The 58,059-nt window shown below is 35.2% G+C and overlaps 1 protein-coding gene and 1 long non-coding RNA gene across 2 annotated transcripts; both read right to left on the reverse strand.

Moving 5' to 3' along the window:
- Positions 1-2,130: 2,130 nt before the first annotated feature.
- LOC150034517 (uncharacterized) lies at positions 2,131-4,064 on the reverse strand. The gene is made up of 3 exons (XR_016531024.1): positions 3,876-4,064; positions 3,277-3,348; positions 2,131-2,677 (listed from the first exon to the last, which is right to left on the reverse strand). It is a non-coding gene; the product is annotated as an uncharacterized LOC150034517 (long non-coding RNA).
- A 16,741-nt stretch (positions 4,065-20,805) lies between these two features.
- LOC150034518 (uncharacterized) lies at positions 20,806-21,366 on the reverse strand. The gene has a single exon (XM_090316765.1). It carries the CDS (start codon positions 21,364-21,366, stop codon positions 20,806-20,808), a length of 561 nt encoding a protein of 186 aa, XP_090172891.1.
- Between the last annotated feature and the right edge of the window lie 36,693 nt (positions 21,367-58,059).

The raw sequence follows: 58,059 nt of genomic DNA on the forward strand, positions 1-58,059 counted from the left end.
TCTATGGTATTAGAGATGCCCTAGTTTATTATATTTTCCCTTTATGTTTCTCAACATTGTATTGTATATATTTGTTCGCATTCGAGTTTCAGTCCAAGTGGTAGAATGTTAGGAATGTCCTAGAACTCGCAGTTCGTGTTAAACATTCTATTTATCAATAAAATATTATTGACTATTTTTTTCAATAAAGTTGTTGATTTTGCACTCTATTATGAAAATCCAATAAACATATCCATGACTATAGTATGAGTACTTTAACTTTATGTAGTGAAATAAACAAGATCACGTTAATAATATATAACCTAAATGGTCTATAAGTATATGGATGAAATTGGGTATCTTATACTGGTAACTATTGGATGCGGCCTGTTTTGTATAGGTAATACAAATGATGTGATCCATAGGTAATTCATGTAGAGATATGTGAGATGGGGCATCCTATGAAATGAGTTTGCATATAGAGTGGACCACAAAATAGTCACTTTTCTTTGTAACGACCATTTATTGTTAAAACTGACTATTTCATATTAAAGTAACCTAGGATAACTTGATCTTAATCCTGAGCTAGCTATGAACTCCGGTTTATTCGAGATTATCCTTTGATCTGCGTGGGTGAGAATAGTCCAACAACACTGCTCAATAAGCCTTCCATTTTAGGGATAAGACTAGATGAATAGCTGAGTACATAGCCCTACAAGATGGAATTCACTCCTACCCATTTTAGGTTTAGCAAATAGGTTGTTCTCTTATGTACGAATTCTAGGTCTTGAACAATCGAGGCCCCGCCTTCTCATGATAGAGAAAGGACATGATTCATAAGTAATATTATGAATCAAATTTTTCATTAGAGGGTCATTGGGAACTTAAGGAATGAGATGTATTTGAAGGGGTAAAATGGTAATTTTGACCCAGCTGTAAATACGAACAATCTGTGAAGGATCGACTTACTGATTATGGTTTATATGGATAGAAATATATCTACATTCAGGAGCTGTAAATACAACTATTGATTCTATATGATACAATTATAAACGTTTAATTTAATTGAAATTAAACGAAATTGAAAAATCAATTAATATTTAAATATAAAATTGATTTATTGGTGATATTGTATGAATTTAATATTTAAATATTGAATTAATATTATTTTTAATTAAAAATTACTTTCATCTAATTAATTATTTTGAATTAATTTTATAAAGCTAATTTAAAATAAAAAAATTAAAATAATAGTGATTTTTGAAATCATTCTTAGTTAGTGGTTTTTTCCATTTTTTTTTGGGAAAATCCACTAACCATATTTATTGGAGAATCACTAAATTCTGTTGCTATTCTTCAAGTTGGAGCTGCCCAACATGCAACCCTATATATTTGCATGGTTTTTACCTATATATTGAAGCTCCATGCATGAAGATCAGCGAGATTACAAAAATATACTTTTATGAGCTAATAACCTAAAAACCCTACTCTCGTTCATCATCAATTGAACTTGTTCAAGTGTTTCCACCACACGTTCTAGCTTGAGTATAGTAGAGAAGATCTCGGTGGTAGTCCTCTCGGTAATTCAAGCTTTATCTTGGTGTTTTCAGCTGAATTAGTGGTGAAATCTTCAAAGGTAATATGTCTTTCAGATCCCCTTATGAATATCATATGAACAACATGCTTAAAACTCAAATTAAATGTAGTTTAATTAGTTATTGATTCTGTATTCTTCTATTGCATGATATATCATCCCTTCAACCTAAGCATGTATTTGATTAAAAAGGGAAAAAAAAATCAACTCAAGAATAGTGAAAACCAAAAGAGACACCATCTCAAAGAGGCATGTTGAGGATCCCACATTTGAAAATGGAGAGATCTCTCTATTCTTTAAGGCCTTTTGGTTTTGAAATGAGATCTAATTTAAAATTTATCTAATAAATCATATCCTAGTTTTAATATGACCTGGGACCCAATTGCATTGGTCTTTAGTTAAGTCCTTAGATCCCGTTTAAAATCCATTGACTTTTGAAAAATTTAAACCGAACTTTGAATGCCAAAATAGAAAACAATACAACTAGCAGAATAAAAAGAAAGTGATATAAACATAATTAATACAAGGATATATAGTGGTTCGATCTATTTGGCCTACATCCATTTTGAGAATCATCTTGGAGTGATTTTCTTAAGAGAAATCAAGGTTATAGATTATAGAAATTCAACAAGATCAACCATCTGTAATTTCATAATGATAACACGATTAATCTGCCTGTTTACGGAGACTAATCACTGAGCAAAACACTGCCAAACCCGACTATACTGCCGACCAGAACACCCACTGATACAAAGAGATTTGCAGACAATATCGCTTCTGGAATTGAGACCAGCCCGCCGGAAAACCGCCCCTGAATCGGAGACCCACGCGAAAGAAACACCCCTCTGCAGACAACACTGAAACCACCTCTCTTATGTGGCAAAAACACCTTCAAGTCGGAGGACCCATGCTTCTAGGTCGGCGATCACTGCGTCTACACTAGATGGTTGCTATTCAGGACACCCACGTCGAACTGACGTATTACGCCAATCGTCACTCTCTTTCTCTTTCTCTCACTCTGCAGAATTTTTCTCTCTTTAAAGTGGTGTATCTTTTATGCGGCTGCCCATTTTTCTTCTTTCTAAGGTGGTTCACAATGGAGCCCTAAAATTGGTGAAGATGCAATTAATTTAAAAAATGCCACAAGCCCATGATTAGAAGACTGTTATTGGGCCTTTAATTCCACCAATTTTCTTAATAAAAGCACACTTAACCTTGCTTGTTATTTTCTACAAATCTCTCTCATAACAACAATATTTAAGTGCCAAGCTAATTCTCCAATCTCGCTATCATCCGAATTTAACATTCAGCTCATCTAACAGATATTTAAACCTATGAGCTGGAAGAACATTGGTTAACATATCTAACAAATTCTCAATTGTATGTCCTTGACCAATTCAACATCTTTCTAAGTAACTACTTCTCTGATAAAGTGAAATTTAACATCGATATGCTTAGACTGTTTGTGATGAGATGGATTATTCGCAAGATGAATAGCATTATGGCTATCACAATGGACAATAAGAATAAACTGCTGCGACAACAACTCACCATCAATTCGTTTCAATCACACTACCTCTATAACAACTTCACCCACTGAAATATATTTTGACTCAGTAGTAGACAAAACAAAAACTGACTATAGAGCAACCTCCCAACTGACCACGTTACCAAATAAACGAAAAATGTAACTTGATAATGACCTTCTTTTGTCAAGTTTTGTTGCATGATCTGCATTTGTGAAGCCTTCCAATAGTGCTGATTTATCACAATCCCTGGTAAAACACAGTGATACATAAACACTATCTTTTAAATATCAAAGTACCCATTTAACTACATTCCAATGCTCCTTCACAAGATTTGACATAAACCTACTTATTATACTCATAACATAACCCAAGTCTGGCCTAGTATAAATCATCAAATATATAATACTTCTAATAGCATTACAATAGGGAATATTAGACATCTTTAATCTTCCTTATTCAGTAATAGGACACTAAGATGAAGAAAGTCTAAAATGATATGCTAAGGATGTCAAAACTACCTTACAACTAGACATATTATACTTCTCAAGCAATTTATACACATAACTCTACTTTGAAATGATTAACAACCCTTTCTCCTTATATCTTTTTGAATGGATCAAATCTAGAGCGGAAGCGTGTGAATGCGTTGCATTTCGTTCTTTCAGTTTAAATGAAATAAAATTAGGAAAAAATCAAAACCAAACAGGGGATAAACATTCAATAAACCAACATGCTATTGGAAGAGTAGACAAAGGAAAAAGATTATCACATACCTTCAACGATGCCCAAAACTCTTCACAATTTCCTCGTCGTCTTCTCCATAACAATTCTCCAATGAACAATGGACACCACTGTAAGTGAGACCTCGTTATTAACTAGAAATCAAGGGGAGAAGAGTGGTCTCTCACACCTTGGGCGAGGAAGAAGAATAGAGAATATGGAGAATAGAAATTTGTTAGAGGAAAATGATTTGGAGGCTAGGGTTTCATCAGAATGAAATCCCTTGCCCTAATTTGGGGAAAATGATGAATTTATATAGAGACTTTCTCTATAATTTTCCAAAACTACCCTCAGTACTAATTTAACTAAATAACCATTATTTAATTAATTGTCCCATTAATTAAATAATCATATTAAATCTAATTTAATATATATTTAATTAGTTAAACTTCATATGTTTATTTGTCTCCACCTCTAAAAAACTAATTAATTAATTCTTTATGAAATAATTTCATAGGAATTTAATATTTGAATTCTTTTCAAATATTTCTCTCTTAATTATAGTTCAGATTTATAATTAACCATATTATATTAATCTCATTAATATGTTATTCAATCAATTGATTTGAACAATTCAAATCATTCCTCTTTTCCTTTAGTGAGCAAATCCTATCTCTATTTCATTCTTGAAAATAAACACTTTACTTCCAGACAATGAGAGAGAATAATTTTGCTCAATCAAACAAGAAATGAATATCAAATTCATTTTCATATTAGGAACTACATATACATCATCTAATAACATATATCGTTTCTTGTCTATGAGTAATTTAAGCCTACCTTCGATAACAGCTAGAATGGCCTCACAAGTACTGACTCGAAGAGTTATCTCTCCAGCTTTCAATTGTCTCTAGGAATCAAATCCTTGGTGGGAAGAACACATGTGATTAGTAGCCCATGAATCAACTATCGAATCAAAATCATTATTCTCTACTAAGCACGACTCTAGGAAAAGTAAATTAGATTTACTGTCATTAGATCTCTTCCTATGCTGGAGAGCAGTGGGATCAACTTTAACACCCTTATCATGAATTCCAAGTTTTTCTTCCAATGTCAAACCTCTTTAATAAACATCGCTAGAGTTAGCAAATTTTGCCTCCTCTATTAGTCCCTTGACATTCAATATTGATCGAAGTCAAATAAGAAGCTGACATTACTAGTTTCGTCTATATCAACCCCATCCTGCTTGAATTGTGAGGACATTTGCTCAAACAATTCTCCCATTAATTGTATGATCTGAAGTGTAGTGACCATGCTATCAAATCTTTTGGCCAATACATCAAGTATGCTTGTCAAAATGTGAACTTGGGCCTAAAGATTAGCCTTCTTCCACCTTTCATATCAATCACGAACACTTCATGTTGCATCAAGGGTTAGGATTGGAGGACATTCCTCAGTTAAGTTGAAGTTAAGGTCCTTTACCATGAGCATAGTATTAATCAATTTTCTCCAAGTTGCGTAATTGAATTCAGTCAACATTTTAGCTTTAAAAATGTTAATTGAAGCGCTAGACATGTTTGATGATACAAGACAAATTACCCATTTTACACACTTATGCAAAAATTCATTTTAGTCTAATCAATTTTAGCAAAACCTTAATAATGAACCCTAATAATTATTCAAGTTTGCAATGATGCTTCAGTGGTTTAGGGCAAAAGCCACTGAAGGGTGGTCAGTCACCCCTCCACTGAATTTAGACGCTTCTCAACCAATCGTCACATCATAATAACTTTTATTCCTATGAAGATTAGTCACCATTGGTTTGGTCAAGAAATCGTTAATTCGCTTAACAATTTCTTATAAGTGTGACCTTTCATTTTAGACCCTAAAGTACCATCCCAATGAGCCAACTTAAAGGAAAACTAGATTGGGGCAAAAAATAAAGCGACCCTATCCAAAAACCATTTCTGGAGTTTGCCATGATATTGACCTAATGTACAAACCATTCGAAGGGGTATGCTTTCAAGGCCCCACGAAGCCGTGCAAGAAGGTCTCAAGATGCAAATCAATGAAGGAGACCATAGCACATGTTGACACACATTCCTCTCCCACTTACTATAAATGCTCTCTCCATTCACATTGATATTGACCCATACAAACACCATCCAAAGAACGACATTTCTAAGGTACCATAAGGCCAAGCATGAGTCTTATGGTGTGTGAAATTTTATAGATAACGTGAGTGAAAAAATTTATATATTGTATACATCTTTTTCCTCCCACTGAGTATTTTAAAATCTTAAGGTTTCATACTTAGGCAAATCTGGCTATTTCAATTTATTTAAGTCATTGTTAATTTGCTCAATATAATGCTTATATTGAATATATTAACAATATGTGATATCATTAATTAAACTCTTTAACAAAATTGATCACTTATTGCATACTTATAAAATATTTGGAAGATTCCCAGGTAGAGGTATTTTGTTTTCATCAACTTAAAAACCTCATAGTAGACAGAACGTTCCTTAGACAAAGGTCCTTTATGGGCAATCAATTTATAAATTTAATATTTTAATTGGAGTTCATTTTCATTCTATTAAAATGAATTAAAATATTAACCTATTTCTAGTCTCATTAGAAACACGTTTCACATAAGTTTAGGTGAATTAATTTTAAACAATTTAAAATTAATTTGGACTAGGTGAATTAATTTTAAACCATTTAAAATTAATTTGGACCTATGTTTGCATTCAACTCTTGATTATTTATTTTAATTCTAATTTCATTGTCCTTATAAACATTATAAAATAATGAAAAAGAAAATCTATAAATTTGCATTTGTGACATTGATGAAATGTAACGCTTATATTAATCTATGTAATGTCATACTCAATGCAAATTCCTTTTCCATTGTAATATATAACTCTTATATTAACAATCATTAAGCATCATCAACCATCATTCCATCATATATTATAGCAATTATAATATTACATGATGCATAAACATACTTAATATACCATACATCTAAATAATATAAAATTAATATTAAGATACATGAGAATACTAATTTAATCATGCATCCAAAAATATTACATTTATATTTAAATATGATGCATGAACATGTTATACCAAGGTAGGATTTTAAATCTAAATGGTATACATTCTGCACCATTCAATATTAATTTAAATCATACATCTCATGAATAATTAAATTGACCAACAATTAATTGGACCATATTTTGGCACCCTAAAGTCAATTATATTAATATAATTAATTTATATTAATCTAATTAGTAAAATAAGAGCACACAAAAAAAGAAGGAAAACAAAAAAAAATACATTAGCAAGACTTAAACCCACAACCTTAGAATTTCGATAAAAGTTGCAAGCAACATGCCAATCAACAAGATGATGCCTATAAACGCACATTTAAAAATATATGAATCTACAGCGCCAAACATAGCACATTTGCCTCGAATGGTTGTAGCCTCTGCCTTCCGCCTCACATCACAGCGTGCCCTTTTTTAAGTGATTTTTGCAATGAACTTGCTCCATTTTTGCTCAGCTTTCTATCAATCTTTTCAGCAACACTTGTTCCATCATCGACACGGGCTTACAGACTCGAAGCAAGAAATTAAATGTCCAAAAACATTGGGCTCTTACATTTTATTCAAATTAAAACGTAAGTTCTTTGTGCCAAAACTCGTAAACATCCAATATTGCAAACTAATGCTCAAACATTCAAAATGCATAATGAAACCCACCTCTAAGTTAGATTTTGTTAAAAATAATAAATAAATAAATAAAGATAAAGAATGCAAGAATATTGGCTCTGATACCAATTAAACGGATTGAATCTTGAGTGGAAGCTTGTGAACGCCTTGCATTGTGTTCTTTCAGTTTAAATGAAGCAAAATGAGCACGAAAATAGAACCAGACAAGGGATTCCCAAAACTCTTCACGATTTTCTCGTCGTCTTCTTCGGAACGATTCTCCAACGAACAATGGACACCACCGTAAGTGGGACCTCATTATTCTCTACAAACAAAGGGGAGAATAGTAGTCTATCACACCTTGGTTGAAGAGGTAGAATATAGAATTTTGTGAAGAGAAATTTTTTAAAAGAAAATGATTTGGAGGCTAGGGTTTCATCAAAATGAAATCTATTGTCCTAATTTGGGCAAAATGATGAATTTATATGGAGACTTTCTCCATAGCTTTCCAAAATTACTTGTAGAGCTAATTAAACTAAATAACTATTATTTAATTAATTAACACATTAATTAAATAATCATATTCAATCAAATTTTATATATATTCAATTAATTAATAAACAACATATGTTTATTTGCCTCCATCTTTGAAAGTTAATTAAATAATTCTTTATTAATTAAATTCATAGGAATTTAATACTTGAATCCTACTCAAATATTTTTCTCTTAATTATAGATCAGATATATAATTAACCATATCATATTAACCTCATTAATATGTTATTCCATCAATTGATTTGAACAATTCAAATCATTCATTTTTTCCTTTAGTGAGCTAACAAGGGGACCTTATGGACTTACAAATTAGAAGCTCCAATGATATGCGATTAATTAATTAAACTTTTTAACTAAATAAATCAATATTCATTAACTACCAAGCACTCCACTAAAGACCGATAGCTACACTTTTCACACTGTAGATATATTTTTATATCCACGGATATAACCAAGCAATAATGTGTCAACCCTTCACAAATCGCTCATAACTATAGGTGGATCAAATTACAGTATTACTCTCATAGTTACATTTATCTCCTTAAGTACCACCGATTTGGAATCAACTGTTAAGGGAGTAATTTATCTACTTCCCCTAAAGATGGGAAAGAGTGAGTTCCATCTTGTGTAGTTGTGTTTCCAGCTCCCTACTCGGACATATCCCCAAAATGGTAGGCTTTTTGAGTCGACTAATATGTCTACTCTCACCCATATAATCCAAAGGATTGCCCTCATAAACAAAAGTTCACAACTTACTTAGGATTTAAGATTAAGTCACCTATGGTCATCTTAGTGAAATGTAAGTAACTTCTAACAATGGTGTTATATAGAGAGTCCATTCACAGTCTTATACAAACTCTTTGTATAGAATACTCCCGTTCACATGTCGCCAAATGAATGGTCAAAATCAGATCATTTGTAGCACTTTACAACAATTGTAGCATCTACAAAATGGGTCGTATTCTTATTGTCACTAGGATAAGGTACCCAACCTTATCTATATACTACAGGCCATTTTGGTTATCACTTACACATGATCCACCTGTATGTCTCCACATACATGTTTAAGTTTCATCAGATTACCTTGGATCTTAGTTTATTGGATTGAATTAATGCAGTATAAACATCAATAAAATACCTCTTACTTTATTAGATCTGTAATTTATCTTCACAAACTATAAGATACATGAGATTTAGGACATAAACTCCAACACTTTTCGCATTCATGCCTAAGATCTCTTTTAGTTCACCTAAATCATTCATCTCAAACTCACTACTCAATTGTCTATTGAGTTCACAGATTTCTGAATAATTCTTAGACACCAAGATCATATCATCTACATACAGTAATAGATAAATATACGTACCTTTCTGAGATAGTTTCCAGTACTTAGTTTCCAGTACTGCAGGTATAATATAAGGTCTTGTGAAACCCCTACTTTAGAATAAAGGTTTCAAACCAAATGTACCACTGCTTTAGCCACTGCTTCAGTCCATAAATGGTCTGGTTAAGACGGAAAACCATGTCTTTCTTTCCTTTCACCTCATAGAGATTAGGTTGAGCCACGTAAATAACCTCCTCCAATTCTTCATGAAGGAATGTTGTGGTGACATTCATCTGTTCAATAAACATATGAAAATGAACAGCAATAGATAAAAGAAATCAAATGGAGGAATGCCTCACCACTGGAGAGAAAATTTCATAAAAGTCAACTCCCTCCTTTTGTGTGTAACCCTTCACAACCAACCTAGCCTTATACCTAGTTTACTATCACTTCTTGTACCTGGCTTGATTTTATAAACCCACTTTGACTGAATGGGTTTTTTATTAGAAAGCCTTAAAATCAATGACCACGTCTAATTCTTCTGCAATAAGAATAACGTTATTGTTAACTTTGCTTCCATAACATCTTTCTAATAAGATACAATTGCCTCTTCAAAAGTAAGAGGCTCTGCTTCAGTACTGTCAATTGTACAAGTAAGAGCATAAGCAACTAAATCAGCATAACCATACCTTGTAAGAGCCTATTTCACTCTCTAAGACCTGTCATGTGTAAGTTGATAGTTTTGTAGGTCATTGCTACTTGAACTTTCTTCATTGAAAGCTCCATCATCAATCAAAGTCCTCTGTTGTTGAGGTTGTCCACCATCAGAACTAGACTGCTGTGAAGATTCTAATTGTGAAACTAGTGGTGATTGATCATTAGATTCACCTAAACTAATTGATGTTCGCCCTTTAGAATCAACTCTAACATCTGCCTCAATCTTATCAACAATCTGTTGTTTTTTTGCTCTTTGACACAAAACGGCATCTCTATTTCATTAAAAGTCACATCTATACTAATGATACATTTATTTCTGCCCTCTTTCAAGCACCAAAGCTTATATCCTTTAACATCTCGAGGATAGCGAATAACATACATTTCAGTGTCTTCTTATTCAACTTTTCATCCTTAACATGAGCATAAGCTAAACATCCAAACACTCTGAGATGATCAAAACGTGGAGCTTTGCCTCTTCATATCTCCTGAGGAGTCTTTAAGTCTAAAGCAGTAGACATGTTATTAATGAGATAAAAGCTTTTTAGGCAGCTTTCCCCCAAAACTTTAAGGGTAATGAAACACTTGTCAATAGACATCTTGTATGCTCCATAATTATTCTGTTAAACCTCTCGGTTAAACCATTCTATTATGAAGTGTACGTAACAATAAAATGCCTAATAATTTCCTCAGATTTTCAAAACTTATAAAATTTCTTATTCAAAAATTCCAAACCATTATCTGTCCTCAGATACTTTACCTTTCTACCCATTAGTTCTTAACTTGCTTCTTCCATTCATGGAATTTACTAAAGGCCTCATCCTTCTGTTTCAGTGGATACATCCACACCTTTTCTGATAAGTCATCAATAATTGACATGATGTATCTTGAATCTAGAAGGTACCTTAGTAGGACCCCACAAATCAAATGAAGTATACCATTAATAGAATACTTTCCTTTCCCAAACTTCACTCTGGTAGACTTTCACATTATGCAGTGTTCAATGTCTTTAACTCTTCCAAGCAAGCCTTATTATGAAAGAGCTTGAAGACCTCTTTCACTCACATAAGCTAGTCTTTTGAGCCATAACATAGCCATATCTATCTCTTTGCCAAATGAAATAACAACACTACCTGAAACTACAGTACCCTCCAACATATAATGGTCAATCCTCAAGGTCCTTTTCAACTTAACCAAAGAACCCTTGATCACTTTTAGAACCCCCTTCTTAGATTTATAGGAATAGCACGCTCTATCTAATTCACACATAGAAATTAGATTTCATTTGAGTTCTAGAACATACCTTAAGTATTCTGATCCTACCATCATGTGTTGCTATTCGAATTGAACAAGTTCCTTTTACGTCACAGACACCGTTATCACCAAGCAAAACTGTTCTTCCATCATTTTTCAGAAAGTCAATAAAAAAATCCCGATTAGGAATCATGTGAAACGTGCACTCTGAATCTATGATCCAAGCATCTTGAATATCCCTATTGAACACTATCAAGACCTCTGTTGAATCATACACATCAATAACATTTATTGAACAAGGTTCACCTACATGCTCGTTACCTGATGATTCCTTGCTCTTATTCAAAAGACATTTTTTCTTAAAATATCCTTTATGACACAAGAAACACTTTCTCACTTTCCCTTTGGACTTCAACTTGGATCTCGTCTCCTTACCTTTTCCATTCTTTTTTTTTCACTTTGTGCCTCTGGCCATGAGATCCTTGTGTTCCTTTTTAATTTCGAGATGTCTAGTTTTCAAGGCATCCAACACTATCTCTATAGACAATGAATCCCGTCCGTATTTAATAGCTGCCTTATCTTCTCGATACAATTCGGGCAATGAATTCAAAAGTATGACTGCTTGATTTTGAACCAACATCTTCTCACCGATGTTATTGAGATCAACAATAATCTTTTGAAATAATTCATCCAAGTTCTATTCTAAGCCTTTACTTGAGTCCATATTGTATCCAAAAAAATTCTCTTTTAAATATAATTTATTTGGCAAGGACTTGGTTAAATAAAGACTTTCTAATTTTTTTCATAACTCTGATATAGTGGTAGCCTCATCTACTAGCTTGAGCACTCAATCTAAAAGATACAATATTATTGTTGAATAGGCTATTTTATCCATATTTTTTTCTCAGCTTCTGTAATCGTTGGCGGAAGGACTTTTTCATCTAAGATTTTAGCTACTTTTTGTTGAACAAAAATAGCCCTAATCTTCTACTTCCATAACCCAAAATCACTATTCCTATCAAATTTAACAACTTTAAATCATGTAGACAACGAAGCCATCTATCAAATTAACCTCAACAAAAAAATTAACCTGAACAAAGAATATGTTAACGCACTACCACACACACCCTCATTTGGATCGAATGGAGCTCTGATAACACTTGTACAATTTAAACCGAACACATAATGCCCATAGAACACAACAAAGCCAGCATAATAAAATGAAAGCAATAAAAACAAAACGGACACAAGGATATATAGTTGTTCAACCAATTTGGTCTACATCTACTTTGAGAACCAACTTGGAGTAATTTTATTAAGAGCAATTAAGAATACAAATTACAGAAATGCAGCAAGATTAACAATCTGTGATTTCATAATGAAAACACGATTAATCCACCTCTTTACCTATACTAATCGTCGAGCAAAACATCGCCAAACCCGACTATACCACCGATCAAAACATCTACATATACCGAGAGATCCGCGGACAATATCACCTTTGAAATCGAGACCAACAACTGCCCTTGAGTCGGAGACCCATGTGAAAGAAACACCTTTCTGCAAGCGGCGCTGAAACCACCTCTCTTAACGGAGATATATGCGCCGAAACACCTGCAAATTTGAGGATCCACGCCACCAGAAAAGCACCTCTGATCGACGACCGCCGTGGCTACACCAGATGGTTGCTATTTGTTCAGGATGAAATAGGTATCGTTAATTCTATCTACCAAAAACAAATGAAATTTATAAAACTCTAACTATAACTAGAACTAACACGTAGTAATAGTGGAAGTAAGAGGTCGATCCCAAGAAAATCACAATTAAGTGGCCTAAAAATAGACTACTTGTATTCCAAAGTGGAAAAGATTAAATAGAGGGAATTGTTTGTTTTAAGAACTAAAAAACTAATTAAGTAAGAAAACAACAATTGATATAGGAAGTTTATTGATGAGAGAAATAAGAGAAATCATGAGATAAGATTCCATTGAAATGAAATATTGCTGATTTTATATAACTAGGCAATTCTATCATTGACTTAACAAGAAGTCATGCAATTAGATTATTCAATATTTCATTAAGAATAAATTCCTAATGCTCTAACTAGCTAATTTCACAATTAACCTAATCTATGTCTTAATTGCTTGCTAAAAACATTTCACAATTAATCCCTAAATTGCATTAAACTAACGGGTTTTCTTAACTATTCTAATCTTGAAATCAAAAGGCTGGAAAATTCAAGATTGATTACAAATTCTTTAAAGAAAATGGGAAAAGAAGTCCACATTTTTACCAAGACTACTAATTCTTGCAACTATAGTTACAATTTTGTTATAGAACCACATAATTTTTTTGCATACAAAAATTGATTAATCTTGCGTGGTCAATTCAATCTTAATCAATTTTATTCTAATTCTCAGCAAAAACATTCACAAAAAACTAATTACATGAATGAAAATTCAAGAAAAGCTTCAAGAAAATGCCTACCTACATAGTTCCCTAAGAAAAAGAATTATATCTACTCATGGAGGATGAAATTTTTCAAGCAATTCACTCATAGTTGCATATTAATACAAGTCTAAGTACAAGTCGACTGAATCTCACAGAAAATTACAAGAATCGCTCTTGGAAATTGAAGTTTCTCTTAAAAAAATGGATTTTACGATGTTTCTCTCTAGATAATGATTGATTTTTCTCTTCAAAAATGATATCACTTTTGTTTTTTGCTCAAGGACTGAACTCATTTATACTAGCAGCAAAGCGTCCTGAGGCACGAGGATGAATCGTGTCAAAATCCAAAAAAAGAATGAACGCATCGAGTTTTCTATAATTTAAAAAGCGAGCTTCCTGTTTCATACTCGATCCTCGATGCTCGATGGTCAATACTCAATGTTCAACGTTGGATGTCCTTTACTTGATAGTTTTAACTTGATGGAAAATGAATAAGAAGAAACTCAACGTCTCAATGGTTGATGACACGATGATATTTGTTGGTACTCGATGACTCGATGGTAGAATACTTGATAGTCTTTATTCGATGGTATTTGACAGTATTCTGTTAAAGACTCGATTGTCGATGATCCAACAACCTTATTCGATGGTCTTTTGGGTGTTTACTCGATTCTCTTCAATTTGTTGATTTTCTTGGTCATTTTTTATCTTTTTGGTACAATTTTCATGTAATGACTCTAAAATACGTTGGGATCGTTTTACCTACAAAATTAGCAATTAAAACAAATAATCAACACAGTTTTGGGGGAAATTAACATAAAAAATATACATCATTTAAAAACCTAATACTGTTCAAGACACCCATGCTCGACGGACCTATCACGCCGAGCGTCACTCTCTTTCACTTTCTCTCACTCTGAAGAATTTTTTCTCTCTCAAAAGTGATGTATCTTTTATGCGGCTGCCCGTTTTTCTTCTTTTTTTAAGGTGGTTCACAATGGAGCCCTAAAATTGGTGAAGATGCAATTAATTTAAAAAATGCCACAAGCCCATTTTTCTTCTTTTAAATTTTAGTTTTAAGTTTTTTTTAAAATTGCGATTCCTCATAATTTCTTGCATTCGGTCTTCAATTTTTCTGGAAGAAAATTTTGAATTCTTAGACAAATTCTAAAAAAAGAAACATTTAAAGAAAAACCCACTAGTAACAATTTCGTCCTTTTTCTTTGTGGGGTGAACGTTCATTACTAATATTGGTGTATTATTAGTAATATATAACACTCATACTATATAGTATTATGCATTTTTCTAATATGTAATTAATGATATACTATAAAGTATATCATAAACATTAATATCATGTTGAAATGAATTTTATGAGTATTATAAATTTTTCTTTTTTATATATAAAATATGGTGTGGATATCTAACTTCTACTTTCGAGGTCGATAGTACATATATAAAGCTATTGACCTATGTTCATTATAGCATTAGAAATGCATTTAAAGTATATCTCATTGGTGTATGAGAGATTATGTATGCTTAAGCTCTAAGCATACTCTATTTTTATTTATTTATTTTATTGGAGAGATATAGGGAGGCATCGCTATACTATCGACAGGAGGAATTTGAATAGTTCACAATTATATTTGCTATTATATTCAATATTTGAAGTCTATGGTGTAGGAAAACTTACATATTTTGAAATTACTCGTCCTAAGAATATCATGATACATAACTAAGTCTTTGATTGTGTACTTAAAAAAAAAAAAAAAAAAAAAAAAAAGAAAGAAAAAAAAAGGTCATCATTGTGATGAATTAATTAATAAAGTATTCTCACACATAAATAACCAAATGTTCATCAAAAGTGTATTAAAAGATATTCAATCAAAAGTTCAAACGAATTGTGTTAGGTGTTGACCTAAAAAGTTTTCTTGGATTGAAAAGTAAATTTGATAGTGCGTATTCAAATAATATGATGACATGAAATAAACAAATATTTTGAAATAGAAAACCTTAAAAAGTCGTTCGGTTTAAGGTTTTATAGATGTATAAGAATAAAAGATATTTGGGAATAGGATGTCTATGAATAAAATGTTTGGGAATCAATGATGACTGTGTTTAGTTATATATAGGAATGAAAATTGGATCTCTAGAAATATATTATACTTTTTTATGCAATTAAAAAGTACAAAATTAATCCAAATTAATTTCAATAATAATTTTTGTTTCTTAATTTATCTTTATTACAATAAGTTATTAAACCAATTTTAAGTCATTGAAATGTAATTAAATTTACCCACTTATCCTCTAGTTTAATATATTTATTATCAATTAAATTTTTATTCTGCACATTTTTTATTAAAAAATATTGATATTTAATTTAAACATCTATTTTCAATTTTTTTTTTGGTACTTTTGTTAATTGAAGAATTAATTAGCAAGTTCTTTAATGTCAATTATAAGTCTTATATATTTGCAAAAGAAGTTAATATAAACACAAACAATGTTTTTAATTAAAAAAATATATATATAATTATAGATTAAAACTAGAAGTACAAAGGTAAAAGTTAAACTTATTTTATTATTAGTTAAATAGTTAATATTTTTAGGGATATTAATAATTTTAATAAATAATTTATTATGTTAATATATATTACCAATAAAAAGAGATTTAACTAAATATAATTATGATTATTCATATTTTTTTAAAAGAAATGGTTTTTCATATGAATTCATAATAATAGAATAAATTATTATATTATCATTATTATTAATAAAATTAATTACATACGTCAATTATAAATTTAATTTAGACATATTTATAAAAATTAAATAAATTAACTAATATCAACAAAGAATAAAAAAATAAAATGAAAAGATAAAAAGTAAGAGAGAGAGAAACAATTGGAAATGGAGAAAACCCACCTATTTGGGTGGTTATGAAAAACCTCCAAACTTTGTACTAAATATCGTGATAAAATATCATTTCGCATTCGTTGCTCTTATTCTCATGAACCAAACGGACCAAAAGGATATTATTTACCTATTGCATCCATCTTAATGCATCCCTTTCCATTACACGAGAAAAACATATTTAAATCTTTGTTTACTTAAAAAAAAGGAAAAAAAATCGGTATAGCTATTTATAATTGGCCACTTGAGTGAACTAACAAACCACCAAAATAGTTTTTAAATCGCAATTTCAAACGCTTAACCTAATACTCAACAAACAAACCTATTTTAGTTATATTTTCTTAGAACCAAAAACTATTCATTTTTGTCCGTGATTTGTATAAACTCCAAGTTCCAACTACGCTATAATTTTTAAATGAAGTTAGAACAAAAAAGAGGTAAAAGTAGCGTTATAATATTTAGATGAGCAAAATTACCTTCTTAGGTCTTTGATTTTTTAGAATTTATTGTGTTTACCCTACGAAGAGGTGTTTGGGGTGGTAAACATTGGTGTTCATTAACCTTGGCTTCTTCAATTTGGGATGATAATTAGTCTAGGAAGTTATTACTATTATTATTATTATTATTTAGCAAGAAACATGAATCGAGAAATTAGTGGGTGTACCCAAAATCTCAACTAGGTTGACACATTTATGATGCCCTCATCATACTCAGAGAGACATCAATTGATAAAAAAAAAGCGAGTACATATTGTCAAGTACATATATCGAGTAAGAGATGAGCTCAATTAAAACATAAGAAAGCAGGGGAACAAGCTAAAAAAATGCCTTCAAATTTAGAGATATTAAAGAGGTATTGTAATTGGAGTGGATTCAGTAAGCCAAAGTATAGCCAAATTAACGATATCCTCCCAAGGACCAGTAGCACTCTTGTCCATATTCTTAAAGTTCCATTGTTTCTATGAGATTTACTGCATTTCATGTATTAATTTTTTTTTTTTTAAAAAAAAAAAAGTTATACCTCAATAAATTTGCATGCGAACAAAAAATAAATCCTAACAAAATAGGAAGAAAGAATCAATAAAACTAATTAGCCTAAGATTAAGCTAAAATATATAAATATATTAACACCTTCCATCAAACTCAAGATTGTAGAGTCATGACCAACTTGAGTTTGCAATGTAATTGAGTGAAACGCGAAAGAGACAATGCTTTGGTGAAGATGTCTGTTGGTTGCTCAGTAGTAGATATGGGTTGTAGACTAACGATGGAGCTTTGAAGATGGTCTCAGATAAGTGGCAGTCATTCTCATATGCTTTGTTCATTCATGAAAAACATCATTATGAGCAATTTGAATAGCACTACGCTTGTCACAGTGAAAAATAGTGGCAGAGTGTTGAGGAGCTCCCATATATTCAAAGAGCCAACTAAGCCATAATAACTCTAAAAGTAGTAGTAGCAAGCGCACGATATTCAGACTCTAAACTGGAACGAGAAACAACAGTTTTTTTCTTAATACGCTAAGAGATGAGAGAATCATCTAAATAAAAACAGTAACCTGTGGTAGATCGTCTATCAGTCGAATCCCCGGCCCAGACTGCGTTAGAGTATCCAGATAGAACAAAGGATAACTGTGAAGAGAATTGAAGACCATGGCCTAGAATGCCTTTCATATAGCATAAAATGCGAAGCACAATAGTGAAATGTATAATGGGAGAAGCTGCCATGAATTGACTCACAACATGAACTGCATAGGCAATCTTTGAGTGAGTCACCGTTAAGTAGATAAGACTGCCAATAAGTTACCAATACAGGGTGGGCTCTTTGAGAGTAGCACCATCAAAAGAAGTCAGGCGGACATTTGAATCCAATGATGTTGATGATGTGACAGAGTCAGTGATACCAAAATCAAGCCAGGAGATTATAAGTATATTTTGCTTGAGATAAGTAGTATCTAGTAGAACAGGGTGTGACTTGAAGGCTAAGAAAATAACTGTGTAGTCTCGAATCTTTCATTTCAAAGTGCTGACCTAGATAGCATTTCAGATCAAATATGGCTTGAGAGTCATTACCTGTAATAATCATGTCATCAACATATAGAAGAAGAAGAACAAGACCATGAGAAGTCTAGCGAGAAAATAACGTTGAATAATGAGAAATGGAGGTGAACCCTAGCTGAGTGATGGTTAAACTAAAGGTTTTAAACCAAACTCGCGGAGCTTGTTTTAGTCCATATAGTGCACGACGAAGAAGGCACACTTTTTAAGGTGGAGGAAAGGTGTCAGGTGTTAGCTTCATATATACCTTTTCATTTAGAGTGTCATTGAGAAATGCATTTTTGACATCTATCTGAAAAAGAAGCCACTGTTTAGCAGCAACTATGGCCAAAAGATTGCGAATAGAAGTCATACGAGCAACAAAAACTAATCTCTTCTCATAATAAATATCATATTTTTTATAATAACCTTTGGCCACTAATTGAGCTTTATGACGTTCAATAGATCCATCAGAGTGGGTTTTGATTTTATAGATCACTAACAATCGATAGGTTTCTTGTCAGAGGGTAGATCTACATAATTCCAAGTATAAGTCCTTTCAAAAGCCTGAAGTTCTTCATTCATTACTTGCTTCCAAAGAGGGTTAGTACATGAAGAACTCTGAATCGAGATCCAATGAGCAGAAGCAGATAGCTCTAAATCCAAATGAGAAAGAACAAAAATAATTACAGTCTAAATAGAAATGATTCTGCATAAAAAGAAAATTACAAGCATGCTACTCATAAAAGTACAAACAAGGATAGGCTCTGCTTCAGTACTGCAAACTTTTGAAAAACTTTGTTAATTATGCCAAAAAATGCAGAGGCCCTTACAAATTAACACTTTGTAAACTTAAAGAGAGGCAATCATCTCGTAAACATCCATCAACAGATCTACAAACACATTTAACTCTTAAACGCATTGTAGAAAACTTAAAACCAACCATGACTGTAAAGGAAGTTCAATATAACAATGGAATTTGGAATATTAGAACAACTTGGCTCTGATACCAATTGAAGGAACTCTGAATCGAGATCCAATGACCGGAAGCGGATCCTTCCAAATCCCATTAAGAAAGAACACAAGTAGCCTATGTACCATGTCCTTCTTTGCTAACTCTTTTAGTCTGCCATAGTATAAGTGTCCAAACTGTAAGTGCCATAAGAATGCGTTGTCCTCCACGTTCACTTGCAAACACCTCTCTTGTATATTCTTCAGGTTGAGTTTGAACATCCTATTCTTCCCCATCTCAACGTGTGCAAGCACCTGATCATTTTGTCCTTCAAGTGCAACATTCGATCTTCATGAAGACCGAACATCCTTTCTTCAATAATTGTCCCATATTTAAAATACTACTCTTCAAGTCAGGTACCTAGTAGACATCCTCCATAGTACCTTCATTTTCATTCCTTTGGGAAAAATGTATTTTTCCTCGACCTTTGACTTGAACCTTTGATGCATCTCCAAAAGACACAAGTCCATCTTCTATCTCTTGTATATCAACAAAAAAAATGTTTATGCACACATATGGTTGCTTGCATTGGTGTCAAGATACCACACCATGTCGCTGTCTGGAGTGATGCCTTCATGGACCATCATGAGAATACCATCATCTTTGGTCTCATCTTTTGCGACTAAATTCACGTTTTCTTCCACTTTCTTCTCCGCATAGCAACCTTTTGCGTAGTGTCTATATTTTCTACAATTGTAACACACGACATTTGGATGATTTGAGCAACTGCCTCTTTCATGACCTTGGCCTCGTCCATGCCAATTTAGTTGGCTCGTTTCTTCTTTCTCTTCATTGTTGTTTCCATGACCACGACCTCTGCCACAACCGAAACTGTGACCACCACGACCACGTCCTCTTCCTCGGTTGTGTTGCACCATACATTACCTTGTCTTCTTTGATGGTCATCTTTGTTTGTAAGGCCTCCTCCAAGACCTCTTGTTTGTTTTTCTTCTTTCTTTGTTCATGTGTTTCAAAGGAACCTGCAAGAACATCAATAGTCATTTCTTACAAATTCTTTGATTCCTCGATAGCACATATAATATTCTCAAAATCATTTGTCAATGATTGAAGGATTTTTTCTACAACCCTGGCATCTTCAAGACTTTCTCCATTGCATTTAAGTTGGTTCACCACCGTTTGAATCCAGGTGATGTATTTAGATACTCCTTCTAACTCCTTCATTTTCATTGTTTCCAATTCACCTCGAAGAGTTTGGAGCTGCACTTGTTTGACTCGATCAACATTCTTGAAAACCTTCTCCAGTGTGTACCATGCATCCTTTGATGTCTTTGCACCTGCAATTTTCACGAAACCTGACTCATCCACAACTTGGAACATGAGATAGAGAGCGGTTTTCTCTTTCATGCGCATCTCTTTTATCGCCCTCAATTCGTTTGTTGTCGGATTTGCAATTGGAGCCTCCTCTTCAAGACCTTCATGGACTACTTCCCATGCGTCTTGAGCACCGAGCAAGGCATGCATTTGAATACTCCAGTTGTCATAGTTTATCTTGGTGAGTCGTGGTAACTGCATTCTTCCCAACACTGTGCTCCCATTGTTTGACATAGCTCTAATACCAAATTGAAAAAAAAAAAACAAAATTATTTGATTAGTGGAGCTTTTCTTCAAATAGAGAAAGAATAAAGTATAGACATTAATACTCAATCTTCTATTGATTTCGTTCTCAATTTTGTCTTGGTAAGATTACAATACCACTATATATAGTTTCATAAAGTGTCTCCCTAAATTCCTTCAATAAATTACTAATAAAAACAAATGAAAGAGATTACAATAATTAATATAGAATTTCAAAAGTTGCAGTAATTCTTGACCCTTTGTTACTCAAACTGCCATAACATTCCATAGGAAACACTAAACGACTTGACTTAAATCATCAGAAAGTACACATCTGGGGCATCAAAATCCATAGGTCACACATTTAATCTGAACATCATTTGATCTTCCTAATGCCTACTAAACATAATCGACCGCCTTTTGAAACGTAGGAATGTTTATAGGAGATAAATTCTCTCAATTTTTCAATAACCGGGTTCCAAAAAAGCTGAGATCTTGGATTCCCGCCCAAAGGCAATCCCAAATCAAAGATGGGAAGAGGGATAATAAGGCAGCTCCAAATATTCTCAATAGAATTAGCTAGTGAATGATCCACATTAACGCACGTGATTGATGATTTTTGTAAATTGACCTTTAGGCCAGAAGCTTTTTCGAATCTTCTGATAAAGTTAGTGTTCCTCAAAAAATCTGGGATTAATGTTTTACCGTTTGTACACAGTTATACTTACACAGTGTGTTTGTCCCCGATTTCTTTTCTAATTATTAACAAGTTCATGTTTGAGCATATATAGTGTACTTATGTACACATTGTATTTGTCTACTTTTTGTAATTATGAACAAGTTCATGTTTGCACATATATAGTGTATTAGGCGATCTCTATAACCATAGTGGACCAATTTTCGTGTTTCGGTCAAAGTTGTTTGGTTATTTTGTGAAGCCTCAATATCAAAGCTGGCAATTTTTAGTAAAGGTATTTTGTGTCGTATAAGAATGAATGATTTTATTTGTGTTCATAGACTCAATAAATCTCAGATTTTGTTACTTCAAAAGAAAAAAAATTATTAGATTTTGTTGTTTGTATATGAAACTTGTTGTAACTATTTTTAGACGAGATTTTATACGAATTGATATAATTTAAATATCCTATATTTGTTTATTTAAATGTTCTAAACTGTTAGATTGTTCGAGGTATTTCAGACCATTATTAAATATTAATTAATCAATTAAACAATCATTTTGGCCATATATCTAATAAATAAATCTGATGGACATCTTTCAAAATGCCAAATTAAATTTGGCCATTCTTGCCGTTGCCCCATCATAATATCGTTTTCCGGGGAGTATTCGCTAAGATCTATGTATAGCTCATCAATCGGTTGAGTCAAAGATGTAGCTTTTTGTAGCATGTTGAAAAACGTACAACCAACCAACTGTATGTATATGATGATGGTAGTAATGATGCTAACAAAAGTACTAATACAAAATAAGAGATAACACAGAATATGTTAACCCAGTTTGGTATAACTTGTCTATATTAAAAGGAAGATAAGTATAATCCAGAAGGTTTACAAGAAAAACAAGTTAACTGATAGAACCACTATCATATATTACAGTAATCCTTAGATAGGCAAACCGTTTAGACTCCTCCTAAACTTATTGTCACCTATTTCAAGATCTTTTCTCCGTTCAAACTTTATTGATCTTGTATGTTTAGGCTCCCCTAAACTTGACGCTTCTCTTCAACGATTTAGACATGCTTAATTATATGATTGCAGACCTCTTTGTTTATTTTCGTTTCAGCAACAGCCGCATACTGAAGAACAACTACACGAAAACATTCGGTCCAACTCACAAAAAAAAAAAAAACCTTAAGAGAGACTAACTTAGACTTCCTTTTATAAGAGAATTCACAAGGAAGATACAAACAAGAAAGCCACCAAAACTAGAATCATTCCAAAAAATACCCAATCGGACAGATCAGAGAAAAACAACCCGAATATTTCACAAAACGAAATTTACATACCATATACAGAAACAATATCACCTCTGATTCTATCAAATGAATGTGTCCATTTTTATAGTGACTTTGTGTCTCAGACAACATTTTGACCATTGGTTTGGAGGGTCTTCGCTCATCTTTCCCTTCATCAACAACAACCCACTTTTCGACTGCCTTTTGTTTTCCTTTTCCTTCATCATTTACATCAAAATTCGGATGGGCCTTGCAATGGCTTTTCTCACCAAGTGGTCCATTTCCTGTTGTAAAACGTACAGGGGCAAAAGAGGAATTAAAATAAGTAGTATTATTTTTTGGGGAGTTCAAACATACCTATTTTGTCTTCTGCGTGTTTAGGGGATAATCCAAATGTAACTTTCTAGTGTCTTCCATCTCCTCATTGCACAAAAATTTTCCTTTTCTGTGTCTTTCAGAATTTCGTTGATTTGATATGTTCAGGTTGCCTTGCTATGTTATCTTAACAAAAGTATGCTTCTGACGTATGGTCACATTCATTAAAGCGTGCAGCCGCTTCTTGGGTGAAGGAATCGTGAATCTTAAAGCTTTTTCCGGCGAGCCACTTCCCGTTTACCGAAGTTATAGCATCAACAAGGAAACTATGCCTGGTGTCACGGTCATGCTTGTCCAAGGCCTGTTGCCCATGGCTGCATGCCCGATCCGACCCCCTTCTAGCATACTTTCATATCTTGTATTGTATTAGCTTAGTTAGCTTGCTTTCTTTACATTTTCATTGTAAGTGACCACTCGCCCTTTTGCATATGCAAGGGCGCCAGTTGGCTTTTTGTTCAGAATGCACTATATGGGGATAAGACTAACCATCACTTCCTCATACCCGGAGTAGTACTCTATAAAGCTGTTGTTGTTGCTTATTGCTTTCTAGTCTACTACAATCTTTCTTTCTTTATTCACACTCACAAAACTTCTTACTAAACCCGTTTTCTCTAAAACCGTTTTCCCTAAAACGGGGGTGGAGGTTGCGAGAGGCACTTGGTGTGCCATCGGCAGTCCGTATTCGAGTTGGCTGACTTGTTCGTGAGCGGGAACAAGTGCCGCACAATCGCTAAGAGAAGCTTCTGAAAGAGCGATTGTGACAGTTGGTATCAGAGCCGAGTTGGCTTATAGAGGGAAGATCAGTGATCATGTCGGCGACGAAGAACCTGAACAAGTCCCATGTGGACAGATTGGTAGAGATGGAAGAGCAAATGCTCTACCTGAGAGAGGTCCCAGATAATATCCGTTTCCTAGAGACTCAGCTACAAGAAGTTGCTGAGAAAGCCGATGGAATTGATGTGGTGGTAGGCCGCCTAGACGAATTACCCGTCAGAGAATTGATGATGAGGGTAGAGACCCTCGAGACCAAAACAGTACGATCCGACAGCTTTGAACGAGGCGATAGCTCCTCGGGCTCCATTACCCACATAGAGGAGCGTGTCAAAGAGCTAGACAGCTCCCAAAAAGCAATACTTCAGATGGTAACCGATTTGTCTGAAGACTTTCGGTCGGCCCTTGATGTCGTCAGAGCCGAGATAGCGGATGTGAGTGCTAGGGTGAATCTCACCATCCGAGCGGTAGGGAACCAAGCCCCATCTAGGGGAGCAATGGCAGTGAGCAGAATAAAAATCCCAGAACCGAAACCCTTCTGTGGGGTGCGAGAAGCGAAAGCCCTAGAAAATTTTACCTTCGACCTTGAGCAATACTTCAAGGCGACGAACACAGTGACTGAAGAGTCGAAAGTCACACTAGCAACGATGCATTTAGCTGAAGATGCGAAACTTTGGTGGAGATCACGATTTACAGACATACAGGAAGGACGCTGTATTATTGATACTTGGGATTGATTGAAACAAGAACTTCGTTCGCAGTTCTTCCCTAAAAATGTAGAGATCTTGGCTCGACGAAAACTCCGAGAGCTAAAGCAAACAGGTAACATCAGGGACTATGTAAAACAGTTTGCAGGACTCATGTTAGACATACGAGATATGTCTGAAAAAGACAAGGTCTTTTGCTTGTGGAAGGGCTGAAACCGTGGGTGAAATCAAAACTATATGAACAGAGAGTATAGGATCTCCCCTCTGCCTATGCGGCAGCTGAACGGCTATATGACCTTAGCACTGACTCACAGGATGTGAGGAAGCAATCAACTTCCTCAAATGGGGGAAACAGAAACAGCCATTCCAGTCCTCCCAGACCTGGGGAGGAGACAAGAACATAGGGGGGGACCGTAAATTATCCCAACCGAGATCAGGAAACAACTGGCGGGGGCCGCCGCAACAGCATAACAATTACAATCGCCCCCTGTCTTGTTTCATATGTAGAGGGCCACACAGGGCGAGCGAATGTCCAAATCGAACCGCGTTCAATGCTTTTCAAGCCACGTTAGCCTCTACCTCCGAAGACAAGGCTGAACTGGAGGAGACGGTATCCGAGCCAACTGCAGAAATTGAGAATCCTAGGATGGGGGCATTGAAATTCTTGTCTGCACTCCAGAAGAATATGGGAAAGGCGACGGAGCCACTAGAGAAAGGTCTCATGTATGTGGACGCTTGGGTCAACCAAAGATCGGCCAAAAACACTATGGTTGACTCTGGTGCTACCCATAACTTCATGGCTAAAACGGAAGCTCGCCGCCTGAACTTGATTTGGGAAAGAGATGCAGGGAAGATGCCCTACCAATTACGGGGATAGCGAAGAGAACTCCGGTGAAGTTAGGAGACTGGAAGGGCTTCGTTGACTTCGTGATTGTCAAGATGGATGATTTCGACGTGGTACTGGGGATGGAATTCCTACTTGAACATAAAGTCATACCAATGCCCCTCGCCAAATGCTTAGTCATTACCGGATCTACACCCACCGTAGTCCAAGCCAGTATCAAGCAGCCAAATGGGGTGAGAATGATCTCTGCCCTCCAATTGAAGAGAGGCCTGGCCCATGACGAACCCACGTTCATGGTCATCCCGATAGAATCAGTTGAGTCCACTGAAGAGGAGATCCTCCAAGACGTTCTATTTGCCTTGGAAGAGTATCGGGATGTCATGCCGAAAAGCTTGCCCAAGTCCTTACCCCCACGAAGAGGGATTGACCATGAGATTGAGTTATTACCAGGGGCAAAGCCGCCTGCCAAGAATGCATATCGGATGGCCCCGCCAGAATTGGCTGAGCTCCGGAAACAGTTAGACGAGTTGTTAGATGCAGGATTTATCAGACCGGCGAAGGCCCCTTACGGAGCCCCAGTACTGTTCCAGAAGAAGAAGGATGGGAGCCTCCAGTTGTGCATCGACTATCGGGCCTTGAATAAGCTCACAGTCCGCAACAAATATCCCCTTCCTATCATTACTGACTTATTTGATCAGCATCACGGTGCTAAGTATTTCTCGAAGCTGGACCTACGGTCTGGATATTATCAGGTTCGAATTGCTGAAAGAGACGAACCTAAGACGACATGTGCCACGAGATATGGAGCCTTCGAATTCCTCGTGATGCCCTTTGGCCTCACCAATGCTCCAGCAACGTTCTATACCTTAATGAACCAAGTGTTTCACGAATACCTCGACAAATTCGTCGTAGTGTATCTTGATGACATTGTGGTCTATAGTGCCTCGCTGGAGAACCATCGACATCACCTCCAACTAGTCTTTGAAAAGCTGAGGAGAAATCAGTTGTATGTAAAGAGAGAGAAGTGCTCCTTTGCCCAAGAGCGCATAAATTTCCTCGATCACGTGATTGAGTGTGGTCAGATTGGTATGGAAGAGGGCAAGGTGGCCGCGATTAGAGACTGGAGGGTACCATCGTCCGTGACCGAACTACGATCCTTCCTCGGACTAGCCAACTACTATAGACGGTTCGTAGAAGGATTCTCGAGAAGAACAGGGCCATTAATCGAACTGTTGAAAAAGGATAGCCAATGGAGTTGGACTTCTGAATGTCAAGCCGCCTTTGAGGGCTTGAAGAAAGTGATGATTGAGGGGCCGGTCCTCGGAATTTCCGACGTGACCAAGCCATTTGAAGTAGAGACTGATGCTTCTGACTTCGCGTTGGGCGGTGTCCTCCTCCAAGACGGACACTCCATCGCGTATGAGAGTAGGAAACTAAATGATGCCGAACGGAGGTATGCCGCCTCCAGAAAGAGATGTTAGTAGTAGTTCACTGCTTGAGGGCCTGGAGACAGTATCTCTTGGGGGCCAAGTTCGTGGTCAAGACCGACAACAACTCCATTTGTCACTTCTTCAACCAACCGAAGTTGTCGTCGAAACATGCACGGTGGCAGGAGTGTCTAGCGGAGTTCGACTTCCATTTTGAACATAGACCGGGGAAAAGTAACCAAGCGGCCGATGCTCTTAGCCGAAAAAGCGAACATGCGGCCCTGTGCATGTTCGCCCGCCTACAAGCAAGTACGTTGAGTGCAACAGTACGAGAAACTGTCAAAACTCACTTGACAAATGACACAGCGGCGCAGGCCATCCTACAGTTGGCCAGAGAGGGGAAGACACGCCAGTTCTGGGTGGAAGATGACCTACTATACACCAAGGGCAATCGCCTCTACATCCCCAGATCCGGGTAGTTACGAAGGTCACTAATGAAGGAGTACCACGACACACCGTGGGCAGGACATAATGGTTGGCAGAGGACTTATGCCCTTCTGAAACAAGGCTACTATTGGCCAAGCCTTCGGGACGATGTCATGCAATTTACCAAGACTTGCCTCGTCTGCCAACAAGATAAGGTCGAAAGGGCGAAATTAGCGGGTCTGCTGGAACCCCTACCTGTGCCCTCTAGACCATGGGAGAGCGTGTCTCTCGACTTCATCACCCATTTGCCCAAGGTGGGAGAGTTCGAATCGATCCTTGTTATCATCGACCGGTTCTCAAAATATGCCACTTTCGTCCCAACACCGAAAATGTGCACAGCCGTGATGACTGCCCAGTTGTTCTTCAAACACATCGTAAAATTATGGGGTGTCCCCGCAAGCATTGTTAGCGATCGGGACGGAAGATTCACTGGCACATTCTGGACCGAATTGTTCAAAATATTGGGGTCAACACTGAATATCTCCTCTAGCTATCATCCCCAAACTGACGGCCAGACGGAACGCTTCAACAGTATGCTCGAGGAATATCTGCGTCACTTTATCGATGCTAGGCAGAAGAACTGGGTCCAGTTGTTAGATGTGGCTCAGTTCAGCTTCAATAGCCAACAGAGTTCCGCGACCGAAAAAATGCCCTACGAAGTGGTGTGCGGCAGACAGCCACTCATGCCACACTTGGTGGACCACCCTTATGCAGGCAAAAGTCCTCAGGCACATAACTTCACTAAAGAGTGGAGCAAAACCTCTGAGATAGCTCGCGCCTACCTAGAAAGAGCATCAAGAAGGATGAAAAAGTGGGCTGATAAGAAGCGGAGGGCCTTCGAGTTTCAAGCCGGGGACAAGGTCCTGATCAAGCTACGACCGGAACAGTTTCGTTTCCGAGGCCAGAGAGACCAACGACTAGTAAGGAAATATGAAGGTCCAGTGGAGATAATTGAGAAGGTCGGGAGAACCTCATATAAGGTTCAGTTAACCTCATGGATGAAGATTCATCCTGTCATCCATGTGAGTATCCTGAAGCCCTATCATCCCGATCCCAAGGATGAAAAAAGAAACATGCTAAGGCGCCCACCAGTCACGATGAAGAGTTCTGCTGAGAAAGAAGTTGCACAAATCCTGGATAAACGTACGCACCGTATTGGAAGACCCAGACGAGAACTGACAGAGTTCTTAGTGAAATGGAAGGATCTCCCAAACGAAGAGATCAGTTGGGAGCGGGCCGAAGATTTGAAGAATGCAGCTCCAGCCATCGCAGATTTTGAACAAGGTCAGTTGACGGGGACGTCAACCAATTAAGTGGGGGAGAATGTCACGGTCATGCTTGTCCAGGGCCTGTTGCCCATGGCCGCATGCCCGATCCGACCCCCTTCTAGCATACTTTCATATCTTGTATTGTATTAGCTTAGTTAGCTTGCTTTCTTTACATTTTCATTGTAAGTGACCACTTGCCCTTTTGCATATGCAAGGGCGCCAGTTGGCTTTTTGTTCAGAATGCACTATATGGGGATAAGACTAACCATCACTTCCTCATACCCGGAGTAGTACTTTATAAAGCTGTTGTTGTTGCTTATTGCTTTCTAGTCTACTACAATCTTTCTTTCTTTATTCACACTCATAAAACTTCTTACGAAAACTTCTTACTAAACCAGTTTTCTAAAACCGTTTTCCCTAAAACGGGGGTGGAGGTTGCGAGAGGCACTCGGTGTGCCATCGGCAGTCCGTATTCGAGTTGGCTGACTTGTTCGTGAGCGGGAACAAGTGCCACACAATCGCTAAGAGAAGCTTCCGAAAGAGCGATTGTGACACCTGGCGTCCTTGATGCTTATAGAGGCTGGAACGGATCCACAATAATTGTCTTTTACTTTAACGAACGCTTCTATCAGATCTAACTTCCTCCACGTTTTGTAACCAACCTCTTCAAAACCTCCACATGCTTCCCCAATCTGCTTGAAAGTGCCGAGATTCCAAACATGAAGTGGTATTGCTCTAAATGGAAGCCAATGATGTGGTATTCCTCTATAGCTTGGTATTAATTTTGTTGTGTCGTGTACGATAGGAGACCAATGTTCGAATTTTACCATGTAAGAGTGTTCCGGAGTCAGATTAAATAGAAACGTTGTCCCATACAATCACTGACCCAAACAAAGAGATACAGTCATTGATCTTAAGACTTATACCAAAAATGTAGTAAAGGCAGTTAGAACGGGATCGAATGTACAGGAAAACTATTGACTAACAAGATTGATTATACAATTCATGTGATAGAGGGTTTTAGTTTGCCTTACGAAAAAGGAATTAAAAAGTAACATGCAAAGAAAATAAGTATAAACGATAGTGAGTAATTGGGTTGGAGATAATCAATAATAGGAGACATGGGAATAGTATGTATGTCCTACATGAATCATTAAATACTAATTAATAACACTAAATCCGTGAACTACACAACCTATTAGAGATACTAATAGCCCAGTTAGCCAAATTCGATATTAAACCAAATTGGCCCTAAATTTAATTTAAAACTCTTATTTTTCAGCGAAATTCAAGTTAAAATTAAATTGCATCTAGTGAAAAATGTTGACAATGTCCTAAAACTTACATTTCTTAATTTTTAAACATATTCTATTTTTCAATAAAAGTATTATTGAGACTTCATTCAATAAAGGTGATATTAAAATAGCATTATGTTATAAAATCCAACTCACGACTATAGTATGAATATTTAAACTTTATGTAGAGACATAAAAGAGAATCATGTTTTCGTATATAGCCAAAAATGTTTATTAAGTATATGGATGAGGTTGGGTACCTCATCTTGGGGACACTATGGATGCGGCCCACTTTGTATATTCATATAAACGATGTGATCCCGAAATCGTTCGTGTGGAGACATGCGAGTAAGGGCATCTTTGCAAAGGATATTTACAAAAGATCAGTAGTCACTTTTCTTTATAACAACCGTTTACTGTTAAAATTGACTATTTCAAATCAATGACCTAAGGTAACTCGATCTTAATCCTAAGCTAACTATGAACTCCTGTTTATTCGGGATTATCATTTGATTTACATAGGTCAGAGTGGTTCAACATCACCATTTAATAAACCTCTCATTTTGGGGATAAAACCAGATAGATAACTAGGAGACATAGTCCTAGAAGAGGGAATTCACTCCTACCCGTCTTAGGGTTAGCAGATAGGTTGTTTCCTTAAGTACTAATTCATGGACTTGAATAAAAGGGCCCCGCCCTTTCATAACAAAGAAGGATATGGTTTATTAGTTGGACTATAAACCAATTGTTCAATAGAGGATCATTGGAGACTTAAAGAGCGAGATGTATTTACAAGGGTAAAACAGTAATTTTGAACTAGCTGTAAATACAAACGACCTATGAAGGATCAACTTATTGATTATGATTAAATCAAGTGGTCAGAAATATATCAACGATGAGAAGAGTGCAACTACTGAGCTATAAGCTATAGTGGTATGTTCCGGTAATTAACAAATATTGATTAATTCGTTTTAAAGAGTTTAGCCAATTAATCTCAAATCGTTGGAACTTATGATCGGTAAGTCCATAAAGTCCCTCTACTACCTCGTAAAAGATAAACCTTGGATTAGAATATTGAGTGAATTTTAAATGTTTAAATTTAATTTAGGGTATGGATAATTATATTTGATATAATTAACATTTAAATTTATTGAAATTAAACGAATTTTGGAGAGTTCATTATATTTAAATATTGATTACATGAATAGGGATTCATGTTTGAATTATGTGTATGATAGGTCTTCAAAAGAGCTATGTTCTCTATGTTAAATCCTTCAATTATATGTTATTTATTTGCTTAAAATATACATTTTGTAGGTAAAATAAAATTCTGACACTTTGGAGTCATCACGAGAAGTTTGGAGCTAAATGGAGCCAAATTAGAGTAAAGAATCAACTAAAAAGAAGAGGCAATGGCAAATTACCATTCTACCCCTTCAAATGAACCAATTCTACACGCCTCAAGCAACACTCTGAGCCTCCCAACAATACTAATTCTAATGCTACCTCAACGCTAAAAGAAAGTAGCTCCAAAAGCAAGGCATCATTGCAACGTTATACCCAGTGTTGCAACGCTCTGGACATTGATGGAAAAAATAAAACGCACGCGCATCTTTGCGCAACCGAGCATCGAAGCCAGTGTCAAGATTGCATTGTTGTGACCCCATCAGTTAAAAGCTTCAATTTTCTAGATATTTAAGGAAGAGGTAGATTTTATTTTTTGATAGAAAGGGAAATTTTTTTTATTGAATTTAGAGAGAAAACCCACGAATTTACTTTTATCTTAAGAGATTTCTTGTAAATTCAAAAGTCTTTTTGTAAATTTCTTCTTGTATTTCATCAATTCTTCAATGAATACCTTCAAGACTTCTCCAATTTATGGCTAGGTAAGTAATTTTCTTGGAAAATCTTTAGTCTAGATTTAATTTATTGAGATATTTTGAGTATTTTCTTGAATTTTCTACATTCTTGAATGTTCTTGTATTGCATTTGAATATAAATTAATGGAAAATAGTTGACTTTTTTATACTATTAATTTCTTGTATGCAAATGTTGCTTTGCACTGTTGCATAATAATAAGATAGGTTGCAAAAATTAAGATTCCTTGTTTTAATTAGGACTTTCTTTCTGAAATTAATTCTTGAACTTCTTAATTTGGAGCATTAAATAATCGTTCTTGAAATTTACTCTAATGTGTTTCTTGAATTTCATAATCATGAGAACCCTAGTTTTTAAAGCAATATAAGAAAAGAACATGAACTTGTTGAATTGAAGTGTTTTTTTTTTTTTTTACTTAGATTAGGGATAATTGGTATGGTATATGTTAATTAGCTAATCGGGTCTTTAGGATTTTTACCCTATTGGATTAAGGGATGTTGAATTTTCATGTATTTGTTCATGATCAATGATAGAATTAACCTATTAATAAAGATTTGCCATGAATCTGTCTCTATCAATTTTTTAATTAAAAAAAAGAAGTTATTGTTACAATTGCTTTTACTTCGATTGTAGTTAATATTTTTTTTTTTTTTAAAAAAAAAAACCAAACCCCCCAATTGTTACATTTTAGAATTCAATAATAAAAATATTGTCAATTAATAGAAGTTTCTTGTAGATCAACCTCTTACTTCCACTATAACTACTTGTTAGTTTTAGTTGTTGTTTGAGTATTATAAATTTAATTTGTCTTGGGTTAAATTGAATTAACGACACCGATTTTATCCCCAATAGTGTTTTATCAATTTAATATTTGATATCAAATTATTATTTTTTTATTTAATTAAATTTTTTTAATTTCTTAATTCAATTCAATTCAATTTTAAAGAAATTCAATTATCAGAAATTGAATTTAAATTATATTTAATTTATTTTTAAATTAAATGTAATTGAAATTGGAAACTATTTAAGAGTGTGGATTTACCCTAAATTCATTTTCATGGTGGATTTAATTATATAATATTTTTTGAAGGTGTCAATCAGCTGTTTATTGACGTGCTTGCATGCTTCATCTGATTAAAAAGCCGAGAATTAATCACTATAAAAGGTGACGCAACTGAATTATGAAAAAAATTTCTACTGCAATTGCTTTTCTCTCAAACCCTACTTCCAATTTCGTCTCGATTAAGAGTTCCACCACTCAATCCAAGGTTGAGATTAGTAGAGAAGACACTCTTGGTGGTCTACTGAAGATATAGAAGGCCAATTTTGTGGAACTTGTAAGAATTAAGTGGAAATCTACAAAGGTAGTAAAACTGAAACCCTATTGTCTTGAAACTATGAGTTTGCACGCTTGTTACTTAAATTAATGTAATTAAAGTGCTTATTGATTCTGTTAGCTTCCGTATATTGCATGTTTACTCTGATAATTGGTATCAAAGCATGATTTAAGCACTCAATTAACATTAATTTTAGTATGATGGGTCAATTTCATGAGTTGCATGTTATAGTGACTGATATGGTTTTTATCCAGCTTTGACATTAGATTCTTCTTTGCTAATGTTGTAGTAATTGTAATTGGCTCTTGTTTGTCGGGCCTTAATGTGTGATTGAGGGACTGTAATTTTATTGAGTCAATTGAGTAGAAATTAGAATGTAATTGAAGATTCAAGCAAGCAAGGTCAGTTAGAGAAAACTAGAATTAGTGCCTCTGCCAGGGATGGATCGTGGCAATGCTGCTCATCCTAGTCCAGAAATTCGAACACGAGGAGCTGGTTCGCGGGTTTGGTCCGATTCGACTGGTTTAGCTGCCTAGAGGTTAGTTTAATATGTTTTGTTCTGGTTCAACACCTTTCGGAGTTTTGGAGGGCTACTTTAGTCGGTTTGGGTCGAGCGATCTAGAGGCATTGTGAAGCTCCCTTTGTTTTTTTTTTTTTTTTTTTTTTTGTAATAATTAGCTTATTTGCTTGCTTAGAATGCTAAAGCTAGTCCATATCAGTACTATTTAAATATCTATGCATGTGATGTATGTTATATTTAAATTAAATCTGTATGTGCATATTGTATGCCATATAGATTTAACATTGAAAAATTGCATTGTATGACAAATATATTTTAAGAAACCAAAACCATGACTTCAACTTTTTTGTAATTGCAGGTGTGACAATTACATAGCAATCACATAAAAATCAGATAGCAATCATATAACAATCACATAGAAATTAGATAACAATCAAATTTTCAGGCCGAAGTTTGTTGACATGTTTACCAAAAAGCCAAAACCTAGGGACACACGCCCAATTTTCAATTTTTTTGTTTTTTTTTATTAAAGTTGCAATTGCCCCTTTAAAATTCCACCATATGAAAGCATGTTTTATGCATTAACATATGTTATAAATTAGTTATAATATATAGTATGCATGTTTAGGATTTCATAAGTTTAATATAATTGTTATATTAAAATATGAAATGCTTAAGTGAATGTTATAACATGTCTATAGTTTTATAAGAGCTATAAAATGAATTAGACATTAAAAATTTATAACAAAGATAAGTTGAATGCTCACTTAGATTTATCCAATAACAATTTATTTTAATAGTTAAAGTAGGTCATTATCTTATAAAGCTCGGTTACAAACTCAATCAGTCTAAAATCCTGTCTAAGACTGAAGGTACCTAAGTTGACGGTTTACTTAACACCTGCTACTAGGGATTATAGCCGAAATGTTGAGCGTTATAAACCCGTTTTATGAGCATGTGTGGGCGATGTGAGGTAATAAAAATGTTTTTATCACTTGGACACCGCCATAGGTTAAAAATCCAAATATAAACGTTATATTTGGATAAACCACATAGACTTAGGGTGTTTATTAGGAAAAATATCCTAAGTAAAAGAATATACCCTCAATTAGAACACTTCAATGAGTGATTAATAATATATACCGTATATTATTTTTAGCTCTCACATCCTTAAGAGTTCACACCATGAGGTCAATGCTCAGCTTCATGTCTCTTTTATTGCGACTGCTCCATTCAGAAAGTGTTTGCATGGGTAAAAAACAAGGTGATTAAGAGAAGTAGTTCATAGTAACTGGATACAGAAAATATGTCAACATATCCTACGGTCTCTTCCATAGTTTTAATCATGAGATTTTTATGTTGCGTTTGTTGTTATTTTTAGGCGGCATTAGCTAGTCGTTTATCACGGCTATCCCTTCATAGGGTTGTAACATAGGATTCGAAACAACTTAAAGTTCATTAATGAATAGGGTTTCGTAGTTCTATCTTGAACATTGTCTTCTAATTTGAGGACATGTCCATACTGTTCTATGAAATCTTAAAATGGAGGGTCACACTTACAAGAGTTACTAAGTGTTAGTAAGTTCTTGACCAAAAATTGTAACTAAATAACTAATAGAATAAAGAGTTATTCTTGAGTTAGTATTTTGTCAAAAATGTCTTACTTTAGTGAAAGAGTATTTGACTTTCCCTCGGTAGCATCTATTATGACTCAGTAAAGTATCGTTGCAAATAAATAAAGAAATATGGGTATGTTATTAGTTTTTCTAAAAGTTAATTTAGATGCAATTTTCTAATAGAATTTGTTTTGTTTCGATAAGTTCAATGATGAGAGTTATTCGAATTGGAAATCAAACATAAATACGATACTAGTGGTTGATGATCTGAGATTCGTTTTAACGGAGGAATATCCTTCTCTTCCCAGTTCAAATGCAAACCAAAGTGTTCAGGATGTCTATGACAAGTGGGCGAGGACTAATGAAAAAGCCAAAGCCTACATTTTAGCAAGCATATCTGACGTGCTTAATAAAAAGCATGAAACCATGTTCACTGCTAGAGAGATCATGAAATCATTATCAGTACGTCATGATGCTATAAAATACGTCTATAATTCTAACATGAAGGAAAGGACATCTGTTAGGGAATATGTCCTAGACATGATAGTCCACTTTAATGTTTTGGAAGCAAATGACGTCATCATAGACAAGAAAAGTCAAGTTAGTATGATCATTGAATCTCTTCCAAAAAGTTTCCTAACTTTTCGTACAAATGTTGTAATTAAATGAATAAGATTGATTACAATTTGACCACTCTCTTAAATGAACTTTAGACTTGTCAATCTTTAATTAAAAATAAAGAAGGGGAAGTAAATGTTGTTACCCAAAGAAAGTTTCAGAAGGGATCAACATCTAGTTCAAAACCTTCTAGAAAAAAATCTGGCCCTTCAAAGGATAAGAGTATCCAGATGAAGAAGAAAGGAAAAAGGAAGAAAAAAGTTCCTACTAAAAAGAGCAAGAAAAAAGTTTCTAAAGGAAAATGTTTCTATTGTAACGAATATGGGCATTGGAAACAGAATTGCCCAAAATATCTTGTAGAAAAGAAAGATGGGAAGGAAAACCAAGGTAAATTTGATTTATTTGTAATAGAAACATGGTTAATGGAAATTTCTCATTTTACCTGAATATTGGATTCCGACGCCACCAATCATATTTTCACTTTCATCTAGGAAACTAGTTCCTGGAAGCAACTAAAGGAAAATGAAATGGCTTTCAAGGTGGGAATAGGTGAAGTTATTTTAGCTGAAGCAGTGGGAGACATCAAGTTATGTTTTGGAGATTCCTACAGTTTATTAGAAAATGTATATTATGTACCTCATATGAGAAGAAACTTAATCTTATGAAGTGTTCATTAGTTCAAAGGGTATTCAAATATGTTCTGCTAAACTTGAAAATAACTTGTATGTGTTAAACCCAACTGTGGAAAAAGCTATTTTAAATAGAGAGATGTTTAAAAGAACCAAAACTCAAAAAAAGAAAAGAAATATTTCTCCTAACACCTATCTTTGGCACTTAAGACTTGGTCACATAAATCTCAATGGGATTGAGAGATTAGTAAAGAATGGACATCTAAATCAGTTAAAAGATAAATCTTTACCTCCATGTGAATCATGTCTTGAGGGTAAAATTACTAAAAGATCCTTTTAGGAAAAGGTCTTAGAGCCAAAGAGCTTTTAAAACTTGTACATTTAGATCTTTATGGTCCGATGGATATTAAAGTTCGAGAAGAATCTATGTATTTCATTAGTTTTATTGATGATTGTTCCAGATATGGCTATGTTTATCTAAAGTATCATAAGTCTGAAACTATTGAAAAGTTCAAACAATACAAGACAGAGGTTGAGAACCTATTAGGTAAATGAATTAAAACACTTCAATCAGATCGAGGTGGTGAGTATATGAATTTATAATACTAGAACTATTTAGTAGAACATGGAATTCAATCCCATCTCGTTGCACCTAGTGCACCACAAAAAAACGGTGTAGTAGAAAGGAGAAATCGAAGCCTGTTAGACATGGTTTGTTCAATGATGAGTTATGCCCAGTTACCTCAGTCTTTTTGGGGGTATGCAGTGCAAGCTACTGTATATATTCTGAACATGGTTCCCTAAAAAAGTTTTTTGGAAACACCGTATGAGTTATGAAAAGAACGTAAAGGTAGTTTACATCACATCAGAATCTAGGGTTGCTCGACGCACATATTAGTACAAAACCCTAAGAAATTAGAATGACATTCAAAAGTATGCCTATTTGTAGGATACATTAAAGAAACAAAAATTGGTCTATTTTATGATCTTCAAGAATATAAAGTATTTGTATAGACAAATGCTATATTCTTAGAAGAAGACCACATAAGAATTCATCGACCTTGTTGTAAACTGGTATTAAATGAGATGTCCGGAGAATCTATAGATAAATCAACACAAGTTGTTGATCAAGCTAGTCCTTCAACAAAAGTTGTTGGTTCATCACATTCTTTTCATGAATTGAGAATGCCTCGCCGTAGTGGGAAGGTTATTCAATAGCCTAACAGATATATGGGTTTAACAGAAACTCAAGTCATCATACCTGATGATGGCTTGGAGGATCCATTGACCTTTAAATAGGCAATGAAAGATGTAGATAGAGACCAATGGATAAAAGCCATTGACTAGAAAAGGATTTAATGTACTTCAATTCTATTTTGGAACTTGTAGATCAAGAAGATGGGATAAAATCTATTGATTGCAAATGGATCTATAAGAGAAAACGAGACCAAACTGATAAGATATAAATCTACAAAGGCAGACTCGTGGCAAAAGGTTTTTACACAAAGAGAAGGGGGTACACTATGAGGAAACCTTCTTTCCTGTTGCCATGACTAAATCTGTTAGAATATTTTTATCCATTGTTTCTTTTTATGATTATATAATATGGCAAATGGATGTAAAGACAACCTTTTGGATGGTCATCTTGATGAAAGTATTTATATGTCTCAACTAGAAGAGTTCATCAAACAGGGTCAAGAGCAAATAGTTTACAAGCTTAAAAGATCCATTTATGGGTTAAAACAAGCATCTCGATCCTAGAATATAAGATTTGATAATGTGATCAAATATTATGGCTTTTAACAAAATGTTGACGAACTTTGTGTTTACAAGAAGATAGTTAACAAGACTATAGCTTTTCTGGTACTTTATGTTGATGATATCTTACTTATTGGGAATGAAACAAAATTCTTTTCTAATGCCAAGAGATAGCTAGCATCACAATTTTAAATGAAATATTTTGGAGATGCACAATATGTTCTTGGAATCGAAATTGTTTAGAATCGCAAGAACATAATGCTAGCACTATCTCAAGTTTCTTATATTGACAAAATGTTATCAAGATATAATATGCAAAATTCTAAAAAGGGTATGTTGCCTTTTAGACATGGAATTCATTTGTGTAAGGAACAGTTTCCTAAGACACCTCAAGAAGTTGAGGGAATGAAAAGAATTCCTTATGCATCAACAGTCGAGAGCTTGATGTACGCTATGTTATGTACATGCCCAGACATATGCTTTTTAGTTAGAATAGTCAGCAGGTTTCAGTCCAACTCTAGATATATCCATTGGACTGCTATTAAGAACATCCTCAAGTATCTTCAGAGAACGAAGGACTATATGCTCATGTATGGTCCTAAGGATTTGATCCTACATGATACACTCATTCTGATTTTCAAATGGATATAGATTATAGGAAATCTACTTTGGGATCAATAATTACTCTAAACGGAGGAGCTATAATGTGGAGGAGCATCAAATAGAGTTGCATTGTTGTCTCAACTATGGAAGTTGAATACATAGTTGCATATGAAGCAACTAAAGAAGTAGTGTGGTTCAGAAAATTCCTATTCATTTGGAAGTGATTCCAAATATGCATCTTTCGATTACCTTGTATTGTAATAACAATTGAGCAATTGCCAACTCAAAGGAACCTAGAAGCCATAAACGTGGAAAACGCATCGAGCGAAAGTACCATCTCATCATGGAGATAGTATACCAAGGAGACGTGATAGTCACAAAAATAGCCTCTGAAGATAATCTTACTGATCCATTTACGAAGGCCCTCACAGCTAAAGTGTTCAAGGGTACCTGGCCAGACTGGAACTACGAGCTTCATAAATCTAGGGAAGTGGGAGAATGTCAAAGGTATTTTGATGCCCTAGTTTATTGTATTTCCTGTCTCTCTTTCTCAACATTGTATATTTGTATACATTTGTAACTCACTAGAGTTTTAGTCCAAGTAGGAGTTTGTTGTGAATGTCCTAAAACACACAGTTCGAAACATATTCTATTTTGCAATAAAAGTATTATTGAGACTTCACTGAATAATGGTGTTGTTGAAAATGTTTTATGTTATAAAATCCAATAAACAAACCCACGACTATACTATAAATACTTAAACTTTATGTAGAGACGTAAAAGAGAATCAAAGTTTTAATATATAGCCAAAAATATATATAAGTATATGAATGAGGTTGGGTACCTCATCTTGGGATCACTATGGATGCGGCTCACTTTGTATATTGATACAAACGATGTGATCCCAAAATCGTTCATGTGGAGACATGAGAGTGGAGGCATCCTATGCAAAGCACGTTTGGATAAGACCAGACCATGAAATAGTAACTTTACTTTATAACAACCATTTACTGTTAAAACTGACTATTTCAAATCAATGACCTAAGGTAACTTGATCTTAATCCTGAGCTAACTATGAACTTTTGTTTATTCGGGATTATCCTTTGATTGCATAAGTGAGAGTGGTTCAACATTGTTGCTCAATAAGCCTCCCATTTTTTGGATAAAACTAGATAGATAGCTGGGGACATAATCCTGCAAGAAAAAATTCACTCCTACCCGTCTTAGGATTAGCAGATGGGTTGTTCCCTTAAGTACCGATTCCTGGACTTGAACAAAGGGGCCCCACCATTTCATGACAGAGAGGGATATGGTTTATTAGTTGTACTATAAACTAATTGTTCAATAGAGGATTAGTGGAAACTTAAGCAACAAGATGTATTTAAGGGGTAAAACGATACTTTTGATCTAGTTTTAGATACGAAAGACTTGTGGAGGATCAACCTACTTATTGGGATTGGTATCCTAATTCTCTCGAAGTCTCGTTGTTTTGTAAAGATACACATTGTTTAATGAATAAAATAAGTGTTATTTAATTTTGGCATTTACTTATATCCAATAAACAAAGTCCTTGGTTATCTTATGTGAACTTAAGCATATATATGTGATATATAAGTGGATCATGCCTTAAGTGATAACCTAAATAGGCCAATAGTATGAGGATTAAGATGGAATACCTGATCCTGGGAACACTACGGATATGACCCATTTTGTAGAGGTTTTCAAGTGTTGTAAACTACTACAGATGGTAGATCCTAACCATTCATGTCGAGATGTGCGAGCAAGGGTGTCCTATACAAAGGGTTTGTATAAAACCTAGACCACAAGATGATTAGACTATGTATATAACACCATCGATACTAGAGACTTACATCTCACCTAAACGACCATACTTGACATGACCTCAATCATGAGTGTGTTGGAAACTCCTGCCTTTAAGGGAGGTCCTTTAATTAGTATGGGTGAGAGTGGTCAGATTGCCAACTCAACATGCCTACCTTTTTGGGGACTTGTCTGATCTGGTAGCTGGGAACTCAGTCCACAAGATGGAATTCACTACGCTCCCGAAGTAGGGATAAGTAGTGAGATTGCTCCCTTAAGGGCTGATTCCAAGGCTTGAACATAGTGGCCACAACTTCTCTTTGGAAGAGAGAGCTCCATCATAGTAGGACGATGACTTATGTTCATTAGAGGGATCAGTGGTACTTAAGAAGTTAGATGTAACTATAGGGGCATGACGATATTGGCCCAGCTATACTTACGAGCGATCTGTGAAGGGTTGTCGCACTACTGATTGGTTAAGATAAACACATAATATATCTGTAGTAAGGAGAGTTTATCTGTCGGTCTTTCGTGGAGTGCCTAGTAGTTAATGGATGGTGGATCCCATGACTAAAGAGTTTAGTCAATTATTCACGTACCATTGGAGCTTCGAGCTATAGGTCCATAAGGTCCCCTTGGTAGCTCAATAAATTCAGTTGAGGATCAGTTGTTGGTGTTGATTTGAAGTGTTCAAATTGACAAGAGGTATTTTGATTAAATATGATATAATTGGTATGATGTATGAGATACATCTAATGAAGGATTGATAAAAATGAGATTTACATTAAGTACCATGGAATAGAAAAAGAACTTTGGTTTATATGTTTCATGATATGAAATATTAAAACTATAGGTTATAAATATAGTATGATAAACTGGTTATCATTGATATTTTATAATAATATTAATTATTGGATAATTAATTCTTTTTCTCTAAGAACCAATTGAGTGGGAGGTTATTAGTGGTTTGTGGTAACCGTGAGATAAAAGAAAAATTGTTTTCTTGATTTTAGTAAGTTTTTACAAAAGGTTGAAATTTTTTTTTTTAGATTTCTCTCAGAAAAAAGAAACTCACAGAGCATGTCAAGTAAATACAGATTTACTAAACAATATCTTAAGCGAAGTAAACGATTGTGTAGTGTTTTGTAGGCGACAGACACTGAGCTAAACAATGAGCTAAACGATCGCTTAGCTTTTGCTGGACAATCGCTTAGGTTTAGCTAAACAATTGGGCATAAACCTGTGTGATAGGTTTCTATCACCTCTCACTTGCCCAATCCTATACACAATTGTTCATTCCTCATTTATCTGCCTCATATCAAGTCCAAATAGAGCCCACCTTCTGGATTCTCACACCAATAATACCAAGGTAGTCTTCTTGGTGGTGTCTTACACAATTCGACACCATCGAGGTTTTGTGGAGGCTGTTCGTGTTGCTGAAGTGTTCGTGACTGAGGCGATCACTGAGGACGAGCATGAAGTATTTGTGTAGTGTTGCGGTCGTGTTATTCGAGCGTTTGAGGTTGTTGTGTTCGAGCGTTTGTGAGCAAGGAACATGGAGACGAGTCTACAAGTGTTTGTAGGTTTTGCCTTATTCATTTGTAGTTATCATGCTGTAATTTCCATATTGATTGTATAACCGCATGTTTCTGTTCGACTGTAATTTGTAATGTTTATTCATGATTGTAATTTCGAATAATCTATTTGTCGCTACTCATGGAAATCTTGAGTTCGATTTCTTTCAATTGGTATCAGAGCCAGGTTGTTCTGACATTCCAAATTACAATTCTGTTTTGAACTTTATTTAACAGTCGCGGTGGGTCTTCTGCATTTGTGGTTAATTGTTTTCTTCATTTGTGGATGAAGTTGATGAATGTTTTGGGTTTATCTGCCTTTTAGTTAAAGCTTTCTATAATTACAAAGTGTTAATTGTAAGGGCCCCTGTGTTTTTGGGCATAATTAACTTTTCAATCGAGTCTGTAATTAAAAAATTTTGAGTTAGTCGAGTCGTTCATGATGAAACTTTAAAGCATGGAGATGCGATTCTCAATGAAGAAGAAGACCAAGCATTGGTCGTATCGTGTAGCCCCAGATAAACGATCATTGGGATTTAACTAAGCGATCATTTAGATTTTTCTAGACGATCGTGTAGTATTTCCTAAACGATCGTTTAGATAATGCAAGCGATGAGGTAAATCATTTACTCTATCACGTAGCGTTGGTTGCCCGATCGCGTAGGCGCTGGAGGTAAACGATCATAGTGGGAGCATGCGATGCTCTTCCTTTAGTAAAAGGCACGCGCTACACGATCGTGTAGTTAGAAACTTCATCGCTTAGTTACTACCTACACGATCGCGCGTATACGATACGGAGGGGCTAGCTAAGCAATCGCTTAGGCGATGGTGCTTCGCAGCATCATAGTCGTTTAGACAATCGCGGAAGGTGGGCGTTGTGTGGAGCGCACTGAGAGAACGTGTACCTCAAGCTTTATCGTTTAGTAAAGGTACGCGATCATGTAGTAATAGCTAAATGATCGTTTAGATTTTTCTAAATGATTGTGTAGTAGATGCTAAATGATCGTTTAACTCTGGGAGCGTTGGTAAGCGATAGAGCAAAGTGTTTGTTTTATCATGTAGACGATTGGGGGTATTTAGTACACGATGGTTGGAGAAATGATGCTTTTCCTAAGTGGTTCAATACCCATTCGCCTGTTTGAACCAGAGACTTCTTGTCTTTGTAATAGCTTTCCTTTTGCGGTTTTTAAGGCAATTTTACCCGGTTCATCAACATTGCTTTTTTATACATGTGATGTATGGTGTTTATATGCCAAAGTGTTTGACATACAGTTCAAAACCCACTTTAGGTTGTGCAATTATTCATGCATCATTTACAATTATTCATGCATCATGTATTATAAATGTTATAATATTGCATGAAGAAATTACTTGAAATCATACGCATGCATCATGAAATATAAGAGTTATATTTTGCATTTAGTCAACATTATCATGCATCATCCTTTTCTTATAAGTGTTATAGCTTAAGGGTGAATGGAAGCATGTTTTGCTTGTTTCATTGCTATTTTGTATAAGTGTTATATAAAAAAAGTAGCAATGAATGGACAATGCATTGAGCATGACACTTAAGCTATTTATAAGCGTTATAAATGCCTTGCTTGTGTTAGCTTCGCATTATGGTGGTTGTTTCTGTTTATAAGTGTTATAAAGGAACTTAGACCTAAAATCAATAATTAAGAGTTGCATGTGGACTTAGGGTGAACTCAAATTTATTTTTAAAGGGTTTTAAAATTGGATTGAGATAGACCTAAGTTCAAATGGTTCTAAAGAGTTTAGTAACCTAGATTACTTTTTTAAAATCAGTTTAATAGGATTAAATTAGTTGAAATAAAAAATTAAGTTTGTTGTAAATTTATCTATAAGGGACCTCTTGTCTAAGGCGCGTTCTGGCTAGGATGAGGTTCTTAAGTTGACGGAAACGTAACACCCCTACCTGGGAACCTACCTGAAAAGGTGAATTAGATAGATTTTCAACAAGCATGCGACGATTTGGTTAAAGACTCCGTTAAAGAGTTTGATGGATGATGATCAAACGTTTTTCACTATCCAAGGTAAATGTTACTCTTGGGAAAACCTAAAAGTCACTTTGTTAAAATCCTTAGCCGTGTTTTTTCTAAGTAAGCTAAACTCTAAGTTATAAAATACTCAGTGGGAGGAAGATATGTATCTGATATGTCTATTATTCCACTCACGTTTCTCCCTATATGTTCACACCGTGAGATTCATACTTGGGCTCGTGGTGCCTTGGGAGCATCCCCCTTCGAATGGTGTTTGCATGAGTCAATATCAAGGTGAACGGAAAGAGTATATATAGTAAGTGGATGAAAGGTATGTGTCAACACGTCCTATGGTCTCTGTCATTGGTTCACACCGTGAGATCATTCTGTACTCCCTCGTGTCGCCTTTGAGCGTCCCCTGTCGAATGGGTTTTGTGTAGTTGGTCAAGATCAAGATGCACTCCAAAAATGAAGAGGGCCGCTTTAGGTTTTGCCTCAATCGGATTTTTTCCCTTCAGATTGACCTTTTGGGATGGACCTTTAGAACCTAAAATGGCGGGTCATACTTATGGGAGATTGTTAAGTAAGTTAATGATTTCTTGGCCAAATCAATAATGGCTAGTAGTTATAGGAGCAAGAGTTATTCTGGTATTAATGACTAGTTGAGAACTTCTCAATTTAGAGGAGGGATAATTAATCTCCCTTTGACGGCTTTTGTCCTAAACCTTTTAAGCGTCATTGCGAAACTAGATGTCACACGGGGTTCATGTTAGTTTTGCTAAAACCTTATTGGATGTTGTTTTGTTTTACAACGGGTATTTGCTCAAAACTTAACGTAGGTCAATGTGTTTTTCTTTTCAGCAACTCATTAGTATTTCCGTCTAAAGCTTTTAAAATGACCAATTACTTACAGTGGAAAGAATCTTATGAAACGAATTTCGTGGAAAACAACCTCGATCCCACTACTCTCTAAAAGACGAGACAAGACAGTAAATATGACTTATTGGTCTTGGAGGCGTGTGTGGTAGAGAATGATGATTCTGCCTAAATCCTTGATTCAGGTGCTACCAATCATTTTAGTTTCTTTTACCAAGGATTTAGTTCCTGGCAAACGTTGCCACAGAGAGATAACTCTTCGAATCGGTACTGATGAGGTTGTTTCAACTATTGCTGTAGGCAGGCTGAAGTTATTTGTTGACAAGAAACGTTATCTGTTACTAGATAATATTTTTGTAGTTCCTCATATTCAGAGGAACTTAATCTTGGTTTCTTGTCTCATTGAACAAGGCTATATCATCTCATTTTCTAAGAATAAAGTGTTTATTTTCAATAATGGAATGGAGATTTGTTATGGTTCAATGGAAAATAACTTATATATACTAAGATCGTTAGTCATAAAAGCCTTGTATAACACTGAAATGTTCAGTACGACAACAATAGCTAAAAGACCAAAGGTTTCTCCTAAGGAAAACGCACATTTTTGGCATCTTAGGTTAGGTCACATCAACCTCAATAGGATTGAGAAGTTGGTGCAAAGTGGACTTCTAAAGAGTTTAAAAGAAAACTCCTTGCAGGTATGTGAATCATGCCTTGAAGGCAAGATGATCAAATGACCTTTTACTGAAAAAGGTTACAAAGCCAAGGAAGCCTTGAAGCTTGTATATTCAAACCTCTGTGGTCCAATGAATGTTAGAGCTTGGGGTGGGTATGAATATTTCATCTCTTTCATAGATGATTATTCAAGGTTTGGGTATCTTTACCTAATGCAATGTAAGTCTGAAGCCCTTGACAAGTTCAAGGAGTATAAGGCTGAAGTTGAAAACTTATAAGGTAAGAAGATAAAAACACTACGATCTAATCGTGGTGGAGAGTATATGGACCTCCAATTCCAGAACTATATGATAGAACATGGGATTGCTTCCCAACTCTCGGCCCCTAGTCAGCAGAATGGTGTATCATAAGAGAGAAACACAACTTTATTGAACATGGTTCGGTCTATGATGAGTTATGCTCATCTTCGAGACTCGTTTTGGGATTATGCAGTGCAGACTGCATGTTATATCCTGAACAACATTCCCTTGAAAAGTGTTTCTGAAAGACTTTTGAGTTATGAAGAGGCCGTAAAGGTAGTTTACTCCACTTCAGGATTTGGGGCTGTCCAACACATGTGCTAGTGACGAACCCAAAAAAGTTGGAACCGCGTTCGAAGGTTTGCCTCTTTGTAGGTTACCCTAAGGAAACGAGAGGTGGATACTTCTATGATTCGAGTGAAAACAAAGTGTTTGTTTCCAAAAATGCTATATTCTTGGAAGAAGACCACGTGAGGGATCATAAGCCATGGTGTAAGCTCGTTTTACGTGAGATCTCTAGTGAAACTGAGACTGCAGATAGTTCAACAAGAGTTGATGAATAGGCCAATAGATTAACAAGAGTTGTAGAGGTCAGAACGTCTAGCCAACCACTCAGAAGTTGAGACTGCCTCAACATAGTGGACGGGTAATAAACCCACCGGATCCCTACATGGGTTTGACTGAAGCTCAAAACGTCATTACGAATGATGGGGTCGAGGATCCATTGTCTTTGAGGATGTTGACAAAGATGAATGGGTTAAAGCCATGAACCAGGAAATGGAGTTTATGTACTTCAATAAGGTCTAGGAACTTGTTGATCCACCTAATGGGATAAGATCTATTGGGTGTAAGTGGATCTATAAGCGAAAGAGAGGTGTAGATGGAAAGGTGCAAACCTTTAAGGCTAGACTCGTGGCAAATGGTTATACCCAGGTCGAGGGAGTTGACTATGAACAAACTTTCTCACCTGTTGTCATGCTGAAATCTATCAGGATTCTCCTATCCATAGCCATATTTTGTGATTATGAAATATGGCAAATGGACGTCAAGATTGCCTTTCTTAAAAGTAATCTTGAGAAGACAATTTATATGACTCAACCAGAGGGGTTCATAGTTCCAGATCAAGAGACAAGGGTTTGCAAGCTTAATAGGTCCATTTATGGGCTAGAAATAAGCATCTAGGTCTTAGAACATCAGATTTGACACTACTGTCAAGTCGTTTGGCTTTGACCATAACATTGATGAGCCTTGTGTTTACAAGAAGATCATCAACAGCTCAATAACTTTTCTGGTATTGTATGTGGATGATATCCTACCCATTGGGAATGATGTAGGGTATCTGACTAACATTAAGAATTGGCTAGCTGCCCAGTTCCAGATGAAAGATTTGGGTGAGGCATAGTATGTTCTAGGGATCCAGATTATTCGGGATCGCAAGAAAAAATAGCTAGCCCTGTCTCAGGCATCGTACATTGATCAAATGTTGATCAGATACAAGATGCAGGATTCCAAGAGGGGTTTGTTACCCTTTAGGCATGAAATCGTTTTGTCTAAGGATCAATGTCCTAAGACACCTCAAGAGGTTGAGGAGATGAGACAGATTCCTTATGCTTTTGTTATAGGAAGCTTAATGTATGCAATGTTGTGTACTAGACTCGACATTTGCTATGCAGTAAGGATTGTCAGTCAGTATTAGTCCAATCCAGAATTTGATCACTAGACGGTGGTCAAGACGATCCTCAAGTATCTTCGGAGAACGAGGGACTACATGCTTGTGTATGGAGATAAGAATCTGATCCTTACAGGATACATGGACTCTAACTTTCAGACTGATCGTGATTATCGCAAATCAACATTGAGGTTAGTGTTTACTCTAAATGGAGGGGCTGTAGTATGGCGAAGCATCAAGCAAAGATGCATCACGGACTCCACTATGGAAGCCAAATACGTAGCTGCTTGTGAAGTAGCTAAGAAGGTTGTTTAGCTGAGGAAGTTCCTTTTAGATTTGGAAGTTGTTTCAAATATGGATTTGCCTATCATACTGTATTGTGATAACAACAAGGTTGTGGCAAATTCGAAGGAGCCTCACACGAGGTAAGCACATCGAACGAAAATATCACCTGATCAGGAAGATTGTGCAACGCGGTGATGTGATAGTCATAAAGATCGGATCCGAGCACAATATTGTTGATCCCTTTACAAAGGCCCTCACGGCTAAAGTGTTCGAGGATCCCTTTACATTTTTATATTTTATTGTATATTAGTCTCCCAAGTCATTAGGACAAGTGGGAGATTGTTGGGATTGGTGTCCTAATTCTCCAAGAGTCTCGTTGTTTTGTAAATATGCACGTTGTCTAATGAATAAAATAAGTGTTATTTAATTATGGCATTTACTTGTATCCAATAAACAAAGCTCCTTGGTTATCTTATGTGAACTTAGATATACAAGTGGATCATGCTTTAAGTGATAACCTATATAGGTCTATAATATAAGGATTAAGGTAGGATACTTGATCTTGGGGACACTACGGATTCGACCCACTTTGTAGAGGTTTTCAAGTGTTGTGAAATACTACAGATGGTAGATCCTAACCATTCATGTCGAGACGTTCGAGTGGGGGTGTCCTATACAAAGATTTTGTATAAGACCTAGACCACGAGATGATTAGACTCTTTATATAACGCCGTCGATACTAGAGACTTACATATCACCTAAAGGACCATAGGTGACACGACCTCAATCCTGAGTGTGTTAGGAACTCCTACCTTTGAGGGCGGTCCTTTAATTCGTTTGGGTGAGAGTGGCTAGATTGCAATCTCAACATGCCTACCTTTTTGGAGACTTGTCTGATCTGGGAGTTGGGAACTCAATCCACAAGATGGAATTCACTGCTTTCCTGAAGTAGGGATAAGTAGAGAGATTGCTCCCTTAAGGGATGATTCTGAGACTTGAACATAGTGGCCACAACTTCTCTTTGGAAAAGAGAACTCAGTCATAGTAGGACTATGACATATGTTCATTAGAGAGATGAGTGGTACTTAAGAAGTCAGATGTAACTATAGGGGCATAATGGTTATTAGCCCAGTTGTACTTACCAGCGATCTGTGATGGGTTGTTGCACTGCTAATTTTTTAAGATGGACACATAATATATCTGTGGTAAGGAGAGTTTAGCTGTCGGCCTTTAGTGGAGTGTCTGGCAGTTAACAGATGGTGGATCCCATGACTAAAGAGTTTAGTCAGTTATTCACGTACCGTTGGAGCTTCGAGCTACTGGTCCATAAGGTTCCCTTGGTAGCTCAATGGATTCAGTTGAAGATCAGTTCTTGGTGTTGATTTGAAGTGTTGAAATTGACAAGAGTTATTTTGATTATATATTATATAATCCGTATGATGTATGAGATACATCTAGTGAAGGATTGATGTAAATGAGATTTACATTAAGTATCATGGAATAGAAAAAGAACTATGGTTTATATGTTTCATGAGATGAAATATTAAAACTATAGGTTATAAATATATTATTATAAGTTGGTTGTCATTTACATTTATAATAATATTAATTATTGGATAATTAATTCTTTTTCTCTAATAACCAATTGAGTGGGAGATTATTGGTGGTTCATGGTAACCGTGAGATAAAAGAAAATTTTTTTTTCCTAATTTTAGTAAGTTTTTACAAAAGGTTGAAAATTTGTTTTGAGATTTATCTCGGAAAAAAAAAACTCATGGAGCTTTTCAAGTAAATATAGATTTATTAAGCGACAACTTAAGTGAAGTAAACGACCGTGTAGTGTATTGTAGATGACAGACACTGAGCTAAACGATGAGCAAAATGAGGGCTTACCTTTTGCTAGACGATCGCTTAGCTTTAGTTAAACGGTTGGGCATCGACCTATGCGATAGGTTTTTGTCTTCTCCCACTTGCCTAATCGTGTACACAATTGTTCATTCCTCCTTTGTCTGCCCCATACCAAGTCCAAACAGAGTCCACCCTCTAGATTCTCACACCGAGAAAACCAAGGTAACCTTTTTGGTGGTGTCTTACTCAACTTGACACCGTCGAGGTTCTGTGGAGGCCGTTCATGTTGCTAAAGTGTTCATTCCTCCTTGATTGTTCATTCCTCTTTCGTCTTCCTCACATCAAGTCCAAACAAAGCCCACCCTCTGGATTCTCACACCGAGGATACCAAGGTAACCTTCTTGGTGGTGTTTTACTCAACTCAACACCGTTGATGTTCTGTGAAGGCCGTTCGTGTTGCTTGAGTGTTCGTGACCAAGGCAATAGCTGAGCACGAGTGCGAAGTGTTCATGACGTGTTGCGGTCATGTTGTTCGAGCGTTCGAGGTTGCTATATTCGAGCGTTCGTGAGCAAGGAGCGTGGAGACGAGTCTACAAATGTTTTTAGCTTTCGCCTTGTTCATTTATAGTTATTATGTTGTAGTTTCTATATTAATTGTATAACCGAATGTTTTGGTTTCGACTGTAATTTGTAATGTTCATTCATGATTGTAATTTGGAATGATCTATTTTTCGCTTCTCATGGAAAACTCGAGTTCGATTTTCTTCACTACTAATTATGGTAAATTATATGAACATAAATATATCTAGTATGAGGAAAGTACAACTACTAAACTATAGTGGTATGTCTCATAGTTAACAAATATTGATTAATTTGATTTAAAATGTTTAGCCAATTAATCTCAAATCGTTGAAGCTCACGATCTGTAAGTTCATAAGGTCCCTCTACTAGCTCGTAAAAGATTAAACCTTGGATTATAATATTGAGTGAATTTGAAATGTTCAAATTCAATTTAGGGTTTGGATAATTATATTCGATATAATTAAAGTTTAAATTTATTTAAACTAAATTTTTATTGGAAAGTTCATTATATTCAAATATTTATTTAAATACTGGTTACATGAATAGGGATTCATGTTTGAATTAGGTGTTTTATCAATGTAAAGTTTAATTAAATAATTAAATTCAATTCAATTTTTAGAAATTGAATTTAAATTGTGTTTAATTTAGTTTTAAATTAAATGTAGTTGAAATTAGAAAGTATTTATGATAGTGGATTTACCCTAAATTCACTTTCATAGTGGATTTATCCACAAATTAACTCATAGCCCAGTTGTATAATGCTCTTTGAAGTGTCAATCAACTATTTATTGAACTACTTGCATGCTTAATCTAATTAAAAGGCTGATAATTAGACATTGTAAAAGGTGATGCAATTGAACTTTGAAAGAAAATTCAACTGCAATTGATTTTCTCTCAAACCCTCTCCAAACCACTTCCAATTCAATCTCAATTAAGAGTTCCATCACTCAATCCAAGGTTGAGATTAGTAGAGAAGACACTCTTGGTGGTCTACTAAAGAGATTGAAGGTCAATTTCGTGGAATTGCAAGGACTAAGTGGAAATCTACAAATGTAGTAAAACTGAAATCCTATTGTTTTGAAACTATGAGTTTACATGCTTATTACTTAAATTAATATAGTTAGAGTGTTTAATGATTTTTTTAGCTTCCGTATATTGCATGTTTACTCTAACAAAAAATATACCATAAATCATCCCAATCGTTGCTAGAAATTGTTCTCCCTTTTGTATTTTTCTTAACTACTGTAAACAAAACTCTCTATTTGCAGAACGATCGTAGCGTCGAACCGCTACCAAGAGTATTGCAACGCTGCTACCGAATCAGACATCAAGCATTGAAGGAGAGGTGCAACACTGCTGTGACAGTGCGTTGCGCGTGCGCGGCGCGAAAACCGCTCGTTTGTTGGAGTTCGTAGCATTGCAATGCTCTTTTAAGCATTGCAATGCTGCTCTGTTCCCTCAATTCTATCCAATAGAGTTTGAGTTGAAACGTTGACCTGGCGTCCAGAATTTCTCTGCCTTTCTGTGTCAGGCGAGGGTCAAGGGAAGGTTCCAACGCTGCTTCAAGGGCAGTTTGGTTATTATGATATCTTTACTCAATATGGTGCATCCAACTCCCATTTTTGCTTAGTTTTTGCTCGGTTTTCATCCCAACAACACACTTGCTCTCCAGGATCGTTTTACCTATAAATAAGACAAATAAAGCATAAGAAATAAAATTAGCTCTTTTTGAGAGCTAACAAACACTCCCAACTTAGCACTTGATCTTCTCGAGTAAGGTCGTAACATTCAATCATGCAATCAATACGGTACTGTTCACTTTATTTAACAGTTCCCAACTCAAGTCTTAATAATCGTTCAAGCTACACAATAAAATACATGACAATCTGAATTCAAAAACTCAATTGAAGCTCGTTATAAAAGAGGCTTATGCAATCAATCTCATGTATAAATGAACATTAAGCCTAGGAAAACTTTTTCTGTAAATCCAAAAATATCCAAAAAAGTTTTATCCTACTCCTATTTCAGCTTCCCTCTAATCTGGCTCAGTTATCATCTCAAGACATACCGTTCTTGCTAAGCAAAGAGCAATACTTAGCCAAGGTGCCTAATACTCACGCACATAAAATGTAGAGGCCATCGATTTTACCTAGATGGATAGCTTTCACACTCAACCATCGGGAACTTATCCACTATTTTCTCGCAAGGCACTAACTAGACACGATGGAGGTAGCTCTTTTTCCCCCTATCTATGCACACACGCCACTATTTTTATTTTTATTTTTATGTTTTGTAGGGAAGTTAGCTTTTGCCTTTTTTTTTTTTTTTTTTGGTCAAGCAACTAATTTGCTTATCTTTCTTTTTTTTTTTTTTCTCTTATTTACACAAGACCTCTATTTTCTCAATGTCTAATTTTGTTCTCAGGCACTAAGTTTTACTTCTAAGCTAACAGTGAGCCTTTTGAGGTGACAATGAAAATCCGAAGGGGATAAACCCATTTCTAAGACTCTTTAGGATTTAAAAAAAAAATCGATATGGGTTCATTATGCATGGATTTTCATGAAAATAATTTTTAGAAAGAGCTCAGAAATATGAAAGAATTTATTTCATGAATGAATAATACTCAGTAAGTGCATCATCAACTTGTCATTGAAAGGAAACGGCAAACAGAGTGAACAAATCATGCAAAACCAAACATTTAGAAAAATTTTCAGCATAGAGATTCTATTTCATTTCATAGCAACCAATACGAAATTATTCAGATCACGAAAAGCCAAGCTCAGATGCCCAAAGCTAATTAGAGAAAACAGTAATAAAAGATTCAATTCAATTATCAAAAAGAATTCATCAGCTGTGTTTCACTATACAAAGTATACCAAGTATCAACAATCCCCCTCCCCCCCCCCCCCCCAAAAAAAAAAAAATGTATATGGTAAATGCTATGGACAAAATCAGAAAATAAGAAGCTTGTTTCACACCCACCCCCAACTTTAAAAGTATGCATTGTCCTCAATGTATAACTAAGTAAAAATACATGCGAAAGGACAAAGAGAAGGAGCTAGGGGAACAAAAAAACTCCCCTAGATTTGGATACGAGCATGAATTTGGGGAAAGCCTCTCAACAAAGAGCCAAAAATATAATTTCTTTTAAAACGAAAGAGAATAATCCATCATTATTTCAATTATTGCTTTTGGGGGTTTTTTTTATTTGCCAAAAATAAATGAAAGAAACAGAAGAAACAAAGAAAAGAAAATGAAAGCAGAAAAATTTGATGCATGACTACCTCTAAGAAGTGCAACTCTTTGAAACAATAGCAGCATTGTTAGTCTTAGTGAGGATAGGCTCAACCTGCTTCGACACATAATCAACGACTAATAAGATATACAAATATCCATAAGAAGAGGGAATGGGCCCCTTAAAATCCATCCCCCAAACCTAAAAAACCTCACAGACAAGAATCGAGTTAAGTGGCATTTCATTCTTCCTAGAAAGAGATCCTGACCTCTGACACTTTTCACAAGATATAAAAATGCACAGTTGTCAACAAATAAAGAGTTCCAGATCAAACCACTATCTAAGACCTTCCTAGTAGTTCTTTTAGAGCTAAAATGCCCACCACATGCCAGCTCATGACAGAAGAAAAGTATTGACTCAAATTCTTCATCTGGGACACACCTCTTAACGATTTAGTCAGAACAAATCTTCCACAGTTAAGGTGGATCCCAAATGAAGTATTTAGAGTCACTACACAATTTAGCTTTCTTAGAAATAGGCATATCATGAGGAAGCTTACCAACCACCAAGAAATTAACCATGTCAACATACAAGGTTATCGATGTGGCCATCTGGAACAAATAATGTCAGGAAAATCCTTTCGTATAGGTGTAGGATCTTCTTCTACACTATTCTGTTTAAGTGCTCCACCACTAAATTTTCTACCCTGCTCCTATCTTTGATGGTGAATTTAAATTCTTGGAGGAGAAGAATCAACCAAACAAGTCGAGGTTTGGACTATTTCTTCGTTATGAGGTACCTAAGGGTAGAATGGTCAGTATAAATTATAAACCAAGAATATAAGATTGGAATTTATCTAATGCGAAAACAATAGCCAAAAACCCTTTCTAAGTCGTGGTGTATTTGACGTGGGTAGGATTGAGGGTCTGCAACGTAAAATATATGACATGACTTTTCTTGTCAACCCACTACCCTAGAACTACTTCCACAACTAGATTACTAGCATCACACATTATTTCAAATGAAATGTCCCATCGTGGGGATGAAGAATTGGAGTAGTGGTCAGCTTTTCGTTCAAAGTATCAAAGGCCTTCTTGCACACCTTATCAAACTGAAATGGAATATCTTTCTGCAATAATGTGGATAGAAGAAGAGCCAACTTCGAAAAGTCTTTAATGAAACGCCTGTAAGAACCTATGCTACCAAGAAAAGAACAAATTTTTCTAATACATGTAGGATATAGAAGGTTAGCAATAAAATCTGTCTTTGCCTTGTCTACTTCAATACTTTTAGCAGAAATTAGAAGTCCTAAAACAGTACCATATGAGGCCATAAAGTGACACTTTTCTTAGTTAAACACAAGATTAGTTTCAATGCAACGTTTTATCATAGGACTGAGATTATGCAAACAATCATTAAAAGACTTTCCATGAACTGTAAAATCATCCATAAATACCCTAATAAACTTTTCTATGAAATCTGAAAAAATGCTCATCATACACCTTTGGAACATACATAGGGTATTGCAAAGCCCGAATGGCATCCTCCTAAAAACGTAAGTCTCATAAGTGTAAGTGAAGGTCGTCTTTTCTTGGTTTTCTTGAGCGATCGAAATTTGGTAAAATCCTAAGAATCCATAAGACAAAAAACAAAAGAATGGTTTCCCGACAAGCCGTTCCACCATCTGATCAAGAAAAAGACTTGGAAAATGATCTTTTTGTTACCACATTAAGCTTTCGAAAGTTAATGCACATCCTCAATCCTTTCTGAACGTGTATTAGAACCATCTCATCTTTATCATTTTCCACAATTATCATAATGGTCATCTTTGGTACCACGTGAATTGGACTTACCCACTTACTTTCAGGAACTGGGTAAATAATGTCGACCTCGTTGAGCTTCGTGATTTCCTTGAGCACAACCTCCTTCATTGTGGGATTAAACCTTCTTTGAGGTTGAATTGATGCTTTGGCCCCGTCCTCCAAGGTTATTCTATACATGCAGAGAGAAGGACTTATCCCTTTGATGTCATCAAGGGTCCACCCAATGGCTTTCTTATACGTTTTCGAAGTCTCCACTAAAGTGCCCTCTTTGGTGGGTGTTAGTTATCTGATGATTAAAGGAAAGGTGTTTCCTTCACCTAGGTACACCTACTTCAAATGATTAGAGAGAGCTTTTTTGTAGCTACGAATTACCAAGAGTAATGTCAAAAGAAGGTTCATCATGGTTGTTAACGTCAATAAAAGAAAGGGATAAATCATGTGAATTCAAATCAATACAGACGGTAATCAACTCATCAAAATCATCATCATCATGCAAAACAATTTCAGCCACCAAACCATGAGTTTCAATCATGCAAAGAGAAATATTCTTCAGAAAATTTCATAACATCATACATACTGAATGAGATAACTTCTTCATCGAATTCCACAGAAAAGCATCAATTATTAACATCGGTTGGGAATGTCCTAAACTCGCAATTCATAAATAGTGTTAATATATTCTATTTATCAATAAAAGTGTTATTGAGTATTTTATTCAATAAATTGTTGATATTGCATTCTATTGCGAAAATCCAGTAGACAAATCCATGGTTATAATATGAATACTTTAACTTTATGCGGTGACATAAATTCGAATCAAGGTATAGTATATAGCCAAAATGGTCTATAAGTATATGGATGAGATTGGGTATCTCATCCTTGTGATACTATTAGATGCGGCCTATTTTGTATACTAATACAAATGATGTGACCCGAAAATCATTCATGTAGAGACACATGAGTGGAGGCATCTTATGTAATGAGTTTGCATAAATCCGGACCTTCAAATAGTCACTTTTCTTATAACAACCTTTTACTGTTAAAACTGACTTTTTCAAACTCAGTGACCTAGGGTAACTCGATCTTAATCCTGAGCTAACTATGAACTCCTGTTTATTCAAGATTATCCTTTGATATGCATAGATGAGAGTAGTTCAACAACACTGCTCAATAAGTGTCCCATTTTGGGAATAAGAGCTGGGGACATAGCTTTGCAAGATGGAATTTACTCTATCTGACTTAGAGTCAGTAGATAGATTGTTCTATTAAGCGTTGATGCCTAGGAACAACGGGGTCGCGCCTTCTCATGGTTGAGAGGGTCATGATTTCTAAGATGTTCAATAAAGGATCAGTGGGAGCTTAAGAAGGAAGATGATGTTCAATAAAGGATCAGTGGGAGCTTAGAGGAAGATGTATTTATAGAGGTGGTAATTTATAAGAATAGTGATTAACTCGGCTTAAAAAATTTAACCGAATATTTACATATCGTTGGAGCTCATGATCTATAGATCCATAAGGACCATCTACTAGCTCATAAATTGGATTAGTAAATCGATTAATTTTGATGAGATTTGAAATTAGGGTTTATAATTTGAAATGTTCAAATTCAATTAAGGTTTCTATTAATTGTATTCGATATAATTGAAATGTTTAATTTTATCGAAATTAAAAAAATTATAGAATAAATGAATATTTAAATTGTGATTTAAATATTAATTGTATGAAATTAAATTAATTGTAGTGAAATTGGTGTTTTATTAATTTATATTAGATATTAAATTAACAAAATTAATTAATTAGTTTAATTAATTAATATTTATTAGTTTTATCTAAAAATTAATTAATTGAATTAATTTTTATAAAACCAATAAATAAATAATTCAGTTTATTCA

The sequence above is a fragment of the Benincasa hispida genome, chromosome 8 (assembly GCF_027475165.1).
Source record: "Benincasa hispida cultivar pf3 chromosome 8, pf3_genome.v1.1, whole genome shotgun sequence".
Lineage (NCBI taxonomy): Eukaryota > Viridiplantae > Streptophyta > Magnoliopsida > Cucurbitales > Cucurbitaceae > Benincasa > Benincasa hispida.

What these genes read in the sequence shown, in the direction of transcription:
- LOC150034518 (XM_090316765.1), bottom strand. Translation starts at nt 21,366, where the DNA reads ATGTCAAACAATGGGAGCACAGTGTTGGGAAGAATGCAGTTACCACGA.